Source organism: Emydura macquarii, unplaced genomic scaffold (assembly GCF_026122565.2).
Source record: "Emydura macquarii macquarii isolate MOO-44397 ecotype Brisbane River unplaced genomic scaffold, CSIRO-AGI_Emac_v2 contig_1483, whole genome shotgun sequence".
Taxonomy (NCBI): domain Eukaryota; kingdom Metazoa; phylum Chordata; order Testudines; family Chelidae; genus Emydura; species Emydura macquarii.
In genome coordinates this window covers 1,243,807-1,312,783 of record NW_027131620.1, presented here as the reverse complement: position 1 = coordinate 1,312,783, position 68,977 = coordinate 1,243,807, and the positions used below count along the sequence as shown (strand labels likewise).

Genomic DNA, 68,977 nt, shown 5'->3' with positions numbered 1-68,977 from the left:
GTGTTTCCCTACGACACGCCGAAATCAGAGCCCTGCCGAGGACGGGCTGTGGGAGAAAGAACGCTCGGCTCTTACACGAAGGCAGAGGTGGCGTTCGGACTGGTCTGCACAGGCAGGACATCCGCGTATGTCTCGTCTAAGGAAAGCAGGACGTTGGCAGCCTGCTGGCCAGATTCGGCCACGGCCAGCAGCCGGGGCAGGTCACGATACGCATCAGGGCCTGCCACGATATCCACCAACTTCTCCCTGTGCAGGATCTCCTCCCTCAGCCTCTCGGCCATGCAGCCTGCGGCCAGAGGAGAACAGTCAGCGTCGAGAGGCACCCAGCCATGGCAACAACCCTCGAACACACCCAACATACGCTCTTCCCCCCAGCGAAGCCAGCATCACAGGATGCAGCCAGGCGTCCCCTCGACAGTGGATGTAACCCCCGCCCCCGGATCCCCCACGCTTCGCCATGGCCACGCGGTAACGCTGTACATGCTGCCAGGTACCTAGGATTCCTATCCGGAGAGGTGCCTGGGTCCGTAGCCGCTTGGATTTCAGAGCCGTGAGGTGCTGCAGGCGGTTCCAGATGGCCTGCTCAGCCTTCTCCCTGGGGAGCCAGGATAAACAACAGGCAGTGAAGCTTCCCCTGCCCCTTCCATCCCAGGGCCACAAGCACTTGTGGAACAGTCGGGAACGAGAGGCAGGGACGTATCAGCCTCCCTTCACAGACAAGGCCCACAGCTGTCCAGGGACACATCCCAGTGTGGAACACGGACAGGGAAAGAGCTCCAGCCCCCATCTCCGCAGCCTCATACCTCAACCTCTTCCACGGCCATCACACCACTGGCTTCGGAGATTTTAAGGCCAGAAGGGCCCCGTAGGACTGTCTAGCTTGTCACACAGGACAGAGAACCTCACCCAGCCACCTACCTGGCGATATTTCTAGCCTGATTTTGTCTAGCCTCATCCTCCAACCACCGAAACTCATTAGGGCTTTTCCGGTCAGATTAAAGAGCCGTCTGCGGTCAGACATCTCTTCTCCATGCAGGTCGCGTGGCATACGCCACGATGTAGCCACGCCTCACCCTCTCTTGGACACAGTAAATAGATGGAGCCTTTTAAATCACTCACTGGAAGCCTATTTCTGGTAGTTCTTTCCAGAGCCTTTTCCAATTTTTCCACATCCTGACGCTACAAGAACGAGGGAGGAGACCTGTAGTCACGGTCTACCATAGCGCAGGGGCGCCCGCTGTTTTACAGCACACGGGAGTGCTGTTAGAGCACTGAGGACTGTGCTAGTTTGGCACCCCAGCACCACGCGCTGGTTTGTTTGCTTGCTTGCGCGGGTATTGCCTGGACACTGCAGAAACGACTCTTAACCAGTGAGACTGAGGCCCTTCAGAGGAAGCTTTGGACTTTACTGGTGACACAAACTGCTTCACCGCTGACAAGGAGCCTTCAGAAACAGCCTGCAGCTTTCCACACAGGCACTGAGCTCCTGCCACATTCTACTGTTACGGGAGGAGGAGATGGAGAAAAGAGGCAAGATACAGAGAAGCAAAAACAGATGTAGATTAAGTAGTTAAAAAAATAAAAGTGGCTTTATTCTGTATAATGCTGCTTTAAGTGTATCCCACTGGTGAGTCTCTCGGGTCCCCTGCTTTATTGATTCGCAGAGGATGGGAGTTGTTACTGGCCACAGCTCCAGAAACTTTCCTCGTTAGCTCAAACTGTAGAAACTCATGCTTTTAGCTCTGGAGGCCGTTAGGTCAATCCCCAGTGTGTCAGCCAGGATGGCTGTCATCACATCACATAAGCACCCGTTATGTTCATGGTTACCATTAACTGAAATGCTGACTAGCACTGTAATAAGGTGACGTCAGTCCAGCTCTTTAGATACCAACTGGGCCCGTTCCATGTCTCCAAACTCCAGGATCTGATCTCAGACACTTGGAGACATTCACTCTCCATGGTTTCCAAATAATCCTTTTTTAAGAAAATGAAGTTTCCTACCTGATAGAACAGGTGACAAGGAGAATCACATCCGCCTAAAGTGGGGAAGACAATAAAAAGTGAAGAAATGGTTTCAAAAGCTGAACAAATCAGAGAAGAAGAACTGGTTCTCTACGTACGCAGGAACACCAGCTCCGCCAGTATCACAGCCATCAGCTAGGGCAGCAAACAAAAGAAAGATCTAACACTACACAGTGGGATCCCGGCACAGCAGAGAAAAAACGTAACGGAAACCAGGCAGAATTCTTGACGGCCTGGATGTGAGTTAAATCCCAGCCACCTGCTTCACACTGCGCCCAATTCCCTTTGCAACCAAAACAGATACAGCCATATGCAAAGTGTAACTATTTTTTAAAAAATAAATCAAGCTTTATTATTGTGCCCAGCACAATGCAGCATTTCCAGCTGCCAAGCAGGGCTTCCCACAGGGTTTAGAACTGAATCGGCAGGGCGCTGTGCGGATGAGACATCTCGCAGGTTTAGACCCTTTATCTAAAGCTGCTCCTCGACCCAGGCTAGGAGACATGAGCAAAGGGGTTCACAGATGCAGCGCCAGCGGAAGTCCTTGGGCAGGCCCTGTACGTAAGGAGAGCTAACTCGGCGCCATACCTCACCCAGCCGGTTTGTCCTCAGGTAGCCATTCTTCTGCAGGATGGCCCAGGCAATCTCCGTGTCATTAACATTCATCTGGCAGCCATAGGTCTCCAGATACACTGCAATGAACCAGAGGGCAGCCCCTTGGTGTGACCAGGACAGAGAGGGGAGGATTCCGCCATTGTTCTCTAGCCATTGGGCTTCCCTGGATAAACGGTCTCCACAGCCTGCCCCTGCAGAGCAGGCAAAGCCACGTTGCACCCTCACTACTGATTCTAGGGGGAGCTCAGAGACTCGCATGCTGTGGAAACGCGCGCTGGGGTCTGCTGAAAGAGTAGAACATGGACACTCTGCCTAGTAGGGCAGCCCTGAACAGAGAGACCCAGCCTCAGCCCAATGACAGCTGCTGAGTGAGGCTGGGAATCCTGCGGAGGCGGCCTAGGATGTAACAAACCGTGGCCACGTGTGCAAAGGCCCTAAGCTGGGCCTGGACCTGCAGCCCCAGACACGTGAGCCCCTTGCACCGGAACGACAGCAGTACAGCCGCTGGCTGCAAGGAGGCGGCCGCTGCTGGGGCCAGATGCTAGAGGGAGACGGTATCACGTCGCTCAGCCCGTCCGTCACCCACGGCTCTGCCTTGGGCCTCTCGCAGCCAAACTGCGGCTGGGGGTTTCCTCCTCTCCGAGGAGCTGGCAGTGCCACCCGGGCTCAGAGTCACGCAGGCTGGCACGCACCGCAGCGATTCCCCGCTGCTGGCACTGGGCAGGTCCCTACAGTCTCTCACCCCAGTGCCCTGGGTCCAGACCCTGCAGCGTCCCAGAGAGACGCGGGGCGGTTGGGACGCTAGTAGCAATGCTGCTGGGATGGCGTCGCCTGATAGTCAACGATTCCCCTCTGCCCCCCTCGGGCAGTAACAGCACAGGCCTCTCGGCTGAGAGCATGCATCAAACACCCTGCTTCGCTAGCCGTGGCTTTGCCGGACGTCTGCTCCTGCCTGTCACGGCCAGTCACTAGGCAGAGACTGGCCCTGTGAACAATCCAGCCCTCTCCACCCTCACCTGCTCTTCAAGACACAGGGGAAAAGGGCAGTTGATGTTTTCTTAACTTCAGAAAAACAAAAGAGCCCTGACAGCCGGTGGGCTGGGCCCTTCCCCGCGGCGACCTCCGCAGCGATTCTCAGCACCGCCTCGCCCTGGACTGGGCACGGTCATTAACCCGTCGGCCCCAGCGCTCAGCTCGCCGGGCCCCCGAAGACAGCCTGGTTCTAGGGCACTGATGGCCAGGCTCTCGCACAAGCACGGCATGTCACAACGCCCAGGACGCGGTGCCGGGCGCAGAGGAGAACTGGACAACTTGTGCAAAGAATAGGGGGGATTCAGTCCTGTGCAGAGGGGCGAGGGGGGCCGAAAGGGGGAGCAGACAGGGCAGCGACACTGACCTTTCCTCCTGGCTTCCCCAGGGGCGCTGGAAGTGAGATACGGCACCGGCTCCTCCGGCTCCTCCGTCACCTGCCGGCCAGCTTCCAGAGGTGGGGCGGTGTTTCTTAGAAAGTGCTGCAGCGTCGGCCCTGTGGCCAGCCTGGCGCTGAAGCCCTCCAGGCCCTCCTTCTGCTCACCCTTCGCCGGGTGGGGGCCGGCGTCCAGCCCCCAGGCGGACACGCGAGATCTGAGCTCTGAACGCGCGGCCCACGACAAGGGTCTCCCGGCGGCTCCCAGCGCATGCTTCAGGGGCTGCATCAGCATCATCCGCATCATCATCATCGTGGCTGAGGGGTGGGAGACCAGGCGCCCTGCACAATCCCAGCGAGCGAAGGGCATCGACCAGCCAACCCAGCCTCACCCCTAGTCCTGGGGAACCGGCCCAGAACACCAGGAAAGGATTCGATGGGGTAACAACCCCCGCGCGGGTCCCAGGACACGGGCTGGGCCGGCTGCAGGACTGGGACCCTAGCTCGTTTTCTGAGAGTCGGAGCCGCAGGTCTCAGTGGCCCGACCCCGCGAGGGCTGGGGGGTGCTGGGGAGACTCAGACAGGGCCCCTCCCCCCAGTGCAGGGCAGGAGAAGCTAGTGAATGAATGGGGGGCTGGGCTGGGTCAGAGGAAGGGCAGCTGCTCGCACAGCAGGGCAGGAGCCCAGGGGCAGACGTGCAAGAGCTGCCCCCACCCCCTGTGCGGGCTGAGAGCAGGATCCACCCAGCCAGCTGCTGGGGGGGGGGGGGGGGGATTCCCCAGTTCAGCCCCTTCCCTGCGCCCCCCACCCCAGGGGCATGCAGCAGGACTGGGAGGGCTGCAGGCCTGGCTGCTGCGGGTCCCTGGGCGGGCAGCACACGCCTGGCCCCATGCAGGGCCCGGGACAGGCCCCAGAGCGCCCCAGGCCTGCAGCTGAGCGTTTACCTTGGAGAGGCGCTGCTCACTGCAAAGCTGTTCACTGCAAAGCAGCGGCTGCTGCATCTGCTCCCTGGCCCGGCCCGGCCCGGCGGGCTGCACGCACGCTGCACGCTGCACGCTGCCCCGGCTGCACACTGCTCACGCCCGGCTGCAAGCGGAGCAAAGCGCTCCCCCTGCAACCTGCTGCCGGGCAAGCTCGGTTCCTGGCTCCAAGGTTCCTGCTGATTCTCCCCGCCCAGCTGGGCGTTCCCCGGGTGCCGGCCAAACTCCCCCAGGAAATGCGCCTGCGCCCGGGTGTTTTTCCTCGGCGCCCCGCTCAGAGTCTTGGCTTGGGTGTTAAAGACGCCGGTCGGTTTCCAGTGTCTGTGGCTCTGGAGAAAAGGTGAGCGCATGGCCCGTGTGCAGCCTGCCAGCTCAGAGCGGAGAGGGCCAAAGGAAAGAACTCAGCAGTTATGTTTAAAAAAACCACACAAAACAAAACACACCAAAAAAACCTTCTTGATTTTTGGTGCCTGACGCATGATTTTTTAAATGCTGGGGCTTGGCAATGCTGACGTTTTCTTACAAGAAATTGCTGTCCCTGTCCCTCTAGAACTGAGCTCCCCCCAGTCCAGCACAGCCTTTCAGAGTGAACGTCTGTCCCCCCAAAACCATCCCAGCAGGAGAGAGGGCAGAGGAAACCCCGAGGAGAGCAGCAATGTTCCCTCAGCACAGGCACCATTCCGGCTGTTGAGTTTTAAAATGATACTTAAATTACATTCTAAGCCGCCTGCGCTGGATCACTTGCTTGGTCAATTACAAGGGCCTACACCCAGCACTGGGCAGGGATCAGGGGTCTGACTATGAACTATGCACCACCCTGCTTTGTCGCTCTATTGTCCCTCTTCTACAGCCTCTGCTCATGGTATCACGCTCTGGGTGCCAAACCCCAGGTGGTAGCATCACAAAGGCAAAGAGACGCTGCCAGTTTCACTTGTCACTGCCTCAGGGGAGACAGCTTTGTATTAAAAGCAGTACAAACCATGCAGTGACCAATACAAATATATTTGCTCACTTCTTCTCCTCTGCTCACACAAAATTACCCCCTCACGCAAAAGCCTGGGGGAACAGAACACGCTGAAAGTCAAAAACCTTGAGCAGTCTCAGAGAATTCTTTTACGTTTCAGCAGCCTTTTGAAGCGTCCCGCACAGGGCATTTTCCCAGCAGCATCAGCAGCCCCATGTTAGTCACATCTCGAACTGAAACCTAAAGATGATTGGCTCCGGAATGGCAGCGGAGAAAGGGAGGGAATGTGTGAGCAGCATGTTCTGTGGTGTGCGCAGTTCTACGCGAGGCAGCAATTGTCAAGGTGCAGCAGTCCCAAAGAAGCAACGGCAGAGAAGGTTCTCAGAGGCTACTTTCTGATGTCGGGAAGGGGATGGGGGAGTGTGTTATAAATGTGCAGACAAAGGCACAGCAATCCTGGAAGATATACGGTATCATTTACCACTTCATGACACTTTCAGAAACATCACTGTGTTACAGGCAGGGTCCAAAATGCTCTTTCAAAACCAGCGTACTCCTGTGCTAGACGGTTTACACAGGCTGACTTTACCTGCACCATTCCCTATCCAGCACGCTGATTTGACCAGAAATAAGCAGATCAGTGTACCAAACCACTGCTGCATTAAATGTGGACTGCCCTGGGTTAATAGTTTGCTCCAGTAAATCCACACAGGTAGGAGGCCGAAAGCTAAATGTAGGCACCTGACCAAATGGCCTGATTTTCAGTGGCAGCCAGCACCTGCAGCTTGCAATCAGCTGAGGAGGGAAATCAAATTCGTTTGGTCAATGAGCTGCATGCACAGACAGCCCTGTCATCTGTACTAATCTGTCAGCAGCGTGTGGCTGCCACGTGGCGAGGGCACATTCGTGTTTAATGGGGAAGCCAAATATTTAGTGTTTTTATCAGCTCTGTGTTGGTGCAGCTTTATTTTAAGTGCAAACCAATGTAGCAAAGGAACATAGGAACTGTCAGACTGGAGCAGAGCCCAGGCCTGTCTCCGCTCTCTGACAGTGCCCAGCACCAGATGCTGCAGAGGAAGGTGTGAGATAATCTGCTGCCACACTAGGTCTCCTCCTAATCCCTAATGGTCAGAGATTGGTTTAAACCCGGAAGCAGGAGATTTAATGTTTCCTCCAGATATTCTTGCTATTCACAGAAATATCCGGTCCCTCTTTACACCTTGCTTGGTTCCTGGCCTCAACAATATCTTGTGCCTGTGAGTTCCGCAGTTCAATTACGTGTTGTATGTAGAAGCATTCCTTCTGATTGGTTTTGAATTTGCCCTGTCTATTTAACTGAACATCCCCTTGTTCTTGTGTTAGCCTACGATTGGCAACTGTGAACCACATAGCCAAGCAGAACCATGTGTCATCTCCCCATGCCACATGTGAACCGAGTGCAAATCAAGCCTCAACCCCACATGTCGCACGGGTGCCATGTGCACTGGATATGTCCAAGACCCAAAGTGTAACTGCAGTTACGCTCTTGAAACTCTGCTGGTGCAAATTTGGGGCTTCGTTTTTACTTTGACCGGCATGGAACTAATTGACCTCCGCAGATAGCAGGGGCTCTTCCCAGGAGCTGTGCTGATGGTGGAGGAGCTGAGACACTCGGGTTCTGCGCTCAGGTGCATCACTGTCTTTGCCAGCCTGGACAGCTCGACAGTCACCTTCCTATAGGTCTGGTTGGAAATGGGGCCGTTAACGGGATCACTGGAGTCAAGGTGAAAAGAGCAGGGGCACCATTTGGTTCCTGAACCTAGCCGCTGCCAATTTCACTGGTGTTGTGTTTGCCTTTCTACACTGCATCTCTCCGCCTGGCTAGTGGCCTTTGGCAGCGCGTTCTGCCGAGTGCGCCGCTTTGCCTTCGTCTTCCTCTTGCACAGCAGCGCGTTGCTGCTCACAGTGCTGCTCACAGAAACCCAGGCGGCAGCGAACTAGCAGCTGGTCTGCTTGACCGGCTGGGTCTGCCTCCTGCCGTGGCTAGTTCCCACGCTCCTCAGCTCCCCTTTGTTGGCATGCACCCACTGCCCACGGCCTCTTTTCCTAGCGAGGCCGAGCCTGACCGCACAGACTCCCAACTGCTTCCAAATGTTTGTGGGCAAGGGTGTCACGGACCACGCAGCAGCTGGGCCAGGGAATCGGCGTGTGCGGACAGCAGGGGACATTGCTGTGTTCAGACACAACCCTCCACTGGCTGAACGCCTCACCACCTGCCTCGCGGTCTCATGGTCTCCATTCCACAGCAAGCAAAGCAGGCCGCAGAAACCTGCCTCCCATCACTAGCTGCAGCCCGGACAGGGACACTGGAAACCGCTGCCCTCACGCCGCCCGTCACAGGGGAAGCCTGGCATTGCAACTGCACGTTCTTCTCATCCTGCTGGCGGCGTTTGACTTCTCTGAGCACCGCTGCCTTGCCCAACATCATCACCGCCTGCCTGCCAGGCAGGCCAACCACCCCCGGGTGCCTCACTCCCTCAAACCCTGCAAGTGGCATCCTTCTTCCTCACAGGTGTGCTGCTGACAGCGGTGGGGCCCTCCTGGCTTCTTCGAGGGAAGACATGGTGATGCTGGAGAACAGGGCCTGAACTGCATCCTCGCCGAGAATCACAGAACAGGGCTGGGAAAACCAGTCACTCCTCTCAGAGGACACGCTCAGTCAAAAGTTACTCGGAGGACTCTTCTGAGGGACCCCCAATAACACTCGGCTCTTACAGACGCACCACAGCCTGCAGCAATGGCTGGGAAAGTTAATCTGAGTTCAAACTACAAAACAAAACCTCCCCACTGAGCGAGTCGTTAGTATTTTATACAGAGCTGTGTCACCTGGCGGGGCGGGAAGGGGCCTGAGAGTCAGGATTCCTGCCTTTGATTTTTGGCTCTGCTGTAAAACTGAGCATGTGACAACCTCTTCGTGCCTCAGTTTACTCACCTGTAAGATGGTTGCCTACCTCACAGACCTTATCAATCAGTAGTGCTGCTTGGAAAATTATCCACCCCCACATGAAAAATTCTGAAGAAAGTGATTTTTGCAGTTCTTCTAACAAAAAAATTCTTAACTTTTTTTTTTAATTTTCGTTGAAAACCTGAAAATCAAAAACTTCCATTTAAAACAATAAATAATTAATAAATACAATTGGTTTTTGGTCACCGAAAACTGAAAATTTGTTGGGTTTCATATTTCCCCCCCCAGTATATCAAAAATTTCCAGTATATCAAAAAAACCTCTGTTTTTCATTGGAAACAAAATTTTTTGATAGACATTTTTCAGCCAGCTCTGCTTATTAGTGCGTGTATTGGAGCTTTCAAATTCTTGGGTGAACACCATTATGGGCCTGATGCAAAGCTAGGGCGACCCGACGTCCTGATGTTATCGGGACCATTCCAATGTTAGGCACTTGTCTTATATAGGCAACTATCCACCCCCCTCCAAAAAAAAAATGTGTCCTGATTTTTCACAGTTGCTAGCTGGGAACCCTATGCAAAGCCCACCGAAGGCAATGGAGAATTTTCTAGTGGGATAATGTGCTATTTCCTTGCAGTGAAAACTCTGCTGAGGGCGCCACAGAAATAGGTTATAATACCAAAAATCCTTCCGCAACATCTGCCGTTATCAGACAGTGTTTTATTTGCCAACAGCACATTTAAACACGTTCTCTTCTCTCTAACAGCCTTTCAAGTGAAGCAAGTTGCAGCGGGAATACATGGGCTACAGATGGTCTGAGTGAAAAGTGGTTTGGGGAAGAGGCGTGGCCAGGAGCCCTGATCTGAGGAACCCATCACTCCAAACCACCTTTTCCCCCTGGTTTTCTCATCAGTATAAAATGTGCAGAGAGCTGGCTGGTCGCAGGGGGCCGCTCTCCTGCCCTGCCCTGCCCTGCTCCAGCTGGAGCTGCTGCATTGCATTAAAGAGACAGCTACTGCTACAGGCCGGGCTTCCAAAGCAATTGCCCTAGATACACCATAGCATCGTGAGTGCGGGTTGGAGTGGGCCAGGAAACAGCAGCCGCATGGAAATACGTGCCTGACCATGGGAAAGGATGAGGAACCTCCGGCTCAGATGGCATCGTCCCAGTAGGAAGCACTGGTATTTTCAGCTAATCATCTTTCAAATGCCCAGCACATTTAACAGAGCTGGAGCCAGCGCTCAGACAAAGACTGACGGGGACCCTGAGGTGTGGGACTCCCAGCTCCCTCACCTTCTGGCTGTCGTTCATTTCTGGTCTCGTCTGCCGCACCATGAAATTGCTCTGGCTAGTCAATGGACACAGCCCTTGGTGGCTGGTGAGCATCGCCCCGTGAGCCACTCTACCTGGCAGAACCAGTCTGCTTCGGAGGGCAATCGCCACAACTGCTCATTAAGGCCGATCAGAACTTCACCCCATGCACACTAATCAATCAGTCGACTTGCTCAGGGCCTGGTCCAACTCCCAGTGCAGCGTGTGGGAATCTTTCCTGGGAGTTGGATCAGTTCTGTGCGCTGTACCGCATATAGTGTCAAAGCCTGGGGAAGGGAAAGGAAGGAGAGCTCAAGTTTACTTGGTTTTTTGAACCCCATGCACGCTTCTCCTCTGTCTATCTAGTGCCCAGTGATCCAGACCGAGACAGGCAGGAGGGTAATGTGTTTGGAGACAAACCACATGTTTTTTACTCCTGGACAAACAGGTCGGTAGGAGAAGGGGAAAGGAGAGAATCAGGAGCTCTCTCTGGGCACAAGGATGGGTGCAGCACACGCAAAGAGGCCAGGCAGGCGCCTGCTATCCATTCGCAAGGCCAGGCAGGGGCTGTTCGGAGGAAGAGGAACATTTCCTTTTCGTATCGGCCCTTTGCAGCATCGTGTCCTCGGCGTCTCTATTGGTAACGAACATCTGCTCCAACCAGCAGGAAATTCTAGGAGAGAGATCGTGATGTAACCCGCAGGTCACAGAACAGCAAAGCCCACCTGCCTTTGGCAGTAAATGTGAGGCGCTTTTTAATCAGGGAATCGGAGCTCTAATTACAGCACAAGCGGGTAAGCACGTGTGCATCATGCACACTGCAGGGCGTGCGGAGTGTGAACTGGCTCCACATCAGAGGGAAATCCATGTTTCGCCCCAGCTATTGTTTCCTGGCTTTATATTTTTTCAGCATTGCGTGAGCAGCTGCTTCTCTGTTTCTGTCATCAGAACTTTACTCATTCTCCTGTGGCTGGGGGGGCTGCAATAATCACACACACTGACATTCTCATGCTGCTTTGCCGCTGATTTGAGGTCTGGAAGGGCTTTAATAATGTGCCTGGCCAACACCCAATGGATCCAGTCCTTAATATGTTACGTTGGTTTAGTTCCTCTCATGCTGAGGGATCCTGATTGCTTCACAAATTATGGGCTCGGTTCAGTCCCCATTGAAATTAACAGGATTCTTTCCTCTGATTTCAGTGTGCATTGGCTTGGGCCCTATATATGTATACAAGCCCCTGGAATGCAGCCATTGCTGACGGGAGGAGGAAGGGGGGAGGATGTGACCAGACAGAAAACCCACATGTAACACATGGCAGGACTGTGTGTGGTAGTGGTAGTGAGGGTAGGAATTTAGGGCCAAAAATCACAGCAAATCTCTGCTCTTTACAAAAAGCGCCATGTGAAAGTTAGGAACAGAGTTTCAGAAAACACCAAACCACACGTGTATTTGCATGTCGATGCTAAACGTGCAGTGCTGGGATTGGTGCGCAACGGTACTTGTCCAACCGTGACAATCTGGACCCTGATGCTCAGGGCCGAGACCAGCTCAGGTCCTGAGTTCTTGTCTGAGAGACACTCCCTCACCCCCGCCCACCCGGGCAGTAAACACCAAGGAAATCCATGGATGTATAGAGGTTAGAGGGCTGCATGGGAACCTGGGTTCCCAGGGAGTCTGTGTGTTGCTGGACCACTGACGCTTGCACTAGTGATCAGTTCTGTCTGGGACCGTCTCATTCTCCTCCCTTAGAGCAGACCTGCTCCTCTCTGCCAGCTAGCAGCCGTTAATCAGGGCGATTCCAGCCCGCAAACGGCACTGCTTATTCTCTCAGCTCTTCCAGCAACTTCTACGTCAGCTCAGAGAAGACCCCTTCTTTCTCACTCCCACACTTCCCCTTCACCCTGCTCTCCCTCTGCCAGAGCTTCACCAGTGATGACAAGGATTCATGAGGCCGCCTCGTCTGGCCACTGCAGACTCTTCTCTATACTAAAGTATCCCGTTATATCCAGTCTTCTGTGTTCCAGGCACTTCTCACACCTCGCGCAGGAGACGGTTCCTCACTCTAACCCATGGTTACTGGTGCCCCAGATTACTGGCCACCTGCCCCTCGGCCCTGACCTGGTGGGGCTGTATGAGGAGGCTGGCGTTTCACTGACCTGGCGGGGCTGTATGAGGAGGCTGGAGAGCTGGAGATGAGCCGGCAGTGGGAGAGGAAAGCCCTGCTTTAGTCTCGCTGGAAAATAAAACACTCATGAGAGCAATGGAAGGGGGCAGAACAATCGGCGTCGCTGGAGGGTTGTGCACAACCGACTCGGCACCCACCCCTGGTTAGCACCCTGCTCCCTGGGAGCTCTGCCAGCAGCTGCACAAGCGGGGAGACTCTGCCCTGCCCCGGCGCACGCACACAGGAGCCAGTCCCAGCGCTCGGGCCCTGCTAGCTGCAGAACGAGAAGCAGCGCATTCGGGAGACGGGATCTGGAAGGCATTAAGACGTGCGCCGTGCACATTCTTTCCACTGTGTTCTCGTCTCTGCCTGTCACCGTTCCAAGATGGACTCTGTCCAGCCACCCACATTATGTCTGCAGCAGTCCCCGGGATACTGCCGGAAGCTCTTTGATCCAGGGCTCCTCTGCCCACAGCAGCTTTTACCCACTGTCCACGGCTGATAACGGACGTGTCAGGGCTGGGGTTTGACCCAGCACCTTGGCTCCCTGAGACCCGTGCCCCGACCCACCCGCTCCTTACCGTTAATGCGTGGGAGCAGGATGCTTGAGCCAGAGAAGTTCATGAGCGCCTGCAGTAACTGCACCTGAGGATGCAACGCAAAGAGTGGAACCCGCTGGAGCTTGCAGCAGGGGCAGCGACGGGAGAGGGGGTGGCTGAATTTCAGGGGAGTTAAAAGGGGACCAGGAACTGGGATAAGACTCTGCTTGAACCAAGGAGACAAATGAACATAAAATCAGCCACACTGGGTCAGACTCATGTGCCATCGAACCCAGCATCCTGCCTTCTGACAGTGGCCAATGCCAGGTGCTTCAGAAGGAATGAGTAGAACAGGTCATCATCAAGTGAGCCATCCCATCGGCCATTCCCAGCCTCTGGCAAACAGCAGGCCCTGCCTATCCTGGTCAATAGCCATAGATGGACCGAGCCTCCGTGAATTTAGCTAGTTCTTTTTTGGAACCTTGTTATAGTCTTGGCCTTCACAACATCCTCTGGCAAGGAGTCCCACAGGTTGACTGTGCGTTGGGTGAAGAAATACTTCCTTTACTTCGTTTTAAACATGCTGCCTGTTAATTTCATTAGTGACCCCTACTTCTTGTGTTATGAGAAGGAGTAAATAACACTTTCTTATTTACTTTCTTCACACCAGTCATGATTTTATAGACCTCTATCATATTCCCCCTTAGTCATCTCTGTTCCAAGCTGAAAAGACCCAGTCTTATTAATCTCTCCTCATATGGAAGCTGTTCCATCCCCTAATCATTTTAGTTGCCCTTTTCTGTACCTTTTCCAATTGCAATATATCTTTTTTGAGATGGGGCGACCAGATCTGCATGCAGGATTCAAGATGTGGGTGTGCCGTGGATTTATGAAGAGGCAATACGATATTTTCTGTTTTATCATCTAGCCCTTTCCGAACAATTCCCAATATTCTGTTCACTTTTCTGACTGCCGCTGCACATTGAGTGGATGTTTTCAGAGAACTATCCACAGTGACGCCAAGATCTCTTTCTTGAGTGATAACAGCTAACTTAGACCCCATCAGTTTATAAGTATAGTTGGGATTATGTTTTCCAATGTGCATTACTTTGCATTTATCAACTTTGATTTTTGTCTGCCATTTTGTTGCCTAGTCACCCAGTTTTGTGGATCAAAGATCCCTTTGTAACTCTTCGCAGTCTGCTTTGAACTTACTTATCTTGAGTAGTTTTGTATCATCTGCAAACTTTGCCTCCTCACTCTTTATCTCTTTTTCCAGATCATTGATGCATATGTTGAAGAGCACTGGTCCCAGTACAGACTTCTGGGGGACATCATTATTTACCTCTCTCCACTCTGAAAACTGACCATTTATTCCTACCCTTTGTTTCCCATCTTTTAACCAGTTACTGATGCAGGAGAGGACCTTCCCTCTGATCCCATGACCCCTTACTTTGCTTAAGAGCCTTTGGTGAGGGACCTTATCAAAGGCTTTCTGAAACTCTAAGTACACTGTATCCACTGGGTCACCCTTGTCCACAGGCTTCTTGACCCCCTCATAGAATTCTAGTGGACTGATTTCCCTTGACTCTTCCCCAACAAATCGTATTCCGCTCTGTGTCTGATCAGTCTATTCTTTACTGTGTCAGCCAGTTTGCCAGGTACTGAGGTTAGGCTCACTGGCCTGTAATTGCCAGGACTGTCTCTGGAGCCTTTTTTAAAAATTGGCATCACATTAGCTCTCCTCCAGTCAGCCGGCACAGACGCTGATTAAATGATAGGTTACACACCACAGTTAGTAGTTCTGCAATTTCGCATCTGAGTTCCTTCAGAACTCTTGGGTGGAACCATCTGGTCCTGCTGACTTATTACTGTTTAATTTATCAGTTTGTTCCAAAACCTCCTCTAACGACACCTCAATCTGGGACAGTTTCTCAGATTTGTCACCTAAAAAGGATGGCTCAGGTTTTGGGAATCTCCCTCACATCCTCAGCCATGAAGACTGATGCAAATTGAGTTTCTCCGCAACAGCCTTATCTTCCTTGAGTGCTCCTTTAGCATCTCGATTGTCCAGTGGCCCAACTGCTTGTTTAGCAGCTTCCTGATTCTGATGTACTTAAAAAAAGTTTTTGCTGTTACTTTTTGAGTAACACATGGGCTGTCCTGGAAACTAACAAAGTCAAACAGACTGCAATACATGGTGTGGGGGGAGCATTTTCCCCAGGTCACACATGCATGCACAGTGGAGGTGCACAGGATCACTATGTATCATGCAGAGTGGGGTGCGGACTCCAATGGAGCCCAGAGAGCAGCCGCGGCCAGGGTGGCTGGGAGATGAGACAAGGCTGCAGTGGTGCAGCTCCTATTAAGCCCTGGCTGGAACTGGAAGCGCCCCTTGCCTGGCGGCACTGCGTGGAATGGAGGGAGTGGGGCCGCTGCGTACCCTCCCCCTGGCATCCTCCCTTGGGTGCGTTAGGTAGAGGCTGCACCCAGGGGTGCAAATTGAGTCCATTACGTCCTCCAAGCAGGGACGTCACGTTCCTTCGAGGAGAACTCACAGAGAAGGGGCCAACGTCTGAGTGCTTCAGTGACAGCTGCATCCTACGGAGAAACAAAGAGACGTGGCATCCCACAGTCGCCTCAGCACACAGAGCTCTGCTGTGGGGCTGCGCTCCATGAGGGGGGTCCCGCGTCTGAACCCCACCCACATCCGGCCCTGCCCTTGAAGGGAGTGGAAGGGCTGGCTAAGCAGAGCATTACCAGCCCTCGGCTGGGCCCTGGGCAGAGATGCTCGGGTCCCGCGGTGTGGCCGGGGGCGGGCCCTGCGCAGTGATACTCGGTGCTGAGCGCAGCGTCACGCCCAGGCACATGGGGAGGAATGAAGGGGAGCCTGGCAGCTGGCAGTTTGAACCCCACGGCTTTCATCCCAGCTTCTTCGCTCCCCCGCCCACTCCTGGCAGCGACCCGGCCCTCACTGGGAGGTGCAGGGCCAAATTCAGCCGGGATGTAAGCAGAGCAGCCTGAGGCCAATGTAGTTTACACCAGGGCTGGATTTACCCCTTCAATAAGGGCATGGCCACGGCTAGCCCACCGGCCAGCAGGCAGTCTGTGCTTGCAGCTCTGGGATGCTTCTCACCCCCCTCTGCCCTCATCCCTGGGAATGGGAACTCGGACGCCTCCTGGGCCCTGCAGGCAAGTTTAACCATATCCTCTGGCAGCGCCATCCCACCTCACCCCCTCCACACCCACGTCTCTTACTTGCCGAGGGCCAGGGTCCCACCTATCCGGGCCGAGGTCACCGTAATCTTGGCTGAGACGCTGCTGGTCTGGGAAGAGAAGGAGAAGCGACGTCAGTTCCTGTGAGACTTGTGCTGGCCCTGTGAACGCAAAGGCCCTTCCCTGGGATCTTCCATTAATGCCAGGAGTGAATCTGCCTCCCCCCCCAGGGAAGGGCTGGGCACAGCCTGCACTCTCCTTGCTGAACGCACAGCTGCCCTGGGAGGAGAGGAGGCATCGAAAGGCGAGTTATGCAAGGAGTCCATCTCCTCTGCAAGCAGGCGCTGCTGTGGGAACCGAGTAGGATTGCTGCACACGGCAAAGGGACGGGGCACGGCTCATAGCCACGCCAGTCCCGGCCCACCTCAGCAGGAGTTGTGAGAGGGGGCGATGCAGGGATATGGGGCATAGGGGAGCTCGCAGTGATTCCAGGTCCATACTCCAGATCCAGCCTCTATCGTCAGGAGGGCAACCTCACTAAAGTCTCCCCACCCAGGGCCAATATCCATAAGCCATGCCCAGACTGACCACACTGAGGAGGAAGACGGGGATGAGGGAGGAGTTGGGCAGGATAACGTATGCTTGGATATCCACAACAGGCGTGAGTGACAGGTTCCCAGGCGTGATGGTCAGGAACGGAGCAGAAGAGGTTTTAATCCTGAGCTTCATCAGCTTGTCTGGGTACATCTCCTGCAGCTGGAGAAGGAGCAGAGAGAGCCAGTCAGCGCTGGGGAAGGGGACGGCAGATTCACACAAGCCTAGTACAGCGAGAAAGCAAACTCCCCGAGGACTGAATCCGATCCAGCCTTTCCTCCGAGCTCACGTTCCTATCTGTGACCATTGCCCCGGCGAGCGCCCATGTAACCTCTGTCAAACCTGGTCTGTCCTGAACGAAAACCGAGGGTGGTGGGAAGTTCCCGTTTTCATCTAGTCTGGGAATGGGCGGCTGCTTGCTGGAAAACAACAGAGCAAGGCGCTGAGGCCGGCCCCAGCAATCCTAGTGCCCAGCGGCTCGTGTGCGGCACAGACCCGGGCGCTCCTAGGGCAGCCCGAGCACTTACCTTGGGAATGAAGGCGGAAAAGGCGGAGGTGTTCAGATGGAATTGAAACTGCTTCGGAATCTGCATCAGGAGAAACACAAATAGTGCCGGGGGGTCACTTCGCCTGGCAGGGACCTGCCTGCAGAACGGGCTGCGGCAGAGCGAGAGGCACGATCATCCACCAAACCCTCCCGCACCACCCTCCCTGGGAGCCAGTTTCACCATCAGGGAAAGGTCTCTCCAGGTGCCCTTGAGTGGGGCAGCAAGGCCCCAGGGGCCCCAGGTGCCCCCTGCTACGGGCTTCTGTGGGACTGAGACGCTTAGGAGCAAGCTGGCCTGTCTCCAGTCCTACGGCCAGAACTGACCGGCCATTCGAACTCTCGCTGTGCAGGTCTGGGCATGTCCCGGGTTCATTACCAACAGTACACGCGTGACAGACGGGGGCTGCTAGGTAACGATGGAAAACTGCGGCTGGCGTGAGCCTGGCCTGTGACCTGCTCAGCTCTGTAAAGTGGCTGACGAGTAGGGCGGGTTAGGAGAATTTCCGGTGGGAATGTGTTGACCTGAAGCCTGTTGGGGGCAGTGGCGGGTGCTGACCGCACTTGAACTCAGAGCTGCCGAGGTGACCTCAGCTGACGCCCGGGGACCGTTGAGAGTGAGAGAGGTGCCTGCGTCCACCCTGACGGCCCGAGGCCTGAAGGCGGATGTGCTTAGAGAGACCAAGACGGGTCAAAGGTGCCATTAGCCCAGGAACTGTGACTGACTCCCTCACCTTGTTCTGCAGCCATTGCCCAGGGTTCGGGGACCCTGCGGGAGCTGGGCGGAGAGCTCTCAAACCCCATGTTTCCACCCCCTGGGCTGATCCCTGTGATAACTTGCCTTTTCCCCTGTCAGGGGATCACAGCAAACTCCACATTTGGTGCACGATGAGACAGAAAACATCCCCCCTTCACTTACCAACTGCAGCCTCTGCCCCTACCCATCTCAGTATTCGTACAGCCCTCCCCACCGGCGTCCGAGCATCTCACAGGCAGCAGTGGCTTTGTTTCACCTCCCTGTGAAGCAGGGCAATTCAAGGACGGGCTAGAGAGACTGAGTGACACATCCAAGGAAGCTTGTGGTTGAGCTGGGACTTGAAGCCAGGCCTCCCGAGTCCCACCGCCCCTTACCATGTCATTAGTGATTTCGAAGACCAGGGCCCCTGCCGTGTGGTATACAAAGCCGGCTGTGTTGAATAAGTAACTGGAGGCCCCGAAGTAAACCATGCGGTCACGATCCATGGGGAAGGCCAGTGCGGGAGGAGCAAAGGGGACAGGAGAGCGATGGGCCAGGGAAAAAAATTCACCCTAGGGAGGAAGGAAAAGAAGAGTGAAGCCCGGGGGAGGAGAGAACAGCTAGAATTCACGTGCTTTTCACTGACCCAACTTGGGAGCAAAGCGTTCTGAGGAAGAGAATAAAAACAGGGTCTGCCCCCAGGCGCTCACCCCCTGCACTCACACCGGACCTTACAAAACAACCGGGGCTGGCGCACTATAAAGAACACGAATCCTTTGCGATGGCATGGAGCGTTTCACGTGAGGCGCTCATGTGCCCTGCACGTGACAATTAGCATCCGAGAGAGGGCGGGACGGCCTGCCACTCCTTTTACCTGCTTTCAGTTGGAGCTAGGTAACTGGAGGCACAGAGAGGTTAAGTGACTTGCCGATGGTCACAACTCCGCACTGAGAGTTAGTGGCGGACCTGGGAAGAGAACCAATGCATCCTGGCTTCCAGCCCCTCACTCCTAGGCTGCTCTGGCCTCTGGCAGTTTAGGGTCCAGCAGGCCCTGGCGAGGCAGAAATGCTAATGGGACATACAAACATCCTTCACTGATTCCCCCAAGAGTGTGTGTGTCCCTCCGTCCCCCTCTCACCTTCAGATTCACGTCCAGAGTTTGGGCTGTTGCCACGGGAGGTGTAATCAGGGAGTAATCAATCCCAGCCACCTTGTCTATCTTGGCTGTGACTACAGGACAGGAGAGAGACAAACTGGATGGACCGAGATGCCAGAGGAAATCCCATCCCTTCCCGCTCCCCAGCTGTGCCATGCTGCTGCTCTGAAGGGATTAGGGGGAATTAAGGCTCCATCTTTATTGTCTCTCAGCTTCCGCCATATGAAATGTGCTCAGTTTAGAGCAAAGAGATGGGGGTTTTTGGTAACCGCCCACCCTGGGAACTAACCCTCAGCCTGGAGAGTCACGCTGGGTCCTTTCTGCTAGGGACAGCTGCAGTGCCAACCCCTGAGGAATCTTTCCTGGGCCTGCCCCAGCCACGCTCCCCAGAGGCTGCAGGAAGGAGGCAGGGCTTTGGACCTCCCCATCCTGAGAGCTGACTGGTGCAGAGGGGGACAGCCTCCAACAGGGAGTTGCACCAGTCCCTTTGGGGTGATGTGACGGCACCCGGCTCTCAGTGTGGGCCAGCAACTAAATGGAGGGTGAAAATCAGTGTCCCCATAACATGCGCCTGGCCTAGGGGAAATGCTTGTAAAAATCAATGTCATCACCACTTCGTACCTGGCAGAGTCTGGAGATAGGGCTGCAGCTTGGTGCTGACAGAGCTGGTCACTGCGCCACAGATCTGAGGAAAACAGAGAGGTAACACCCTGGCGATGGCCAGTAGCTCTGTCTGGACAGACGGATTCACACAGAGTGGCAAGCTCTCAAAAATGGCCTCTCTGGTTCTGCAATGTTGCCCAATGCAATTTTTTTACTTATGCAAAAGCCTGCGTTTGCACATGCGAATGACAAACAGCCCACCGGGCAGAATGCTGTTTACACTGCTCCCCCAGCTCCAGCTGCTCTGCAGAAATGCAGGCCAGTACTCCTGGGAGATGCAAACACGCTCGGAAAGGTCCTGCAGGGAGTAACCCTGCAGATGGACTAGAATACCTGCCGGCATCTTCTCCGTTCCCGTTCCCCAGAAGGGCACAGAAACAGCCATGCTGGATTGGACCATTGGCCTGTCCAGTCCGGCACCCGGCCCGCAGCAGTGGCCAAGAGCAATATCTAGTGCTTCAGAGGAAAGGGGAATCGTGACCATAAAGCCGCAGCTAGCTGCACAGTGCTAGACCCAAGGGGGGAGTTCCCTCGAGAGGTACAAGGCAGGATCTCCTGGGTGACTATTCTGGTCTGCTTCTCCCTGTTATCCATCAGGAGGTCAGCTCAGGCTCACTCATGTTAGCTGTCAAACCAGGGCTCTGTGCCGGTTATGAAAGGGGAGGTGTGCTCCTTCCACCCCTCTGTGCAGAGACAGCACACATCCCCACGGGCCTGGAGCGCCAATGCCTGGCCTGAGACTGATGGGGAAATGGGAAAGGTTTGTTGTGGGCTGAGTCATGTAACAGCCCTTGTGCATGCACACAGCTTCCTACTGCCCGGAGACACGCTTGTGTGTTAAGGGGGAGCCAGCCCAGCAGAGAATGGGAGGCAAAGCAGGGGTAGTTCAGTTATGCAAGGTGCAGGAAAGCCCCCGAGATTGACGGGAAGGTTTGATGGCCCTGGTCCCAGCTACACAGGGAGCCTGGAGGTGGGATGCACCCCCTGTTCTAAGGAGGAGAAACAAAGCATCGCAGTTACTTCTGTGGGACAGGCATGAGCAGATGGAAAAGGCACCACTGGAAACATGAGCTATAGATCGGGCTAGGCTCTGCCTGTGGAAAACTCCTTGCATGTGGTGCAGGGGATTCTGCCGTGCTGAGAGAGGAGGCGAAGGGGAGCTACCAAGAGGGATTCTCACCGCGTTTCCAGGTTTCCCCAGCGGCGTCCCCTCCAGAGAGGCAGGGGATGGACGCACATCTCTGATAGGTGCTGGCTTTGCTTCTAATGCCAACCCATCTGCTCCAACAGCTTTCAGGTGGCCCTTAAAAAGCCACTAGATGGCACTAAAAGTAGCTCAATACAATCAGTCCAGGGTTTTAAATCTATTATAGAAATGGACTTTTCACTGTTCTCCAACTGCCTCCTTCCTGAATGAGGGTTACATCCAGAGATGGAGCAGGTCGTGCCAGTTAGCCTTGTAGCAATTATTGCTAACAGCTTGTTTCCATGTCCTGGTTCAGGTTTCCTGAGTGCAGGCTATTGTACAGTGCTGTAGGTACCAGGGTTTCGCTGATGCGCCCCATTAAAACAAGACGGTAAACATTTGTAAAATCCAGCAATGAGAATTTCTACCCCAAAGCTCCTAAAAATCTATACCAGTGACAGGCCATTCGGAGGCTCTCTAAGTGGGTTCTCTCTTTTGATACGAGTTTGGCTGAGGCATACGATCTAATTAGCAGACCACATGAAAAGAAATGTCTCTGTTAATTGAGACCAATTCTATCAGCCACTGGCAAACGCTGCAAGTTTAGAATTCAATAGGAACTGTGCAGTGCCAAGGCGCCTGCCATTAGTCTGTTTTTTCATGATGCTCTGCAACACTGATCTCCGTATATCACGTCTCCTACCAACAAACAGCGCCATCCATCCGTCCCCCGCCATCACACTCGTTATTGGTAAGGCCAGCCTCAGAGCGAGAGAGTGCGGATGTGGGCCGTTTGGAAATTGTGGCAGTGCAGCAGGAGGATCACTGAAGAGAGCTGGTATTCTGTGCTCCTAGCCTACTGTACCTTGCTTTCCATGGCTTTCCGGAGGCTGGACTCAATCTTCTTGTGGAAGAGATTGTACAGCCAGCTAGGGATCAAAACACAGTGTGATAAAGTCATCCTTCCTCCTATGGGGAGGAAATTGGAGGAGTGTTTCCTCAGAAAGGGGTGACACTAGAAAAGTGTGTGACCGTGGGGCATGTTGTCCCATGGTGTTTTGGATTCAAATCTTTGCTGCTGCTTTGCGTTGTTTAATATGATGGCTGCATTTGCAGATAGATATGCCTGTAAAATTTGTGCACACAAACGTAGAGATGGGCTGAAAACAGGGTCTCTTAAAGGGACAACCCTGTGGGCCAAATTCAGACCCCGTGTAAGATCATTTTTTAGCAGCAGCTCAGAATTTGGTTCTGTATTTTTATTTATTAAATTCATCTTTGACAAGCCATCTCCCGGGTATTCTCAGAGCTTTTCCTTGATTAGCCACTTGATGCAGCTACCGCACCGCTGGGCCAGTCACTCCAGGATTCAGATGACCCGTCTAGCGGTTTGTGAAAGAAGACAGAATGGGCAAGGCCAGCGGTGCTGCTGACACGCCTGGTGGGCCCAGCGGAGCTGGGATGAATGTAACCAATATCCCTGAGTGGAGGCCCTGTAGAAGATGGGCTAATCAACGCGATCGCCAAGACGTGACCATCCAAGGACGTTACGTACCCAAACCTGCCTGAAATGTGCACCCGAACTTTGGAGATGTGGTTGCTACACTCGGAGGTGGTAATGGTGGGTCTCCCAGAGGTGTCACTGCCCAGCTTCAGACCAATAGAGATGGAGACACCCTCGATCTTCAGGTCAAAGGAACCACTGTCCCTGCTAATGGAAAAGGAAGAAGGAGAAGAGATTGCATTTGCATTAGGGGCCCTCTCCTAATACCCAGGCATAGTCCATATGCTGGGGGAAAGGGCTTGCATGTTAATCCCTGGAGCACTGATTATTCACAAGGAACATCCCTGCGGCTGGAGCAATATTCAGGAATCGTAGTCACGTCACTGTTTCTTTTTTCCTTCTCCCTTTCTTATTACAGGACTTAGGGAGAGGGAAAGAACCTGCAAGGCCACTGGTTCCATGCCCCGGCTGGAGGTTCCCTGCAGGATTGCGCCCTACAATATATTCTCCATTGCGTTATGCTAACCAGCTTAACGGCTCCAGCCATGGGGCTGCCCCATGTCACCCATCTGAGCCATTTCTAAAGCGGCAGCGGGGGAGAACACAGCAAGAAATTCCCTCCACACTCATGCAGGGCTCACAGCTCTTCCCCACGCGGCATTGGAGGGCACCACCTAGCCTGCCAGGCCACGAGGCCGATTGTCGAGGACTGAAGTTCAGAGCGCAGAGCCTACAAGGGCTGCAGCACCCCTCTGTAGACGAACCAGAGACGGACACGGCCCCCTGCCCAGCGCCACGAGGATGCTGCCCTCAGGAAGTGAAAAGCTGGGTCTGTGTGTTGCCTTCCAGTCATCACCGTGAATACTCACACCCGGGAGACAGGCCCCAAGGGTGACCTCACCCATGGGTGGGCTTGGCAGCCTGCCTCCCTGTGGATGATGGACCTGATCCGTCTTTCACTTACACTGGTGTAAACCAAGAATAACCCGACTGAAGTCAATGGGGCTGCACTGGTGTAAAACTAGTATGAGAGGAAAATCAGCCCCCTACCCCTGGGAAACAAGTCAGTGGGACAGGAAATGACAAGGGGGAAAAAAAAGTGTGTGTGTGTGTGTGTGTGTGTGTGTGTGTGAGAGAGAGAAGGGGAGAGAGACGGGGACAGAATCCGTTTTGGGTCACACAAAGGATTACACAGGTGGCATGAATGCTTGCACAGAGCCAGATAGAGCTTACATGAATCCCTTCTTCACCCTCCACTTCCCTGTCAGCTGGGCAAAGGCGTTGGTGACGAAGACTTTCAGGCCCACGTTGGGGATTGGGGTGATCTTTGAACTCGGCAACTGGAAATTACGAAGGTTCAGGCTGAAAGAGAGAGACATTCTATCGGCAGGAAACCAGACCTTCCCCAGGGAAACCGCCGGGCGGCTTTCAGCCGCACCCTGAGCAGAGAGGCATCCGTGTCCCCAGAGTCACCAGCACAGCTGCGGCAGGTCGCAAGGGGCCAAGGACCGAGCAGATCAGGGTGAGCAAACTCCTTCTCTGCTCTACAGGTGACCTCCCCAGGACAGGCCTGACGCACATGGAGTCTATGCCCCTCTCCTGTGAGCTCAACACTCTCCTAGTCCCCCCCGTTCTCTCAGCCCAGCGAGGGGCCCTCGCTCCTGGGAGGGAGCCACAAAGAGCTTTCGCCATCCCATTAACCCGCTTGTGTCTGACGGGCGAGCGGGAGGGGGGGGGGTCATTCGTGGTCTCCTGAAAGCTGAGGTCATCCCAGCTGTGCCGGGAGCTCTGCTCCAGAAGAGATTCCTCGCCTCGGTGGACTCCGCTCTCTGGGGGAGGGGCTGGCTCTGGAATCAGAGAGGGGCAAACTGGGCATGGGGCAGCTTTGCTTTTTGGCAAAACCTGTTGGTTGGATTTTGCACAAACGCCCTCCCAGCCCAAGATGTCTGGGCTCCAGACGGGGAGGGTTAGACAAACGGCTTCATCAGAACCACGGCCATTCACTTTCCACTGGGAGCTCCTGCTCCACCTTATTCTACCCCCTCCCACCTGGCTCTACAGCGGGAGAGGAACGGCCCATCCGGGACATGCCCCTCCTGGGAAGGACTCTGTCCCGCACCTCTCACTCCCAGCTCTGGGAGGAAGGCTGTGCCGGAAGCCAAGGTCTCACCTGTGGAATTGATAGCGCACCCTTCCTATGATCTTGACTTTAAAGGACCCCGAGAAGTCTGGCAGCTTCAGCTTGGCTAACTCCTTCTGCAGGGCAGCGATCCCCTCCTGACGAGCTGCAGGGAGACGAAGGGGACGTCAGCCACAAGCTGGCCCTTTGAGAGCCAGCTGGACACAGACCTTTCAGACCTTCCGTCACGCAAGGAAAGTGTCCAAAGAAACGACGAGTCAGTCACTTACCCGTTGATGGAATAAGTGGCGGGAGCCGCTTTCCATCACACGTGCGACTATTAGTGGCAAGCCGCAGACGGCGAGAAAAAGAGCCCTCACATTTTAGCATGAGCTGCAGGATGCACTAAGGGGCATCTCATTACCCCTGGCCCACAGGGAAAGGCTGCAGCAAGGCAAACAACCGGCACAGGGCAGGCTGCACCGATGCAAAGGGGAAGGGAATCCAGGAACCAGGGCATTGATTCCCGCTCGTAATGGATGCTAGTGAGTTTCATTCTTCACCCGGGGCAGTCATTCACACCAGTGCAAAGCAGGGTAAAGTTGGTGTCAAAGCGGTCCCTGATCGGAGTGCGTGCACGCTGCACTCACTGTGACAGACGCAGACCACCACACACGGCACAGCCGTGCCAGGGAAGGAGCCCAGGGTTCTCATGAGATCAGCTCAGCCCTTACAGGTGTGCGGACACTGCAACCGGAGCTGGGACTGCAGCTTGCACTAGCTTTAATTTAGCTAGTGCGGCTAAAAATAGCCGTGAAGATGCGGCAGCGTGGACCTGGCACGGATTAGCAACATGAGCACGTGTCCAGGACTCCAGGCGGGCTTCTAGAGTCTGCACTAGGGTCCGTGCCGGCGTGGGAAGTACACGGAGCAAGAGCTGGGGACCAAATGGAGACAGGGAGGGGTCTCCAGCCCCAAAGATCCCTCACTCACTTCCCACCACACACCACAAACAGAGAGAACATGGGGCGTGACGCACCCGCCACAGGGAGAGAGAACGCTTCCCATTGAAACATGCACCCCCAGAGAACACCCGGGGAGATGCACACGCCCGTGCACTAGAGAGGGTGTCAGGAATCCTTCCCCGCCTTCACAAGCAGCCATTTCCATTCGAGAGGCGGCCCCACGCCTGGAACAGGCTATTCCACACAGCCACAGGATCCCTCCCTCCTGCATTTATGATCTCTCGTGTCACGTCCCTCCCGCTGGCTGACTGGTTCCTAGCGCATGTCCCCTACAACGCGCTGGGGGTAGCTACACACCTGGCCCGCTCGCCAGCTGACAACAAGCTCCCGGCTCAGTGTGAGAGAGACACACATTGACCTGGGAACCTACCGTAGTCCAGGCCTTTGACAGTGATCCTGCCCACAAAGCCAGGGTTCGTGGCCCTGGCCAGCACCGTGCAGACGGCCAGCACCGCGGCCGCCAGTGCCAGGCGACGCGTCCCCATCCTTGCAGGAGTGCCGAGGCGCTGGGCAGCCACTGAACCACGCTGGGCAGACTACTGTCCGATGCCCCGCTCCCACCCGGCTCTTATACCCGGCGTGTCTGCAGCAGGCCGGAAAAGGGACGGGCGGGCATGTGGCAAGGAAGCAGGAAGCTGCTTTCACATTCTTTTGGGGGCTGTCCCCACTTGCATCATTCTCAGCCATGCCCTGCTCTAGCTTCCTCCTCCTGGGGCTGGGGCCGGGGCAGGGACAGGCCCTGCTGCATGGCCCGAGGCTCGCTCACTCACGCCTCACTTCGACCGTTTCTGCTGCTCTCTTGCAGCGAGGGTGACACCCGGCTCCACAGACAGACACCTGCCGGCAGCAGCCCTGCAAGCCAGAGGAATGCAGCGGGAAGGGTCTCCTTGGATACCGGGGCGGGTCCTGGAGGCAGGAGAGGCGAACACTTTGCATTCAGCACCATGCCAACCTCCAGTGGCTCCTCACTGCCCTGACAGCTGGAACAAGTCCCTTGTGGGCTCCTGGAGCAGGCTCGGCCAGGGACTTGGACCCCATTGCTTTCCTCCTCTGTGTTTTGCCCATTCCACTTTTTCTCAGTTGACAGAGGGCAGGGAGCAGGATGGCGACATCCCAGATCCTCACTAGAGGTTTTGCGGAGCATTTTCTCTCTTGCTAGGAGGATTTTACTTCCCCGTCAAGGAAGCAGCTTTCCCAAGTTATTTCTCTCCTCCTGCAGCTTCCACCGTTTTAGCCAGTGGCCTCGCCAACCCGCAGCGGCCAGTCAGAGTTCTGTGCCGTGGCCCGGCCAGCAAGGGGTGAGCTCTGGTAGCAGTCACGTGTCTTAAGTCTGTCGCTCTTTTACCCCCTCTCCAGCCTGTCTAGCCAGCCAGCAGCCACATTCGCCGTGCGCTCCTGTGCAGGGAGACAGGTCGGTGCCTGGGATGCAAGACCTGCAGCGACACGCTGGAGCCAGGCCGGGAAGGTCTAGCTTCCCCTCCGAATTGCACTGTCGCATCTTGCACTGGAGCTAGCTGCAGCGTGGCCACGCTGGCCATCGTGGTTTGGGTGCCCAGTGTTGGGAGTTCGCACCCTGCAGGCATTGCCTGGCCTATGTGGTTTTCTGCCCCAAAGTTTCCTGCATAAATCTTCCAAGTGGAGGTCACCGGAGAACCTGCATGGTTCTGTGGGACGGGAGCAAGACCAAATTAAAGCATGTCCTTTCCTGCTCACTGCCCCCAAGGGCTTGTCTCCTCTGGCCAGCTCCGAGTCCTGCCTGCCCTTGACCCGGGAGGAGCTGGGGTCCGTGTAGAATCCAGATGTGCATTTTCCTCACCAGATGCTGCTTTATAAAGGCAGAGCGCACTCGCCCTTTCCCATTACTGTTCATGGGAATGTCCCCCCCTCCCAAGTCAGAGCCCACCCCACTGCGTGAAAACCGGAGCTGCTTCTCACGGGTCCGGCACAGTTTCAGTGGCATCCCCGTGCCCCCTGCACAGTCAGACCCACAGAGACGTGAGATAATGACATGCTGCAAACAGAAGGCCACTAACTCCCCAGCTTCCCGTCTCCATGGAAGAGCTGCTGGGTAGAAGAGAGGCTCGTTGGGGCCAGCAGGTAACACACTACCCTCCACCCATGGGGCGCTGATCGTCCCACCGTTTGGAACGACCTTCAGCCCTGAGTTTTAGTCACTGGTGACATGATGCAGGCCCTTTCGTGACACCAAATGCAACCTCGGCGTCGGAGCAGTCTCCGGGCGTGACCTGAGCACAGCGTCACAGTCACAGCGCCGCATGGCAGAGCCCGGACTCTCCACCGACAGCAAGGGCCAGTGATCATGTGGGAACGGAGAGGGCTCAGAGGGGGTGGGGCAGGAATGGGCCACCCTTGTCACCCCTCGCGAGGGGGCGGCTAGACTGAATGAGAGCTGCTCTGCCCCATCTCCAAGGTCCCAGACGCCGAGGTCTGGGCTCAGGCTCCTCTCTGCAGAAAGGCTGCATGTGAACTTGGTGCAGTGAGACAGAGACGCCCGGGGAGGCAGCCATCGGCGTCGCTGGTCTTCTATGTTGAGGGGGGACAGCTCCCGTCAGGCCAATGGGGCCACGCAGAGGGGGCAAGTTCCACGACTGCCCAAGGCTTGCTTTTGGGGGGGCACCCCTCCACCCCCGCCCAATGCAGCTTCCTCCCTTCTGCAAAGGGCAGCAGTTTGGTCCCGCGGTGAAATCAAGCGGGTAGGAAGCTGATACGTGCATTTCGCAAGAGGCCTGAGCAGCCGCACAGCAATAACAGTCACAACCGAAGGAAGGAGAAATCCTCGCGGGAACTTTCAGTTCCCCTTCTGTGCCTCGATCCCGGCAGAGCACCAGAAATCTGAGGGCAGCATTGCACGTGCATTGCTATGTTCTGCGAATCCCATGGCGCAACCAGACCCCAGAGGCAACTTCCCTGAGCTTTGGACTGTAAGAAAAGACGACGCACAGCAAAGCAATTGCTCAATAGCTGGTGGCTCTCGGCGACCCGGGGCCTGTATTTTGTGTGTGCAGGCGGAGACTAGCTGCCTGCCGATTTACCGTCGACCCTGAAAATACACAGCACATGAGCAGCATTCTCCAGCTCACTGGCATGCTTTGGTGCTGCCCAAAGAAGCAGGGTGCCCTCCCTGCAGGGGTCTGGGACTCCCAGAGTTTGTGCCTGAGAGGCGGGAAAGCCGGGGCCAGTGTGGATTTTTCCTACAGTTGGAGAAGAAGGCACGTGCAGTTGGTTGCCCAGGGAAGGTGCGTGCAAAGTGCAGGATTACTGCATTTGATGGTGCTGTTGTGGTAAGTGCAGGCGCAAAGAGCCAATCAGGTGCCTTCCTGGCCAGCAGCACACCCAGTAAAATGTGCAAATGTGGGTATCGCTGCTCCAGACTGGGTACAATGCGAGAGCTGCTCTGCCACGGACAGACATACCACTGCAGCTAGTGAGGAGTCTCCTCGGGCTGACGTGACAGACACCTGCGCTTTTGGAGCAGCAGGACTTGCATTTCATCCCTGCAGTTCCTGACAGCGAGGTCCTGGGAGTCGTCTGTGACTGGCAGACACACAGCAAGGAACACAATGAAAGACTCACCCGAAAAGCTGGGGGTTGACCGTTTCCTTTTAGAGCAGCAGGCGGCTGACACGCCAGCACAGAGCTCTGCGTCAAGAGGGGTCAAGCCCCAGTGGGATGGTTTGGGATCCCCAACCAGGGGAACGCCAGAGCCTCACAAGCTATCCAACTTCAGTCAGGAGCCCCACGTCTAACAACGAGCTCTCAGGAGCCCCCGCCAACAAGTCACCAAGGGGGCAGGGGTCTCTCTTGTAGCTCAAGTGACCAGGCCTGTTCGTTCAGAGCTGAAGGTCATGACTTCTATAACCCTCCGCCCCCTCCCCTCACCACCCCAGGAGCCACACCAGTGCTGTTGGATGGTGTCACTTCTTGGTCTGACCCACAGTTTGCTCCAGGTTGAGCAATTCACCAAACAGCTGCCGAAGGCCTGGGTTTGTGACACCGCAAAGCTTTGACTTGGGTTTGGTAATGAAGTGCTGGAAGCACGGCACATCAGAAGCAGATCCTCCTTCACGCACAAAGCTGGGCAGAGAAACCCACAGGACGTGTAAACAGGCAATTTCCCACCTGGACTCACGAGCTTTTTCAAGGTGAACAGCAAACGTTTCCACAACCCAGCTGGAGTCACAGGGCCCATGTCTGTCACACAACAGCTGGGGACGTCCCTAGCACCCAGAGCCGACAACTGTGGTGCTTATACAGCTCTCAGTGCTAGAGAGGACATTGACTCTTGAAGAAAAACATAGTTCTGCTAACAACCCCCGAGTTGGAGGGCTGGGTAAAGGTTCACCGGTAGACGGCGACCTGGCCAGGCACTACCAGACCGTCAGGTGCTGCTTACAGTGGCGGTGGCTGCAACCCTCCACAGACACAGCGACACAGCAAAGTCTTTCTGAGCAGTTCCCCATTCGCTGCCCTGCCCTGCCCTGCCCAACGCCACAGCAGGACAATGGCAGCTGGCTGGGCCACCCCCAAAAAACAGCCTAGGGGCTGTGAGTCCTGCAGAGAGGACGTGCTTCCATTTCCCTTCTTCTTCGTGAGTGCTTGGCTGCGTTGCAGGGAAGGCATCCACTGCATGGCCCCAGACGGACTCTCTGCACTACAAAAGTGCCGAGCACTTCACTGACATGTACGAATTAAGCTTCTGAGCCCTGGGATGAAGGTGAGTATTACTGTCCCTGTTCTAGTTACAGGGAAACTGAGGCACAGAGCAATGAAGCAACGTGTCCAGGCTCACACAGAAACCAGACCTGGGACCAGGAGGCCAGGCTGCAAGCACACCCCGCTCTAGCAGGGCCACACTTTAGTAACATGCTTGTTTCAGACCTTTCGCCGGCTGGCCTCACCGCGCAGAATCCAAGAACAAACGCAAACGCCGTTAAGAAGCGACTCTGTTCCCAGAGAGGCAGACAGCCGCACTATTAATGCAGTCAGCCTGGTGCGGCGGGAACCTACTTCCTTGCCAGTCCTCCAGCTAGATCCGTTAGTCCTTTTGTGTCTTTCTGCTCTCATCTCCCCCCCTCCTCCTGCATCAGAAGAGGAGCTGTGGGGAAGGGTCACGGCCGGGGTCAGGCAGCAATCGGGGGTAGAGAGAACATTCAAACACCCCCCTGGCTGCTGTTTCATCTCTAGAGACGCTGCTTATCAGCACCCATTTAAACTTCTGCTCTGCCGTTCAAATTGTACAGAGCCTGGCTGGCCACAGGGACATCAGACCAGCCCGTCCCCTCCCCTGGGCAGTGACAGCCAGGCCTCTTCCCACTGCCACCCCAATATTCATAAAGCTCGCCCCAGTCGTGCACACCACGAACCCGGCAGCTGGCCTTGGAAGTCCATTTAGTCAGGCCCAGCCGGCGCAGCGGGAATTCCTGCTCTCCGTCGCAGGCAGCATGGCCTGATCTGCCGGAGGGCCGCACACAAGCCATTTCCTGCTGCTTTAGCTGGAAGCTGCGTGTGTGCTCCGCTGCCCCTCTCCAGCTGCTGTGTGTGGGGCCTGATGCGCAGAGGGAGCAGCAGGGATTCCAGGGCCCTGGGAAAGGGGAACCGGCTGTTCTACAACAGTCCACAGCTATTTGGAGCTGCACCTGTAGTTCGTGGCTGGTTCTCCACAGCTGTCCCTCCCCAGTGACTGTGCACACGTCCGGCTGTGGCGCGGTCACGTTACTGCTCATGTCCGTGACAGCGCTTCTCTGTGGACTTCGCAAGGTGCAGGTCTCTGCGTAGTCTATTGTGCTGTCTAGGGGGAGAGCATGGGCCGGCCCCATCCGTGCGGGAGTCTCGATCTCTGGGTTTCATTGGCTCATTCTCCAGGTCGCTGTCGGAAGCAGGGCACCACTGGTAGAGGCAACAGCACAGCCTGGGCCAGCTTCTTGTCTGGGCTTTAACTTCCTTCCCCCTCCACCCCAACGAGTGCAGGGAGAGCTCTCCCGGGACAGCCGCCCTCTTTGCCCTGGGGGATGCAGCCAGCTGCAGGCACTGACCTTCCTGGGATGACCTGCCGGCCCCCAGCTGGTGGGGACTCTGTTAAATGTGTGAAAGAAAGTAGCTTTCTCCCTAACTTGGGCCATGGCCTGATCTGAGGGCTATTAACTGAGGACAAGCCAAACATGTCAGGCGTGAGAGCATGAGGCAGACAACCCCCCCAGGCCTGGGAATTTCCCCTGCTTTGTGCTCCCCTGTCAGGGGTAATGAGATCTGCTGCTTATCAGACACCTAATCTACCACCTGGCAGGTAGGTGCTGACTCATCAATAACAGGGAAACAGTTAGGGGAAGGTCTGGGCTCAGAGAGCAATAGCAAACCTGGGCCAGCTGGGAATATACAGCAACCCTCTGTCCCTGCCTGCCAGGGCAGAGACCTCACCGGGACCCCTGGGAAAATATCGGTCCCTCCAAACATAGGGGATACCTGCCAGCCTATGGGGAGATGTTTGTACCTTACCTAGAGCACTCGCAGCACCCAGGGAGCCTCATTTCCCCAGCCAATAGCCAGAAGAACTGGGAGAGAGTATCTGGGGGTAGAATGTCCCCCATCATCCATCCCACCAACTGCACCCCTGGCCGGGGTTCTGAGCTCAGAGCACTCTGGGCGTCCTTCGCTGCTGGGGATGGCAGCTCAGCTTCCTCTCACGCCTTCTTCCATTTGGGCCCCGTGTTCACAATCTCCCCGGGGCGGCCTGGACTGGGCAGGGAGCTGTAGCTGCCGGCTTTTGCTATCGCGCCCAGCGTCACCATCAGCTGTCGCTGCCTGTCCTGCCACAAGCTTCATTCCAATGGTGGCTAAAAATACAGTCTTAGCAGGCCGGGCCAGGGGGTCCTTTTCTGCTATTGTTTTCCCAGCTGCAGGATCAGTCTGTCTCCACGGCATGACCAGGGTTCAGCCTCTTCCTGGAAGCTGGAGGGGACGTCCCTAGCTTGGGGTGACGCGAGACAAGAACAGCTGGCTGGGTCACCAGAACTAGAAGAGGCCAGGAACCACTTGGGGCTACAATAAATTAAAAGCAGCTGAGGGACCGGCTGGGGCAAATCAGGCACTGGAGGAAGGGCAGGGTTTGCATCTCATCAGCACAAAGCACAGAGGAAGTCCCAGAATGCTGGACTCATCTTCTGGGGAGAAGAAAGGGAGGCTCCTCTGTCGCACGTCTGGCACTTCCAGGGAGCAGGCATCTCTCAGGGCGGGGTGAGGTGGCATCTGTCACACATTAACTAGCTAATCCTCACTGCGCCCAAGCGCAGCAGGCCTGTGTGCGTCACAGCCAGGCCAGGTGACTTGGCTGAGGCTACATAGCAACTCAGTGGCAGAGGTCCTGGCTTCTGGCAGGAGTCACACTTCTGGTGCCAAGAGAGATTTTTTAGTGGCTGGGGGGCACCTAATCCAAATGCAGCCAGGTTCAGCTCCGGTGGGCGCGAGTCAAGGAGGTCAGACTAGATGATCAGCACAGCCCCTTCTGGGCTTACGTCCTGTGGATCTAATGCAGCATGGATCAGACCCGCACACGCAGCAGGAACAGAGGCTGCACCTCCCCCAGACCTCCCCGAAAATTCGACAAGGATCCTGCAATGTGGCTACAGCCCTGAGTCACAGAGCTCAGAGCGGATGCGGGGTCCAAAGCTGGGCTCGGGGAGTCTCGCAGTTGGGGTCCAACACAGAGAAAGGCACAAGCTGTCGCCTCTGGCTTGGGACATGGATCTTGGATCTAGTGCTGGGGTCACGTCCACCCCCACCCCAGTCGCCCCCAGCACTGCGACATCTGAGCAATTCGCCGGCTGCCCCCGGTCACTCAGCACCGCAGCCACTGACTTAATCGAGACACACCGAGGTGGTGAGCGCATGTCCCGAGAAATACTCTGCTACCACGTGGAGCCCATGTTGCACCCCCACCCGCCCCGTACACACGCTCCCCTTCTGCTCAATGACGTGATGTCCAGGCCCCGCTCGAGACAAGAACGACACAGAGCTGGGAGGACAATTTTGCTGAAGTAAACATAAAAACGCAGGAAGGACGACCCTGCGGAGACCCTGGCGGGAGGGCTCCAGCCGCCCCGTTGGGCCTGAATGGGAGCTCTGTGCCTGCAAGGGGCGCAGAGTGAAAAGCCACAGAGGGGCTGCGCAACAGCTGCCTGGGCCAAGCCAGGCGGAGAAGAAGTGGGGGAGGGCGAGATAAAAGAGGGAGGGAGGAACAGAGCTCCACACAGAGACCCTCGCACCAGGCCTCCCTGCAGGCAAACTCCGGACGCCCTGGGACGCTCCGTTGGCTGGATCTCATCCGGCCCCAACATCCTGCTTTCTGCACGAGTATCGCTCCTTTCCACTCCAGCACCAGGGCACCCACCTGCTGGGTGCTGGCATCCCCGAGAACCTGGGGGGGGGGGGACGGCCCAAGCAGGTAGTGGCCTGTCTGAAAGGGAACTGGGCTTTGTTTTCACTCCCTCCTGCGTCTTTGCTCCCTCTCTCCATCCCATTCTCACCTGCAGGCTCACGCCCAGCTGCGCAATGTCTGGGGCTCACTCAGCCCTGAGCCTGGCTGTAGCGCTGGAGTGGCTGGGCTGAGTCCTACCCGCTGCTCCGGTTTCACCAGGGAAATCCTTGCATGCTGCCCCCTCCTGCCCTGAGCTGCCTTTGATTCGAAGGCCTGGTCCCAGCCTTCCAGGCTGTAACTGCTCTCGACCCCCCGTGGAGGTTTTGCGCCGCCCGTCCACACGTACAGCACAGCCCCTTGCTGTTGGGGAGCTGGCTCTACGCTCTCCGCCCTCGACCCGCTGAGCGGCTGGTGAACCCAGCACTCCTGGGACATGCCGTCCCCCAGAGCCGACACCTCTGGGATCAGCACCCGGTCAGCGGTGTCCGGGGTGTCGCTTCTCCCTGGCGGGCAGAGGTGGACACTGCATATGTCAGCCTCCCCCATCCCCACCACATCCTTCTCCCGAGGCTCAGCAGCGAAGTCCGACAGCAATCGTCTCCCCAGGGAAGTGGCTGACGCTTTGGCAGCTGAGTCCATAAAACAGCACTGGACAAAAGCACTCGGCCAGAGAAACGTAGGGAGCAGGCCTGCGTTAGCCACCCCGGGGCTGTCTTCACTGCAGTTAGCCCAGGTGAGCCTAGCCCAGGTGTGAGCAACCATCTAGCAAAGCCGTGCCCCAGGTGTGTCCTGACTGGTGTTGCGCTCCCCGGGTATGTCTCTAGGACTCCTGGGGACGTGACCCACGGCTCTTAGCGCTGCAGTAAGCAGAGCTGCTCCATGATTCTTCCCCAGTGAACTGTGGGGAATGTGTCTGTCCTGGACACAGGGGGGGAATTGCGGGAAGGCCGTAGCAGCACCTGAGTGGTTTAACCTGGGTCCTCTCGGCAAAGCAGCCTGAGTGAAAGCAGAACCTGGGCTCTAAGTTCAGCCCTAGCCCCAGCGGCTGAAAGCACCACTAAGCTCAGGGGACAAGAGTTTGGTGTGTGGATGGGGGAGACGGGGCAACACCTGGGTAAGAGGCAGGCTAACTCTGCAGGGAAGCCACCCTCATTTCCTTCTGTAACGAGGCCAGGTCCACTCTGCAGCTCAGGGGAAGCTGCGGCTGACTTTACCCAGAGCGGGAGAGGGTGAAAGGAGAGACAGAAACAAACCGGTTCAGGGAGAAATGGCTGCTGCTGGGGTGTGGAGCTCTCTTCAACGCTGCAATTGCTCTGCTGTTCCTGGGACAGGTGCCCTGCTCTCCCCACCCTGACACACGGAGAGAGGCCGGCTCTGAATTGCTGCACATCACCCTTTTCTCTGAGCACCAGCCGATCCAATGGGGACCGATGGCTCCTGCAGGCAGCTCTCGGAGAGGGGAAATGGCAACCCACTGCAGCAGGGGACCTTGGATCCCGGACACTGAATGATTGTGCTGCAGCTGCAGAGAGCGGGCTGTAGCTGCTAACCAACTCGCAAGTGAAAGGGGGACGCAGCAAGCCATGGGCCCCCGAAATGCTTCCCTTGGCAGCAGAGCAGCCTTATCCCCTTTCCCCCGCACCCGTTTGTTTTTGTAGTGCTCTGTCCAACCCCTGCCTAATCCCTGGCCAGGAGTTTGTTATTGCAACTGCCTCCCCCTCAGCCAGCTGTTCCAGGACCCAAAGAGCGATGAAGCCAGAGCTCCTTTCCCAGAGCTGCCTGGATGCTCGCTGTCAACCTCGCGCTGGATGCTTGATCTCCAGCATCACCACACCAGTGCTGCCAACCCCAAAGGTTCGAAGATCATGAGGATTTTTTTTAAATCATAAATGGGGGATGGGGGGCTTTTCATTTGCTTGTGGGTTCTGAGCCTTTAGGGTGGGTTCTGAGCACATGGGTCACATTCTCCAGCTTTACTCTGCGACCACGAGGGCTGGAAACTTACTTTTTTTTTTGTTAAATGAAGGCTGAAAGTCTTGCACAATCAGCTGACTCCAGGAACTGGTGCTTTAAAAAAAAACAAAAACTTCCAAAGATGGTGAGATTTGCCATAAAATTGCAAGAACTGGCACCATTGCAGTGTCTGAGTATACTTCACTGTGGAACATGCCACTTCTGCAGCTTTGGGTTTTTAGTTCTAGACGTTTAGGTCACGGTTACAGCTTTGAAATCATTGTTTTTCTTTGTTAAACAGCCTGAGACACTTCCTGGGAACAAGGTTGCTGAATGAGACTAGAGGCCAGTTTTTAAAAGATATTTGGGCACCTCAGGTCCAGGGAGTTTGAAACGTAGGCCCTTTGAAAATCCTACTAGGAGACTATCTGCATCTTTACACACCCAAATACCTGTGAAAATCTGGCCTGAGAAGATGCAACAGAATGCAAACCTGTATTATACTGTTCATCCACTAGATCCCACTTTACGTAAGATACCTTAATTTGGGCTAACTCAGCCATATCTGGCAGAGCATTACAAGATCTGATAACGAACCCATCTAAACTTGGTGACCATTCCACCTCTGGTACAGCAGTACATGACATGGTGTCAGGATTAAATTAAGGACGGACACAAAAAGGACAACAAAGACGGCAGACAGAAGGAACAGCACCATGGTTGCAGGATCTCATCGACATGCAACTCTGTCATGCCCCCAAGAACTTCAGCTTTGACAAACCTTCCCAGTGGACAGACGGGAAGCAGTATTTTGCAAGATTCTGAATTGCAAACAAACTCCATAAAGAAATTGGAGATATACAGATATCGTCTTTAATGTACATACTATGGGGAAGCAAGCAGAACATATCTTGAAATCCTTTGACTTTACTGAAGACAATCACAAAGATGACTGGAAAGGGTTCTGCCTATGTCTGATGCTTACTTTATATCTCAGAGAAATGAAAGAGCATGTTTCCATCAGAGAATTCAAGAACCACAGGAAAATGTTGAATGTTTTATAAGAGCCCTGCATACATTGGCTGAAAACGTGATTTTGGGAATACAAAACAAGAAAATATCTGAGACAGGCTGGTTATTGGATTAACAGATAAAAACTTTCCCGGCAGCTACAACTGATGAGAGATTTAACTCAGCCACATATTACAGAAAGCAAAGCAGTCTGAGTTGGTGAGACAGCAAAACCAAGAGCAACTTGCCAAACTTGAAAACCAAGAAACGTAGCCTAGAACTATTAACAGATGCAGCATGTGAACTTCCAGAGTAAGAGAGACAAATTCCATCCTACATGCACAAAACATGGAAAAAGTCTTATCCCAAAAGATGATGCACGTCTAACTGGAGGCTCACGGTGCAATGCATGCACAAAATACGGGCATTTTGCAGCTGTTTGCTGCACCAAAGCAGTCAGGGAGTTGACATATTACGGACAGACAATGAAGAGCTGTTGTTTCTGGGATCTATTGCTCGTGATGCCCTTGAAAGACGTAGCATGTGGCTGTGTTACCAAGACACTGACGTGCACTGTTGCTCACTTTGATACTCTGGAATGGCCAGTGGATCACAATTCACTGCAGCAGAATTTAAATCGCTCTGCACGAAATATGATGTTGCTCATATTACCAGCAGCCCACATTACCCACAAGCGAATGGCGAGGCTGAGAGAGCCATACAGACAGCCAAGAAAATCCTACAGCAGGAAGATCCATTCCTTGCTCTTCTGAGTTACAGAGCAACACCAGGAGCAGCGACTAGACATAGTTCAGCACAACTCCTGATGGGAAGACAATTCAGAACAACTGCTCCAGCTTTGGAAAAGAACCTGTCTGCAGAGTGGCCAGACCTGAAGAGAGTAGCCAAATGAGCTAAAAGGGCTGAAAAGAGCTTATTTTATGTACACAATAAAGATCACTCAGTTAGAGAACGACCAGGTCTCGAACCGGGTGACTGTGTACACATCACATTGGATGGACAACTCCAGCTGTCGTAAAGCAAAGGAATTCAGCACCCAAATGGTATGGGATAAGAGACTGAGAGTGGAGAATTCAACAGAAGCTGTCAACATCTACACTTTGTTCCTCCGAGAGAACAATCAACAGAGCAAACTCAACAGAAGGCAGATGCAGGACAGTAAGACGACGATCCAAGGATTCAAAACTGATCACAGCCAGTCATTGCAATTAATGGGCAGCCAGATGACCTCGCTGTTCTGTGTTTCGGCCATGTCATTCGAAAACTGGGACGGTTCAGAGACACTTAAATTAATCCATACTGAACTACAAAAACAGCATGGCAGCGTAAGTATTGTAAAGGGCAGGAATGAAGAACGTAAAGGGGGAGATGTAGTGGAATGCCAAACTGTGCGATACTGTTCAGCCAGTAGGTGACAATGTGTAAAATAACGTACGTGGGCTCATTTCAGCCAGACGTGGACGAGCAGGAAAGGATCTTATGGTGAACACATCTGGTGAGTACAAGTAAACTCTGTGGCCAATCCATCTCTGGTACAGATGTACACAACAGAAGACTGATAAGACAGGCAGGCAGCCTGGGCCAGTGGAGAGAGAATAGGACTGGGATGGGAGTCAGGAGACATGGTCTCTATTCCAGCCACCGACTCACCATGTAATCTTGGGCAAGTCCCTGTGCCTCGGTTTCCCCACCTGTACATGGGGATAATGACAATCACCTTCTTTGTGATCGATGGCTGAAAAGTGCCGTGTAAGTGCTAAGAACTGACAGATTTCTCTATGACCCAGTCATTGCAGAGCTGCTGTGATATTCTCTGCTAGGACTCTGCAGCGGTTTTCTCCCAGTACAGTTTTATAACCTATTTTTCTCCCAAAACTTTACTTCTGAAGATGCTCAGCTAGAGACAGAGGCCTGGAGAACATACAGAGAAGAGACAGGGTAGTGTCCTGTCTCTCTGAAGAGTGTCTCCTTTAATTGGCTTGCTTCACTTTTCCTTTCCTTCCCCTTCATCTGAGTCACAGCTTGGACAGCCCTGAGCCTGGAAGTGGATTTTGCCACATTACAAAAGGAAACGAGTGGCCAATTAAGCAAAGCCCTTTCAAACAGGCAGGCAGGGAGATTCCCAGGCACCGGACAGCAGGCACTTTTGGGGGAAATAGAAGAGTTAGAAAAACAAGACTGTGTGGGCGTCTTGTGTTCATCTTGGCAGGCATCACGGGCCAGATTCACCCCGCTGGGACGGCACTGAAACCTGCCTGCGTGCATGCGCGCACACACGCACCAGGGGTGGATCTGGCCACTCGGTTTTAAGATGCTTGCCCTGCCTGTTTTGCTCTTACCCCAGTTCTTGTGCTGTGTGGGCATGAAAAAGGCCTGTCTCCATGCACAATGGGAGCCGCTGTTCCTGGGGCCTGACTTGCTCTGTGAATGTTTTGCAGATGAAGCAGTACAGGCGTGAGCTAGACTGAGTTTAAGACGTCTTTCCCAGACAGCCCCCTCCCTCCTTCCCCCTTTCCACTCCCTCTCCCGCCCCTTCACAAGAGACGGGTGGGTGGGAGGGATCCATCCTCTCCGTCTCACTCGGATCGGGACTGGGATGAAGGTATGGAGGCAGAGGCTGGGCTGACGCAGGCAGGGCCACCTCTGCCCCTCGTCTGGCTTCCCTACAGCTTTTCCAGAGCACCTGGATTTCATTGAGGAGCCGCCAGAAGAGAAAGAGCAGCTTGCACGGACCGGAGAGACTGTGGCAAGGGAACTAGATGCACTAGAAAAACCTTCTAGCATCCAGGGAGAAGGGACATTTACCACCTTGCTCCCCGCAGCCTCTCTGCCACGTCCTAGTAACAAATGGTAATGCCTTCTGCTTTTGTATCTTTTTAATGACTTTTCCCACTAGCTTTCCCTGTCTGCTGGTCTCCTCTGTCACCTACTGCGGCCACAGACAGCACACCTAGCCCCGCGGCAAAGTCCCAGCAGGAGTCTGCTGCTGTCACATTCTCAGGGCATGGTGGGTGCTGGCTTTCTGTATGCTTTGTGCAGCACAGGACACAGCTGTCGGCCCTTCTTAAACGCGAAAGATCAGGTGTGACCCCATTCCTTGCCGAGTGGGAACACGGAGAGAGATTTACGACAGAACCCTCTTCTCAAGCCATTTGTGCCTTGGAGGGTTCCCTTCTCACGCAGAGACCATGTCTCCAGCACATGGAGCAAATGTTTGGCACCAAGTATAAAGAGGGGTACAAAGATCACTAGCAGCTGTTTGGATGGAAACATGTGGGACTGCAAACCATTGTGGTTAAAACCTCCCTTGTTATGGTTGCAGGGAACTAGAGCCAGAAAATGTGTGTCAATAAATTCACTACTTCTCCCTTTCCTACGCAGGGCTGACATTCCTTACTCAGTCTGTCCCGCTGCTCCTGGTCTCCAGAGCTGCATTATTGTTGGTGGTGTGACTCTTGGTGCTGCCTTGAGCTGCTGTGATGTGCTGTATCGACCCCTTCTCTTGCCTTCCCCAACACTTTGACTAGTCTTGAAAGTTTGGCTCTGGCAGTCCTTACTCAGACTAAGCTCCCACTGGTGTCAGAGCTGCAGCAGAGGGAGTGGACTTGTTCTTTATTGCTGGTTAGTGCTCTCCAACCAGATCCCTTCTCTTTTCTGCAGTAGGGAGAGGGAGTTGTATGGTTAGTGACTGGAGAGTGAAATGAACAACGGTTCTGCACCAAAACTGTATTGATTTTTACAATCTAACCCTTCACCGAGATTTAGACAGACAGCTTTACAAAAATGCATGGGTAGCTGGCTGAAAACATCATCTGCTCTATTTTAGCACCACTTTAGGGTATTAAAATGAAAATAGCTTATAAAAATCTAAATCTCTTCATGCTGTCCTGCTGACTTTTGGTTCCTCTTTGCATTTCACGTAAAGTGGTCAAAGACGATAGCCGGCTCAGTTCCCTTGGGTTTCTGCTCACTTCCCCCTTAGTGTCCCTTTTAGCCTCACGCTTTCATGCGGCTGCTGCTCTCGCTTTAAGGCCAGATCAGACTCATCTACTGAGGGGAGGTTTTTGGTAACGTTTCATGAAGTCATTTTGTCCTCTTGGGCCAAACTCATCCCTGCTGTAATTGGCCTTGGTGGAATTACACCAAGGATAAACTTGGCTAATTGGTTTTTGTAAAATCCCACCTTCCTTGTCTCTCTCTGGCTCTTCCTTTTTTTTTTTTTTTTAAAATAATAGCAGCAAATCTACATGGGGTGGGGGCCTAAATTCACTTGACCATTCTCTTTGAGCGCTGGGTTAAGAGGGCCCTGCTATGTTACAAATTACGGTACAGTTGTGTTTCCTGCACAGAAAAGAGTGTATTTTTGTAGCTGATCTGTCCTCTCTCCAGATAGTTTCCTATTGTGTTTTGCCTTTGGTGATCTGGGAGTTTGTTTGTTTTCCAGGTAATGGGTTATTCCTGTCTCAGAGATTGCAGGTGAAATCCCAGCCCCAGTGAAGGCAGCAACAAAACTAGGGCCATCTTCACTATGTTTCCGGAGAGGCCTGGTGTTGGTGTGTGTGAAATGTATCCCTTCAGTGGGTTAGTTTCTTTACCAGGTATCGGAGTGGGGTCAGTCAGTCAGAGTTGCTGCCAACACACAGTACGATTGTCGAGATGCTACAGCACAGCAGCCCCTTTACCCGCCCGCTCTGCATTCTCTACAGGTAGATCAGCTTCTTTAGCTGAGCAGATGAATCAGACTGGGGGTGCTAGGGTTGAATCCCTGTCACCGCTCCTTCCTACTGCCAGTTAGCGGGTGCGCCTGCGCTGGTGTGCAAGGGTTCCACGTCAGACACCCTTACGGGGAACTTTGAGCAAACTCGCCCTCGGCCGTAGGGAGAAAAGGGTGGGTTGAGCACAGAGCGCTCCCTGCCCTAAGAAACTGACAGAGAGATTGGGCCTTCGTTCAAACTCCCTGGGGATGAGAAGGAGAAAGACGGATCCATCCACACACCCACCATCTCAACCATGATCAGCCAAAGGCCTGCTGGCAGATGTAAGCCACAGATTGGTTTACACCACGCCACCGGTCGTGAGCAGAGTTCCTGTGTCCATCAGCAATAGGCCCCCACTGTCCATTAATTCAGGTAATAACGAACTCAGGCCCTTTGCGAGGGGTCCGCCACCGCTGGGCTGGCGAGAGCAAACGGCTGGTTAGGAGGAAAGGCCCCTTCTTCTGCCATTGCAGCTTTCCCCCAAGCCATTCCCCCTCCCCTTGTGTGGAGCAGTTCCCAGCGTGTCACAGTGCCTGCTCTCTCATGTGAAACCAACCATGGATGATGCAAACACCCGTGGCTGGGAAGGAAACTCCGCAGGCTACAGGGATCAAGCTGTTCCCCCGGGATTACGGGATGGAAGAGGCTTTGGAGAAATGCCCAGCATCCTGCCACTGGGGGACAGAGGATGGAGCGTTACAGGGCTCAGCCTGCTCACACGGATGACAATGGGAGTGTCCATGGGAGCCAGTGGGCCTAGAGAGAACGTGCTATGTCAGCGAGAGACCCCGAGGGAGGTGTGGCGGTTAGACATGAGCGGCTGAAAGCCTTCTCTCCCCCCACCTCAAACCCCAGCTTTACAGCCTCCCCTCTCCCCAGAGGCTGCTGCTTTTCAGCTGTGCCAAGCCGAGATGGAGTGTGAGTAAGAGAACAGCCCAGATCCCTGTGGGACGAGGTCGTGATGCTGTAGTTAGTCTGCGTGCAGAGCAGCGCAGGCCCGGCTGGAACAGAGGCCCCTGGTTGCACGTTTAAAAGGGGCAAAGCCCTCAGCCTGGTTACCAGCAGAACAGCAGCTCCCGTGAGCACAGGCAGGAGGAATCTCGTCCAAGTTCACAAAGCTTGTCCCAGAATTCGTCTGAGGATGTGTGCGGGTACCGGGGATTGTTGGGTGACAGGACACACACGGGGCTACAGCTGGCTACAGTCACCCCTCCCCACAATCTCCGCAAAGAAATGCTGGTGCTCAGCATCCTGACTGGCTTTGGGGGCTGCTCCCCCGCCCGCCTCTCGTTCTGAAATCACCCGACCAACCCCCGTCAGACAAATCTACACTGGGTTGGGGGGGGGGGGGGGGGAGTTGGCTTTCCTATGGTACTCAGCGATGTACGTGTTTCATACCCCGAGCACCAGTTTACCAACCTATTTTTAAGTGTAGGCCAGGCCGTCCAGTCGGACACAGACTTGACTTTAAAATGGTAAGCAGCGATCTCTGCAGTCAGGCTGAAGTCTGCCTCGCTGAGCCCGGAGATTCTAATGGCAGGGGGTGTCTACACAGGGACACTCGTCAGAATTAACTGATAGGTGGGATGTTAACGTGCATTAGCTAAAATCCATTAAACCCAAGTAAGCTAAACTGAACAAAGGCGGCTTTACTTCTGTGTGGACACTCACACACTACTTCAGGGGCTTAGTGTGCTTTAACTACAGCACTTGGAATCCACACCTTTAGTTAATGCCACTTACCTTTCCCGAGTGTCCCATGTAGGCACCCCCTCAGCCCCAGTGCGAGACAGCTACAGACCACTACAAGGGCTGGGTTCACTCAAGTACCAGAAAGCCATTGCTGAGACAACTGTTTGTTTGATGAGCAGCAGGTTAGTAACCCTCTGCTAGCCAAAGCCTCTCTCTGCTCGGGGCTCTGCTCAGAGCTTTGGAATTCCTCCCTATCAAGTATAGTTAAATTTGGAGACTGACCTTCCTACCAGGTCAAGAAGCTCAGATCTGTAGCAGGTCAGGACTGACAGCAGGAGATAAAAGAGCTCCCTCTGTTATCTAGGGATTGAACAGAGACAGATTAAGGTATTTTATATAAACTCAACATGTTCTAGTTAAAAGATATAGAGGCTAATTCTTCAACCAGCTTCCAAGAGCCCAGATTTTGCAGGAACTTTGGCTTGCATGCTCAGAAACCTACATTTGTGTGCAAGCCCATGGGCCTCTGTATGTGCAGATCAAGTCAAGTCTTTATTTGTCCAGCTATCCAGTTCCTGCACAAGTACTAGCTCTGGGCGTGCTGTCTCAGAAGCTCACTTGAAAAGGTGGCAACTGTAGCTGCAGTTTTATTTACTCACCATAAATGGCTTGAAACGCCTGTCTTTCCCTACTAGTTATGGGGTTTTCCATTTGGCAACCATTTTTATTTCCCCATTACTTTCCTAATGCAGTTGAAATGTAACGTGAACTCATCACAATGGCTACCCTTTGTGCACCAATCATGTCAGTAGGGTGAGCACAACCTTGGAAACAGAGTTTAATTAACTGCTTCTGCAAAGCCAGAACAGCAAATTGAAATATCATTGTGTGGGCCTTACAAGAATGGTGGCTCTGTTTTAGTTCGGAGGGTCTTGTTTTGCAGCAGACTGGAGTTTAGTATGTAACAGATTTCCTAACAGATTCTCCAATGATTGGTTTTGAATGAGTGAAATTTGGTGATGAGACTGAACCAAAGCTATCTATCCATGCAACTGTATTTTTACATACCCGTCAGTGTCTGGGAAAGTGCGAAGATATGAACATCTCTCAGCTTTGGGGAAGTTGGGACTGGATCTAATCTCACCAACTACTCCTTTCCCTAGAATGGGTGGAGCCAAATCACCAGGTGTGAACATTCCTGAACTTTGAGGAGGTTAGAATTTGGAATCTCAGGTCCAATCACAACATAAACCTAGCTGTACGGGCAACCCTTGTAAATCAGCAGGCCCCTTAACTTGCTCAAAAGGCAGTCCTCTGTGATGCTAGCTGCTAGAGCGTTGGGCCTTTTCTGCCTTCAGCAGTGTCCAACTACTGTACATGGCGTCACAGAAAAGCATGGTTACTCCCAAGGAACTATTTCCATCACAGGTGGCTCTACGAGCCCCAAGGATGTTTTTAAGTCGTGTTCTTCTGTTAGAGACATTGCCGCACCCACCAAGCTGGAGGGCCAGAGTCTGGGGTCTCTGCAGAAAACGAAGGACGGATGGATGGGGTACATTAAAGTGAGGGCAGGTGGGAGAGGGGCTTGGACACCAGCCCAGTGCTCGTGTGGATCTGTCTAATGGAGGATCTGGTTCCCCTGCAGGATCCCCAGTCTCTCGACGCTGCGGTGCAGAACGCGCTTCGAGCCCTCTACCCGCCCTTTGAAGTCACAGCCTCAACCGTGCTCGGCCAGCTGTTCCGCCTCCTAGAGAACGACTACCACAGCGACGGGCTCTGCTGCCTCCTCGATTTCCTGATTCCTGCCAAGCGCCTCTTCGAGCACGTGCGGCAGGTGGCCTGTGTGAGTACATACACGACAGCACCCAAGCCTTCCCAGTGCCCCGGCTCCAGGCCAGGCCTGACATGGATGCAATCATGCTTTCCCAGTAGTCTCACATAGCTGTGCTATTCTACCTCAGGGCAGTGCAGTCTAGCCATTAAGGACCGGACACCTGGGTTCTCTACTCATCTTTACCACTGATGAGCTGTGGGGCCTTCAGCAAATCACCTAATCTGTAAGAGGAGATAAGGATACCTCTCTCCCAGCAGCCTGGGGGAAGGGTGGTGTTTATTGATCATGGTACAGACAGACTGTAGTGCCTTACATCAGGTCCCTGTCCGTCAAATGTGGAGAATGACACAGCCATGCCGCACACAGGGGGTGTGACAAATAGCCCATTACAAGTTGTGAGGTGCTCACCTACTATGGAACGAAGGCCATGTACTAACAATAATCCCTAGCCCTTATATAGCTCTTCAGTCAGTCGATCTCAAAGCATTTTACAAAGGATGTCAGCATCATTATCCCCACTTTACAGATGGGGAAACTGAGGCAAAGGGAGGGAAGTGGCTTGCCCAAGATCACCCAACAGGCCCGTGGCAGAGCCTAGATTAAAACCAGTTCTCCTGGGTCCCAGTCCAGTGCTCCATCCACTACGCCACAATGAGGTAGATGGATACCATTTCATTAATCTAGTACATTTTTCCTCCTCTTAGGCACCTTACTTTAACTGCATCTTTCTCCATGAAGGCTGGCCCTTGTGTCTCCATGAGAAAGTGGTCATTCACCTCGCACCCCTCAACCCCCTCTTACTACGCCCAGGAGACTTCTACCTCCAAGCAGAGTCCTCTGGAGAGCAATCTGCCTGCATCACCGTGAAGTGCCTTTCCCAGGACTTGCGCACCGTGGAAGAGAGACCTGTTCCTGAATCCTCCTACCCTGTCCTATTTACCAATGAGTGGCTCGAGGAAATCAACCGAAACCTGGGCAGAGCACCTCTGCACACCTGCCTGGTGGCCACAGAAAAGGGAATTGCCCCCGTGCCTTGGAAGAAGATAGCCACGCCAGAATTCATCAACAAGCCCAAAGCAGCACCCAGTTCCACCCACGTCGGAGCGTCCCTTCCAGCACGTGCACTGGCCCTCGGCAGCTCTGGAGCGACGGGAAAGCCAGCATCACAGAGCAGCGTAATGCCTTTTTGCATGGCCGATGCGGAGATGCCACACGGTAACATCACGGGCAATGTCGAAGACTGCAGGGATGTGCCCTGGAAGTCCAGCCCGGGCAAGTACCCAAGACTCATCAAGGTGGACCAAGCAGGGTCATGGAAGAAGGCCAGTGTGTGTGTTGTGCCAAGCCTGCAGGATATGATCAGCCAGGACCTGGAAGGTGACTATGTGGACCTGCTGGAGTTTTCTGAAGAAATGAAGCTGGATCTTCTGGTCAAGTCAGCGCCATCTGCTGAGCAGCCTGGCTCTTCTAGAGAAATAAAGGTGTCGTCAGAGATTAAATCACAGCTTCCAGGGGTGAACAGAGGGCTAGCAGCAGAAAAATGGACCTGCGGGAAAGGGCAGAGTTCAGAGGAGGGTCCCTGCACACCGTGTCTCAGGAGAAAACTGAACAAAGACGCCAAATTCCCCGGGCCGAGGTGTCGGTACCGGGAGTCCTACGTGGCCGCCCTTCAGAACCCTGTGAGCTTCGGCTCTGGGCTGATGGCAGCCATCCTGGAGGAGTCTGATGTGCCCAAACAGGCGTTCCCGTCGGCAAGCACAGCTCCCGAGAGTCCAGCTCACCTCAGACAGCCGCCAGGCCAAGCAGCCGCTCCCGGACTCCTCTCTGGCTGTCCTCAGAAGGCAGTTACTCAGGAGACGAAAGCCGAGGAAGTGACAAAGCAGGGATACTTAAAGCTTCTCAAGTCTCCTGCTGGTGCAATGAGAAGCCTCCCTCGGTCAGAGTCTCCTCCTGTTAACCACAAATTCTCCTTTTTCAAGGGTCAACCACCAGCATCCCCAGGGGACAGTTTGTCTGGTACCAGCCAACATGAAGGGCCTCGGAAAAGGATGTCTGCCATTTACTCTCCCAGGATGAGCAGAGCTAAGCCAGCCGGGAAAGGTAATAGACAGAGTGTTGTACAAAGTTGGGTATAAAGCAAGAATAGTAACAAGCTGGGCAAGCTTTGCCTGCTTTCAGCTAAAAACTGCCATGTTTTTGATCTGTGTCCTGGGCCAGTACTGATCAGACGGGTGCTTCTCTCGCTCTCTCTCTCACACAGAGATCAGCACACCCCAAAGCACCAACTGTAAGAACGGCCTCTGTGCAGCCATCATGAGCTCCCCTGCCCAAGAACCTCTGTCTGCAGAGTCCAGCCCGCAACAGCCGCTGCAGTGGCAGGATCTCAGCGTGGAGCTCTTGCGCTCAGGCATAGCCCATTTGCCAGGTACTGAACCCAGAAACACGGTCCTCGTTAGACCGGCTCAACATTGGCCATTCAACGTGTTGGTTCTCTCAAATGGAAGCTTTTCTTTCTTTTTTTGGTCAAAATAGACATTTCTGCAGGGAGTGTCTGAGGCCCTACAATTTTTAGGGGTTTTGCTGGAAAGCTGAAAGCACCGAAATGGAAAAATTTCAGCTAGGCAGGTAAAAATTTTCAACAAAACTAAAAATGTTTGCCTGGGCAGCTGAGATTTTTCCATTTCCAGTGGCTGAGAACTAATTTTTAGCTGACTATTTTGGGGGGTTGCAATGAAAGCCTGAACATTTGTGACAGAAAAAGGGGGGTTTTTTTGGTAGGAAACCCCCAAACATTTCCCAGCCCATTTTTATCTCCTCAAAGCACTGCACAGCCAGTAGTGTATTAGCAGGCACAGCCCCCATGTAGACAGTGATGTAATCTCACCCCCATTTCACAGATGGGGACACAGACACAGACGGAAGCCCCCCAGAGCCAGAATTTCTAACACTTCATTCCTCCAGACTCCAGCACCTCACAAGAGCCTCCCCCCTCGCTACTCAGATCATGCTGGACTCTCAGGGTTCGCAGTCACCAAGGTGGAGTGAGTTTAGGCCATTAATATTTAACGCAAGGAGCTGTACTGGGAGGTGCCGTACTGTGTCAGCAGCACTCCCTGGCCTAGGGGCTTTCAGGGAAAGCATGAGGCCATGGACAGAGGAGTTCGAAAGAGCACACAGTAGGTGACACTTGGATTGTCCACCACCACCACAAACGTAACATTGCCAAGTCTCATGATACTTGGTGTTTTCCTTGGCGCCCCAACTCCTGGAATCATGTGACTAGGTTGAAGTTCAGCTCTCTTATTTTTAAATTGTGCATCTCTAGCCCCCTGACTGCAGAGAGAAAACAGCTGGGGAATGGGACTCAAAGGCTCACAACACAGAAGGCAAATCAAAAGGACCCAACGTTTGTTCTTTTTAACATTCTCATGGTTTTGGGGGCCCAGTTCCTGACCACAGGGGCTTGGCCATCCTGTGAACTGGTAACTCAATGTTTGCTTTTTCCTGGCTGCAGGGAGCACAGATAAATCTGGCAGGGCCCTGATCCAGGTGACCACAAACAGCAGAGCATGGGAAGCCACCTGGTGCTCCGCCAGAGAGGTGGCCCAGCTCCTCCTTCACCTCTGCTCCATCCCCAGGTAAGGGAGAACACAGCAGCCTTCCCGCAACATCCATGTTACAGCAAAAGCTTACCAGAGCACCTCCACGTGCAGCCACTCAGCCTCAGTTTCCCAGCCAGTCTGCCACCGCTCTGCCCCACCGCCAGCACCTTCCAGGCTGCAGAGAATTCACCCACCAGCAGCTCCCATCCAGGGCACTCAAATTCCAAAACAAGCAGGAAACAACATGAACATAAACGCTTCATTTTCCTCAGGAAGAGCCGCTGGGCCCTGATCAGCCTTCTGTCCCCCAGCACAAACCCCACCTCTGCTTGCTCTGTTTCACCCTCATTCCCCACCCAGGCAGGGCTCTGCCTTTTACCCTGGACGCCAGGCTCCTGCTCCAGGTGTCTCAGCTTGGGCTGATTGGGCCGCCAGCAGCCCATTAACCCCTTCCTGCCATGGCTGGAGGCTTGCGTGCCCCCTTCCACTCCCTTTCGGGCAGTAGCACAAATGAGGGTAAGCGTGAGTTGATGGAGTCGCCCCACGTCTCGTTTGGGGAACATGGAGTTTACGGGGGGGTGGGTTCTGCCTTGGAGCTGGGCACCCTCCCCCTCGCTCCTTTGCACCCGCATCCTGGCGCCTGGCAGATGGGAGTCCGACGGCGCCAGGCTGCTGCCAGCTCTGGGGGGGCTCGGTGTCTGGTTCGGAAAGGCGTTATTTCTGGAGCTGGTGACCGCGCTGGGCTGGAGGTTTCTGTCCCTCCCCGTGTGTAGCTGCCTGGATTCCAGCTGCACACACACTGGCACCTGTGCCACCACCCCCTACGGACGCACGTTGGACATTGCTGGGCTAGTTCAAAACTTCTTTCCACCCAGCCTTTGGAAGCCCCTGGACGGCGTGTGCAATGTGGGGGTGTGCAGGCAGTTCGGGGCGGTGAGGGGGGGGGGTCCAGGCAGAGAGAAAACGGAGTGGAGCTCTTGCCACAAGGAAGAAGGCGGAGCAGGGCCACGTGCCTAGCAGATCTTGCGGAGGAAAGGGAAGAGTTTATGTTCATGTGGCAGGGATTCATCCTGAGAGACAATCCCTGAGGGCGTCACGGACATACGTAACTAACTCAGGCGATAACGTAAGAACCACTTGGTCAGCGTTATTAGCAACTGTGCATCAGAGGGACGTAAGCAGTGCTACAAACCATGACCTGCCATAGGCCTGGCCACCCATTCAGCACGGGGGAGAGTGCGGCAGCCCGCTGGTACCTTCAACTCACTGCTACATCAGGCTTTGCTTCTGGGGTCTGCAGATTGCTCTGGCCCTTCACTGTTTGCTCAAAAAAAACACAAATCCTCAAAGCCGCCTGTGCTGCTAATGGTCAAATAATCCCTGGCTGGGGACGTGCGGGGTGAGGAACTGTTCAGTGAACTCCAGTCAGGAGCGGGCACCGAGTAACGCATTCCAGGGTTTCACACCGTTCAGTCCAGCCGTGTCACCCTGCGCTTTGCTGTGAGTGAAGAAGGGTGAGGAGACAGGCGGCAGCACCTCCGATTGGTTGGTTTAAAGTAGGGCTACGGCTTTGGAAGAATTCATTTTCCCTCTTGGCCTCAGAACGTGCTGTTCTGCGGGCGCTGACTTCACCCATTGCTGGGAGGGTGAGGACACGGGCCAACTTGACGTGTGGGGGAGAAGGGAGCGGGCCAGCAGCTCTCGGGGGAAAGGAAGCCCTTACAGTTCCCTTGAACAGACCTCATCAGGTATACGTCTACCCTGGGGCTGGAAGCGAGTCTCCCAGCCTGGCAGACACAGACCCGGGACAGCACCTTAAGGAAAGCGGGGCATTTCCTCTCCAGCAGGAATGGGGAAACCCACAACCAGCTGCTTAGGGCCTGCCACTCTTGAATAATGCAGGTTTCTTCTCCGCTGGGCGCTCACGCGGTTTTATTTCACTCCCTAGGAGGGAAGCAAGGGATAGAGGGCTGACGGTTGTGGTGGACGCCAGGAGACAGCCTCCCTCCCCCATCCTGCACACAGCATTCAGCGCAGTCCAGGTACACGCTGGTCTCTGTACGGTAGTGGGGGTAGATGGATAAAAGGGCTAAGCACGGTAGGTTTGGGTGGATGAGATTTTCTGTCCAGCTAATCGGTAAAATTAAGCATTGTTGCCCCTCAAACTTAAGCATCTTTCAGATTCTCCCTGGAGAGCATCGCTCTGGGTGGTACCTGCAAACAGGGCCCTGCTCTCCTAGATCTGCTCCTTGACAGTCCTTTGTCTGCAGTGCCTGAGGCCAAGAGTTTGATCTCATCCACACTCGATCATTTACTCAGGCAGGTCTCAGTTACCCTCTGTTGGAGCGCAGTATCGAACGCTGCTCTCCCCGGGACACCTCCGCTGGGACTGTCTGTGCACCTGACACCCAGCTGTTTGGGAAGCCAGTGCTCTGGGGCCCCACTCTAGCACTTTCGTGAGTGTCTGGTTTCAAAGTTGCCACTGCAATTCTCTGCGTGCCACCTCTGGAGACACCGCCAGCATCTGGGGGTGGACCAGACACAAAGCACTGTTTATAGCCCCTCCCCCCCCGGGCACAAAAGATGCTCATTGTTACCCCAGAATCATGGCAGGCAGAGTTCATGTGCATCTTTCCATTCCCAGCCTCTCTGTCTCTGCACACTCTAACCCCACCATTACAGAGAAATCCTTTTTCCAGCCCCAGTCCAAGGCACTAGTCACGCAGCGGCTATTGATCTTCTCTCTGCGTCCAGCAGCGACAGTCAGCTGCAGAATCTGCTCAGTGCCCTTGTGAATGGAGCACACGGACCCTGGCTCGTACTTACCCCCGAGCTGGAATTCAAACACAACAGCACCATGTACACCTCCCAGCTGCTCCTAGGCTTCCCGGCAGGACCTCCTCTGTCCTGGTGCCCTTTGCCCCAAGAGACACGCCCACCCCCTTCCAAGTCCTGGCTGGCATGAAATGGGCCCACCTGCCAGAACGACTCCACTATCATTACCCTGAATGTTAATGCAGATGCTGGCGACTCAGAGAAGTGTCCTGTGTTCCTGCACAGGGGCTGAGTTTGTCACCCTGTCACAGCTCCCAACAACTCTGCCTTCTGCCAGGGTTCGCTTTAGGTCTCTTCATCTGAGCTTTGTTGCTTATTTGTAATTGGTCAGAGAAGTCCCATGGCATTCCTTCCGCCCCAGCCTGCCTGGGTGTATGTGCATTTCTAGTATGAATACAGAATTTTTCATCAAAATTCCCTTCCCAGGATGCTTTTTGCTGGCTTGCTCCTGGGCGGTGGATACAGCCAGGGTGTGGATGTGTTGTCCTCGTCTACACAGGTTCTGGCCCAAGTGACTTGACTGAGGGAAATGATTTGCATTTCCCACCCAGCTCCACTCAGGAGCTTTTTCTCTGGCTTCTAACTAACACTCGCATCAAACTGCTCAGGAGATGAGACCCTCCCACTCAGCACAGGACATTCCAGTGGCTGGTGTGTGTTTCCAAATGCTGTGGCTGAATGACACGGGCAAAGTAAGCAGAGGATGTCCTGTGTCTTGCAAGGGGTGACATTTACTCTGCCCTCCCCTGCAGAGATCTTCACCTGCCTCCATCCATGGCGTGTTGCTGCTGGCAGAGAAAGAGGTGGCTGCACACCTGGAGAAGTTACCTGGAATGCAGGTGAAGGTTGGAGCAGCATCTCCTGCAGCTGCTCCCTAGCCTGGTCTTTATACTATCTGCACCTTCTCCTGCCAGGAGAAGAGAGTCTGTATTGAAGGTCGGTCCCTTCCTTTCCTGCCTCATCTCTGCAGTCGGGGGAAGGAGAGTAGCTGGACCGATGTGCTCCCCCACCTCATCCCTACCCTGGGCAGGCAGGAGCAGTGACTAGGTGGATCTGTCTGTCTGTCTGTCTGTGCTGGTAGTGCTGCTAGAGTTCAGGTTCCACTATCCCCATGACATTGTCACTACAGCCTGACCATGAGCGCTGTCCTCACCCTTGCTATGGAACATCCAGACACTGTCCCAGATTGGGGGCAGGGCGCGGTCCCTTTCCCTCGGGCAGTGGGGCCTTTATCCTACTGTCTGCCCCACCCTCACATCACCTCTCCCAGGTAGGTCATTCTTGCAGCTGTGCGTTGTCTGACGGCAGTAATGGGCTGCAGCCAGCCACGGGAAGCCGAGCACTTTCCCAGTGACTCCCACTCACTGGCCCTGGGCCGTAGGGTAACAATTTAGAACCTGGACGAGTTTATTGTTCTTCCAATACTGCTCTGTTTAATTAGTAGAACGTGAAATATGAATGCGCTCACTGACCGAGCGTGGCTGCCTGGCCGTTCCCTGCACTCGAAAACCCCAGCGCCCCAGGAAGCTCCGCTTACGGACAGTGACTTATGACGAGCCAGAGCTGGGTTCAGGGTCTCACAAGGAACCAGAACTGCTAAAATACCAGGGACAACCCAGCTTTTCTCACAGGGCCTCATGCAAAGCTGGGTGAAGCCAGTTCAGTGGGCTTTGGGTCGAGTCCCCTTGGGCAACACCCTGAGATCTGCACTCAGCAGGCGTTTGCCTGAACAAGGGCAGAGTGTCAGAAACTGCAGCTGGCCTTCAGTGGGGATGTCGCCAGGACCTACCAAAACAAGCCCCGCTACCCTTGAGCCGACTCATTTGCTGCCAGTGAGTAGGGGGCAGTTCTGCTGGCTAGCGGGAGACACAGCTGCATGCACTGAGTCAGCGTATTGCATGTGGGAGTCAGGATTTGGTGCAGCATTTCCAGCCAGGAGTGGACAGCTGGGAATTCAGCCAGCAGCCTCTCTGTCTGACTCTGCCAGTCCTGTTTGCAGATTCAGGTGGCAGGGATAATTTGGAGAAGGAGAGAGGGATTTTCATGCCCAAAGGCTACAAGATTCCCTTGGGGAAGCTTAGCCAAACCAAACTCTTCACCCCCACTCTGACTTGCCTTTTTAAGAGAGAACCCTAGTATTTATAACCTGTGTCTGTCCCGCAGGTGGAGGTGCTGACTTCCCTCAGAGCGCTGGGCCGATACGTCGACAGCACCCAGCTGACACCAGACTTGGATGGTACTTTCCCTTACTGCCACGGCGAGTGGGTTCAGTTCTTCCAGGTGTCTATCATCAAGGCCTCTAGCTTTCTCCTGGTGTTTGCTGAAGCCCTTTTTCCTCAGCAATGGACTTACTTCTCAGAGGGCATAAAACTGACAGTGCAGATCATTGGCAAATCCCTTGTACCTTGGTAATGCAGGAAGACAACGTATGAGGATGCACAAGTTACTGATACTGCACGGCACCTGCCTGCAGAGTGAATTTGGATGCAGGTTATGCCACAATAAGTACATCTGTGTTTCAGTGTATCACAAGAGCAGTGTGTGTCAGAGAGAGAGAAATGAGGGGGGAGGATTCTCATGGGAGGCCCTGAAGCAAGCAATGATTTTCACATGTATTACACACCAGTTCCAGAAATCAACAAGAAGGCCTAGAAATGTAGCTCAATGTCAATATCTACCTCAGTTCTGCTTAGAAATACATTATCTGCAGCATCTCCCTGTAATTAACCTTCCCACCCTACTTAGTGGCTGCATTGCTGGTCATCCACATTTCCACCTGCTTCTTTCCCCACCAGCTATTAAACTAGTGTCCATCTGTTTATACATCCTACAATCTAACCCTTTCCCCCCCCCTCTGCCCTAAGCCATGCCTCTGTTTGTCTGCCTACATGTCCACCAGCCCTCCCTGCCCTGCACTGGCTGACCCTTTGTGGTTCCTTCCCTGTAGAAGCTGCATCCCTTTGTGGCGGATCTCAAGAAGGCCTCAAAGCTACTGCAGAGCTCCATCCAGGACCTGGAGAAAGGTGACTTCCCGGAGGATGCGCAGGTAACACCGTGCTTCCGAGTTCCAAACAGGACAGCCTGCAACCAGCTTTGGAAGCAATTATCCCCCAGAACAGCAGTAGGTGCACCATGCTGCCGTGGCCCGGGTGCTCATAAGCTCCCCAGGCCCAATGGCAATCCATCCCTGAGGAACTCCTGTCCGCCAGGAGAGGCAGAGGAACTGCGTTTGATCAAAAGCAAAAGTGAATCTCTCCCGCAGCCGTTGCTTGCTAAGTCACCAGGATTTAAAAGCAAAGCAGCAATTATCAGATTGCAAAACAATTTCTGAGCCCACCTTGCGCTGGTTGGCTGCCACAGTCCATAAATCAGGTCAGGTCCGGCCGTGTCGGTACTTGGACAGGAGACCGCCAAGGAATTGCATGCCGAAATGACAGCGAGTCTGTCCTGGGGCTGCAGCCCCAGCAAGGTGAGAGGATGCACTGGCCTGCTGAAGACGTAACACCAAAACCCTGATTCCGTGTGGTCGCTGCAGATTCCCTGGGAGGAGTGTGAACTCTAGTGGGCTGGCCAAAGTCCAGTCTGTGTCATTACAAACTGCCTGCTGGAAGGGCATGGCCGATGGGAGGGATCACTATTCATTCCCACTGAAGCGCCTGGCATCGGCCAGTGTCGGCAGACAGTTTACTGGGCTAGGTGGACCATCGGGCTGAGCCAGTGTGGCCGTTCCTATGTTGTCTGTGTCCAGCGGGCTCTGCAGAGACCTGCCATATTGCACCCCAAAGGTGGCTACAGTCAGTGGGGCATAAGGTGACCCCTCAGTCTAGTTCGTTACAGCTCTCCTGCTCAGAAAGCACTTTGAGATCCCCTGGCCAAGGGCCTACCTACACATGTAGGTTAGATAGCTCTTCAGTGGGTCTATTTGCAGGGCAAGGTGTGTAACCCCGACCCACACAGGGGCATCATCAGTGGGGATCAAACCTGAGACCTCTGGAGCTTAATGTATGAGCTTCTACCACCAGCTAAAAGTCTCTTAGCCCAGGCCGTAGCGGGCGCATCGTTCTCCTGGGCACCACTTGAGGGGGACGGAGCGCCATGCCGAGCAAGCAGGGGTCACGTGTGTTTTACACGGTGCGTGGCATTTAGCTCCATTTCTTCCAAAGGTAAAATGAAGTTCTCTTGGTGGCAACGCTGTTCCCCAGATCGGAGGCCTTTTCTGGCCTTAGGGTCCGCCCCCCTCTCTTACCTTCGCCCCTGACAGTCGACCTGGTGCGGTTGGTTTAGAGGGCAATGGGGCAAAGGGCAGAGCAACCCCAGTGAGAAGCCGTGTGTGTGTCTGACTCGGATCCTTCTGCAGGAGGCGGCCGAGTGCACCGAGAGATACAGGGAGCTGATGAAGGTGGTGCTGAGCAACGAGCAGCTGGTCAGCTTGCAGAGAGAGGGCGGGGCCACGCTGGCCAGGCTGAGGAAGGAAGCGTCCCGGCTTAGCTTCTCCCTGGACATCAGGTACGGAGGACTGGAGCCATCCCTGCCCCACAAGAGTGACACTGAGCATTGAGCTCTCAGCCTACTGGCTTCAGGATGCTCGTGGCTTTGGCATTGGCCAGACTCACACCAGACCCTCTTCCTCGTCCCTTGCAATGCAGCCCACGACCCACCAGCACAGGCTTCTGACCAGCCCTTCCAGGTGTCCCCACCCCCTGCTTCTCCCTGCTCAGCTCGGCCAGCTCCCCACCAGGCCTGGAGGCCTGAACCCCCAGGAATGGTTCCACCGCCCCTCTCCGCCCAGGCATGGAAGGCAGCCGGGTACCATTCACTTGAACAGAGTGAGGAGCGTCTCGCTGGGCTCTGCTGGAGAACTCGTGCATGTGGCACAAGGCAGGAGAGGGGCTCTTGTCTGCTTGCAGCAGGTGTACTCAGACGGTATTTCGCTGTCTTTTCTTGCGTGGTTGCTAGATGGCGCTGCTATTACATTGATTCCAGCCAGCCGCACACACCACACCCATGTGGTTTCCTTCTCACTCCCTGACCTCCACTATTCCCCCACCCCTTTCACGCTCAGGCTGTGATAGTGTCAGGCAGCTCTGCCACCAGGAGAGGTGGGCTGCAGGCTATGTCCAAGGCGATAGGGCAGTGTTAGCAAGTGCCATCCCTCGCCCCTCTGGGGTCCAATATCCAACACCAACCTGCTCAGTTTAACCGGGAGATTTCTGGCCATGTGCAATCACCCAGCGTGACACCTGCTGGTATTCCGGGCTCCAAGCACCAGGAAAGCAACATGTGCCATGCCCCAGGGACTTCCAGTCTGTGGGCACAAGCTGGTCCCACACAGAGCCATACAACGAGGAGGTTCCCTGGAGAAGGTACAAATCCAGGGAGTCCCCTGGGGATTAGAAACGTTTGCTGCATGGCTCAGCGTGTGGCAAAGCATCACCTGCAATCCCGCAGCAACCTCAGGGCGGGCTTCCGAGCTGGGCAAAAGTGCGGAGGAAGGGACTGCGGCGGTTGCAATTCTTCAGTGCCACCGTGCAAATAAGCAGAGTGATCTTTGCACAAGATCTTTCTCAGCTCACAACAGTGTGCATCAGGTTCATAACTAGAACCCAGTGCCGGGGGAGGGGGTGAGACAGAGGGAGGCTGGGGGGCCCCTGTGCCCAAGAAAGGGGTTGTGATGTTCAGAAGACACCCTCCATTGGTTTCTTTACTAGGAATCTGAAGGGGAAAATCTGAATTGCACCCGACCTGTAGCATTTTCAGCTCTAATTCCAGGGTGTCTCACACCAGCAGCTGAGATGCTGTAGGTGAACAGAGACACGCCAGATATATTTGTCATCCTTTTTGTTCTGAAGGGACAGCCTGGACTCAGCCATGGGCCTCTACAACCAAGTGGAAGAAGAAGTTCACACTCTGGTGACAAAGTCCAACAGCTGCCTGGAGCGCCTGGAGCGTCTCCGAAAGATCAGGGAGTTGGAGGCAGAATTCAGCCAGGTGAGGGCTGTCCCCAAGACATGCTGCCCGAGAGGATGGCTTACATCTGGATACCACGGCAACGTGTGCTGAGTCTCACTGACCAAATCCAGGATCCGGTCACTAAGTGGCAGATCGAAAGATTTCTTTGTTTCAGCTCTGAGCTGAGTGAAGCAAATACACTTCTCTGCCCACATCTTGGGCTACCGCGACCAAGGAAACATGGCGAAAAACAAGATTTTCTTGGAGCCCTGATTTTAATTACTGGGCTGCTGGGAAAAACGTGTTCACAAACTCTGTGAGATCTGGATGATCCCGGGGAAGGAGGGGAAGTGGCCACTGTTAAATAGCGGAGATCTCACAGGAGCCCTGTTCATCTCTTCTTACAGCTCAGTTGCTGGATTGATGAAGGAGATTCTCGGCTTCATGAGCTGAGCACTGAGGAATGGAGCCCGGACAGCCCAGAGAGATCCTACCAGCAGTTTAAGGAATTCTTCGTTCAGGCTACGGTATGCTTGGGGATGCTTTCCTATAACCTGTATCTTAGCAAGATCGGTCTGTGATCTGGTCCTTGCTAGGTATCCTTGCCAGATACGCAAAGGGAAACCTTACAAATCTCAGAATTAGAGCGTCTCACATTCCATTGCAATTTGGTTTAAAAGGCCCAATGGCATTACAGAGCTGCAGGAAATGCCAGTTTCTGAGCGAGAATGAGCCCATCTAAGGCAGGTACGGTCAAAATGTAATTGTCACATCAACATTTTCCCAGCGTTGCAGAGCCCTAGCCGTAAATCTGAGCCAATCCTTACACTTCTGGATCCTGTCACACTCCGATCCCTTAGGCTCCTGACTCCTCAGCCCTTCTCCCCAGTCTCCAGCCAGGCACAGCCTTCAGCTCCGGCAGTCGGTAAGTCTGTTCCAATGGCGTGTGAATGGTGTGGGGAAGTCCAGGATAGGATTATATGGAGCCTGAGGCTTCTGCTTCATAGACCCAAACAAGCAGCACCATGCAATGCACACAACTAAACTACGTAAAAACACGGGGAGAGCAGAATCAGACCCTCCATTCCTATTTCCTCCCAAGCCAGACTGAGAAGCCCAGGACTAAGCAGTCGTGGTGGAACTGCTCCCCCTCTCGTCTGCTTCCTTGCACACCCAGGAGCGGTTTGCTGCCCAAACAGAGAACACTCCTCAGACTTTGATGCTTGACTCTTCCAGCTGCAGAACTCCTGGCCCTCCACAGACCAGGCCCTTAGAATAAATACAGCAGCGCCTGCTGAGGAATAGATCGTTTTCCTTGTATCCTCCTTTAGGCTCACTACAACCATGGCCTTCTGCTGTTCAAGGAAGCTGCTGGGCTGCAGGGCTCCATGTTCCCAGAGGCAGAAGCCGTCGAGGCAGCCAAAGATACCTTGCAGGCCAGACTGAGGCGTTTCTACGGGAACGTGGAGAGGCAGCAGGCGGACCTGGAAACGCTGCGAACCCTCAGCAGGTTCCATGACAAGGTGACTATAACGCCTCCCTCTTGTCACAGTGCCATGAACCAGAGCTAGACAGACCCAGAGGACTGACTGGAGAGAGAGGAACTGCTCTCAGCCTGGAGATGAGACTCTCTGTAAGGCAGAGTGTGAAATGTCTGACCAGTGAAGTAGCCTGAGACCCCCAGTGCTGACTGCACACCCTGGGAACAGAATCCCCGGATTTCCCTAGAGGGTGTGCTCGCTTCCCCCTGCTAGAGATGTTCGGAGACACTCCAGGCTGGTTATGATAATGGAGTGTCTGTAGGATTCCAGAAGGCGGTCAGTGTGGAGGGGCTACGGTAGAACAGGGGATCAATAAGCAAGTGGGAAATGAGATTTGGAGAAAGACAGAAAGTTAACGAGATGGAGAGCATGGGAAAGGATGTTCCGGTTGGCTGAAGGTGTAAGAGAAGGTTCTTGCACCAACAGTGATCAGGATCGTGGGGGAGGAGAGACGGCAGGTACTAGATGAGCGACAAGGAAAGATTAAAAACGATTGCTCTGTTTTCTAGATCACGCTGCTTAACCTTGACTGCAAAGATTGCATGGCTCGTGTGACGCTTGGGGAGAGACAGCCAGCAAGTCAGGAGGCCCGACAACGCCTTGAGCAATCTTTACAGACGCTCTCTGTGGAGTTTTCAGCAGAGAGGTTCCAGGAGATGAAGGTACAAGCCCACACCACACGCAGCTGCAGAGGGTTAGAAGTATGGAACAAGGCCTGGCAGACATGCCAAGAAACGAGGCAGATTCTGGAGGAGATGCTGGAAAAATCCAAGGAGGCGCAATGTGTTGAGCCAGACTGGAGTGGAGAGGGAGAGACTATCAACTCAGCTGCTTCTGAATCAGCTCCCAGGGGCCAAGGCAAAGACCCTCACATTTGTGACGCAGCTTCCAACCATGGCCCAGCAGCATCAGAAAGCAAGAGACAAGTTACGGACTTAGGGTGCAGCGGAAGGAGTGAGACAGAGTTAAACCCACATCTGCCCACAGACTCTGACCCGGCTGTAGGACCCAGAGTCGCCAGGGGCTCTCAGGAGGACTCCTGGGGCTCCCATTGCAAGGATGTGCAGGAAGGCAGATGTATTCATCCAGGCTCTGTAACACCTGAAGAGTCTCCCCTGAACGCTGCATGTGGAGCTGATCTTGAACAGAGAGAAGCCCTGGCTCAGCATCCCAGCAAGGTGGCTTCAGAAAATCTCCCTGTGGCCCCCACTCGGAAGCCTCCTCTGACTTTTCCTTCCCAAGCCTTTTGCCCAGATACTGGACAGTTTCCTCAGGCCAGCACGAGTGAATCCCTGGGTGATGGGCCTTGCTCAGCGCCCGGAGCACCAGGTCAGCAGCGCTGGGGTAAGATGTCAGAAGCAGCCCTGTATTTTCAGGTGTCCAGACACGGCAGCTTTTCATCTGAAGACACAGAGTCACAGAACTCTGCTGAAGACTCTTCAACAACTAATCTCATTTTGCCCACGGAACTCGTGAGCCCCAGACTGTCCAGGCCTCTGGGAAAGCCCCCGGGAATCATATATCTGGAAAACCACCATACAAACAGCCACACAAAAACCAATGCTGAGTAAAACTAGCTCTTTCAAAACGGGGCTGGCTTTGTCTCTCCAGTCCTGGGAACCGCGCCCACTGAGTGGATATGCTGTCTAGTGCTCGGAACACAGGGCTGGGCTTCAGGACTACTGGGCTCTACTCTTTACCCTGCCACTGACTCATTGCTTGGCCTTAGGCAGGTTACTTAAATTCACTGTGCCTAAGTTCTACCCATCTGCAAAATGGGGATAACAATACTTACCTACCTCATGGGTGTTGTGAGGCTGGGTTAATTAAGCGTTTGGTACTAGTCGAGTTAACAATAATATTCTCATGATACTATTCACATTCAGTACCTGCAGAAGAAAAACTTAGGGTAAATGGAGACACTTCGGTCACTTCTCTTCAAGCAAAACAAACATTTCCTGAGACACACCAGTCATCTCCTGAGCCCATCCTGGCGCAAATTGCTGCATTGACCAGGCACCGCACTACAGGAGGTTCCTCCCTGTTGAATCTTCTCATTTATTTTGGAATGTGACTCTGGCACTCCGAGTGCAATCTGTTCCCACAACACAGAGCTCTCACCAAATCACCTCCTTCCTCCTCCCAGCTCCCCTGCTTGCTCAGTGGAATTTTCCTCCTGCCCAAATGTTTTTACTATCTCCTTTCCCTCCTGGTCTTGGCGCTGCTACAAGCTGTGATGTGTTCTCCCTGTTACACAAGGCTAACTTTATTAACAATAATAAACCCAAAGTGCAGAGCCGTCAGTGTGGAGCAGTGCAGAGGAAACTCTGTTCCGCCCAGCGTCTGTTCCAAGTGTAAACGGAAATCCTACTCGGGTGCTACCAGCCCTGCAGGAGGAGCCAGAGGAATACATTCAGGGGGAGCACCAAAATCCATTCCTGCTGCATCTTCTCTTAGGAGTGCTACTCAGTCTTCCACTTGAGGTGGGCCAAAAAATACTCCTCTGAAGCGGTATCTGTAATCCAGCCCCACTGGACAAGCCTTCATTTTCCTGATCCGAGGATGGAAATTTCAGAGGGTCTCCCGGATAGACTTTCAAGCATGCTGGGCCCTCAGCTGTGCATACCAAACGCATGCAGGTGTGCCCAGAACTTGCATGCACTATGACAGAGACTGCGCATGCAAACCACAGCTATTAGCAGTTTGCTCACGCCATCACAGTAAGCTCAGGTCTGACTGGGTTAGAAATCAGGACCTGCGTGTCTGGTTGAGAAGGATTTTTCTTTTTCTTTTTTTTAACAAAATATTCAAATCCCAGCCCTTCTCTCAGACTGTGCTGACTCCTCCTCCTCTTTCCCATCCCCTGTAAGTTCAGCAGGGTGCTGTGTGTGTGTGTGGTTACATCCTAACCCACAGCCATCTGGCAATGGACTGAGAGGACCCGCTCCAAGGCCTGTGGGATCAGTTCATTGTCCTTCCTAGACTGGAGGGCGAGCAGGGACCATGCTGATCACTAGTCTGACCTGCCTCAAAGTGCGGAGTTCAAGTCCAGAAGGGACTGTGAGCTCATCAGTCTGACTCCTCCCAGTCAATCGCAGCCCCTTCAATTTCACTCCGTTACCCCTGGATTGAAACAACTGATTTGTCTTTGGCTAAAGCATCTTCCAGAAAGAAGCAGCCAGCTTCTCGACTAAAGAGCCCGTTAGTCCCCAGGATTTACACACTGTACACAGTCTCCTCTCAACCTTCATTTGGACAAGCAAGGCAGACTGAGCTCGGTCAGTCTCAGGGCCAGCCCTTTAGTCCAGCCCCTGAATCATTTCTGTGGCTCTTTTCTGCACCCTGTCCAACATTTCAACTCCCTTTATAGAAGCGGAACCAGAACAGGACGCAGCCTCCAGTCTCAGTCTCACCCGTGCTGTGTACAGAGGTAAATCACCTCCCTGCGCTACTCACTGCTCCCCTCTTTACACATCCAAGGATCACATTAGCCCTGTGTGCCCCGGTTTCGTGCTGGAAGCTCATGGTGAGTTGGTTGAGGAAACTGTTAAATAGCATCAGGGCTTGTGCTGATCTCTGTGATGCCCCACTAGAAACACCGCCATGTGATGTGATGATGATTCCCCATTGACAATTCCTGTTTTTTAGATGGCAGTTTGCCAGTTCTTAATCCATTTACTGTGTGCTTTATTGATATTGTCTAGCACTAATTTTTAATCAGAATATCATGCAGCACTAAGTTGAATTCCTTAGAAAAGTCCAAGTACATTACATCCATGCAGTTATCTTTAGCAGCCAAACTTGTAACCTCATCAAAGAATGAAATCAGGTTCGTTTGACAAGACCAATTTTCTGTAAAACCTTGTTGTCTGACATTAATTATATTCCTTTAATTCTTTATTAATTGAATCCTATATCAGCTTTTCTATTATTTTGCCCAGGACTGATGTCAGGCTGACTAGCCAGTCATTCCATTTGCCCTTTTTGAATATTAGCACACAATTAGCATTCTTCCAGTCTTCTGGAATTTCCCTGGTATTCCAAGTTTTATTAAAAATGAACATCAGTGAGCCAGAGATATTCTCAGCCAACTCTTTAAGACTCTTGTGTGCAAGTTATCCTGGCCTGCGGATATAAAAATGTTTATTCCTAGTAAATGTTATTTAATGTACTCCTGGGTTACTAATAGACTGGAAAGTACTTCATCATCATGTGATACAAGCATATCATTCTGTTTCTTTTTTAATACCGAACAGAAATATTATTGAACACTTCCACCTTTTCTGTATCATTAACAATTTTACCATCTCCTTCTAGTAATTGGCTAATACCATCGCTAGGTTTTTTTTGGTTCCTAATACACTTAAAAATCTCCTTCATATTGGCCTGAGGGGAAACTCAAGGCCTGGAAGGGCTAATATCTTTAGCTTCCTTTATCAATTTTCTACACTTCACAATTTCTAATTTACATAATTTGCTATCCATTTCCTTTCCCCTCATTTGTTATATGGGGTTTTTAAATCTCTAATTACTGCCTTAACTACTCCACTGGACCAGGATGGGCTTTTAGCCAATCTCTTTCCTCCTTTATGGTGGAGTCCTGGCATTTGGGCCTCCTAATAAACTCTTCTTAAAAGACTCACAATATTTGTTCACATTTTTCTGTGTAATTTTTTCCTCCCAATCAATTTTGTTCATAGTTTCCCTCAACGGTGGGAAATCAACCGCTTTGAAGCGCCAAACCTTTATATTACTGGTTGGGCCTGTCCTCTGTTTGCCCATAATCAGGTCATGATCACTACTCCCTATGCAACCACCAAATTGCAATCAGTGATTAATTCATCTTTATCAGTCATAATGAGGTCCAGAATAACATTGCACACCACCAGAGGCCATAGAATTTCATTCAGGGATTCCTGCATCAAGCCCATCATGTCTGGTTGAGCTGGAGCATATATGTTGGGAAACCTAGAGAAAGCACTATAGTTCCCTAGCCCCCATTTCCTACAGGAGTTAGAAGAGCACTGGAACAGAATCTGTCCTGAATGCTGCTTCCTTAGACACATGGATATCCTGGGAAGAGAAATGTAGTTGTGAGTTTTCATGAAGTGAGGAAACTTCCTTCCGATGGGTCTCTCTGCAGGAGTGGGACGCGTTAGCAGCAGTAGCCTGGCTCCTAGCACAGACAAAATGGGGCAATCTCCCAGACCATCGTAGTCTTCTACCATGTTCTCGGCGCATATTTTAGCCATAAGGAAGGGGCAGGAGGCCACCTGAGGGCATTTCAGAAGTCAACAGGCTTAAGATGGAGCCACTAAACCAGCCCCGTGTGCTAAATCCCCAATAACAGCGGAAGGCTTGTGCTGCACAGAGGTTCCTGTCCTGAACTAAGGCCAAGGAAGGAATAAGAATGATTTATGCTTTCTAGGAATGCGCACAGTGATTTCTGCAGCTTTTTCATATATGCTCACGAACACAGAGGAAGCAAGACAGATCATAGAATCATAGATCATAGAATATTAGAGTTGGAAGGGACCTCAGGAGGTATCTAGTCTAACCCCCTGCTCAAAGCAGGACCAACCTCAGCTAAATCATCCCAGCCAGGGCTTTGTCAAGCCACACCTTAAAAACCTCTAAGGATGGAGATTCCACCACCTCCCTAGGTAACCCATTCCAGTGCTTCACCACCCGCCTAGGGAAAAACTTTTTCCTAATGTCCAACCTAGACCTCCCCCACTGCAACTTGAGACCGTTGCTCCTTGTTCTGTCATCTGCCACCACCGAGAACAGCCTAGCTCCATCCTTCCCTGGAACCCCCTTTCAGGTAGTTGAAGGCTGCTGTCAAATCCCCCCTCATTCTTCTCTTCTGCAGACTAAACAAGCCTAGTTCCCTCAGTCTGGACTCTCTCCAATTTGTCCACATCCTTTTTGTAGTGGGGGGCCCAAAACTGGACACAATATTCTAAATGCGGCCTCACCAGTGCCAAATAGAGACATTGATTACCTGATTACATTCCTCTCTTCCACGTGCCTTAAAATGGATTCCTTGAGGACCTGGCTCCATGATTTTTCCAGGCATTGAGGTGAGGCGACCAGTCTGTAGTTCCCTGGATCCTCTTTCTTCCCTTTCTTGAAGATGGGCACTAGATTTGCCTTTGAATGATGTGAATCTCCCACCCACCCCTGCAGTCATCGGGCTTGGAATTTTTCAGCAGACACGTTAAGTATGTTCTCTCAGGTAGTTGCATCAGATGTTACTAAAGCTGAGTATGATTTAAGGCCAACTAGAGTCTGCGTTCTCTTGATCCAGATCCAACCCAGCTGACAGAAGGAATGTCTGCCTGGTTTTGGTTCTCTTATTCTGAGAACCATGAATCTTACTTATACCCTAACAATTTTAAAGGAAGGCTTCCTAATGCCTTTGTTGAATTCCCTCCTTACCTAAGGATGATCTGTGTTATTATCAGCCACTTCCTTTTATTTCCTGCAAAGTGTTAAAAATATAGTTCCACTGTCTTAAATCAAGTTCTCATTTGACATCATTTATTTGAAATAGTTCAGTCTGGATTTTGCAGACATCCGAGACGTCAAACATCATAAGCAGCAATTTAGAGCCATTTCCTAATTATGGCTGATCTCACGCTCAAATAAATGCCACATTTCACATGCCCAGAAACTTTCCCCTAGCCATGTGCAGGGGCCATGCCAATGACTAGAATCGGCTGGCTCTGGCACATATGTTACTGCAGGGCGCAAAGTGTGGGCACTCACTCAGCACCGGCATCTTTGGCTCACTAAGTGTGTTTGAACTGAAAGGGACACATTTTGAAAGGAGGAATGCACTGGTCAATCTTGCACTTGTTTATGTGGACAGTTCGGTGCCTATTTGCATGCATGTGCATGTGCAAATGCTATAAAGGAAGCATTTTTCTGGGTGCATCTGTTGGGCCTTCCTCTGAAAACGTTGCCCTTCTCAATCGTGACAAAATGTCTGTGAAGTTCAGTGTTGGATGGTAAAGGATTTTTTGAAGATGCGTCTCAATATGGACAAAGTTTTGTCAACCAGTCTAGAATCCTGCTTTATCAACAGGTCTTAGGCAACATGGCTTTATATTGACCGGTTCCAGTTGTCTCCTGTGGTTGGCTCGCTCACTGGTGACTTTTTCCCCCTTACATGTAAATTGCACAAAGACTAACACACACACACACACACACACACACACACACACACACACTCTCTCTCTCTCTCTCTCTCTCTCTTTCTCATTCTATCCAGGACATTAATAAGTAACCAAGTATTAAAAGCTAACTGATGGATAAACTAAACAAAAGAGCAAGATGGAAGGAAAGAGGAAGAATACGATTATTGCTCAAAATATTCCGACAATACAGCCGTGTTAGAAGGATGCCAACTTTGAATATAAAACCACTGGATGTTACATTTTCACAGCATGTCACTGGATAAGCATCTTCCATCTAGAGCCAGGGCTGCATTTTATCATCTTTGTAATACTGCGAGACTCAGAGCATGGATTGATAGGGAAGAGACAGAGATTCTAATCAATATTTTTGTCATTTTTTGGGACTGATTATTCTAATTAATTCTTTGGGTCTCTCAGCCTGGCTGCTAACAGACAACAGCTGAAGGAGCTGGCCAGATCAGGATCTAGTTTATCTGATCATATAATTCAGGAGACGAAATCTCTCTGGCAGCTACAAGTAAAATTTCATACTGATTATAAGAGTACTTTACTTGTTTATAAGGAAAATAACAACGATGTGCCAGAAGACCTTTTGTGCTTTGCTCTTTTCTTATGTTCACCATTGTTATATGGAAGTCAGAATGGGCTTGTTTATTGAAGTACCCTAGATACATGATCTGGCAGAATTTGGGGTGCAGAGTCTTGGATTTTTCCCCCTCTACCCTTACTTACGTGGGCAAGCGGAGTCTCTCTTAAACAGAAACTGAAAAAGGTGCCCTTATTTTTCACTGATTTTAACCATGTCTAAGTGTACAATACCCTGGGACTCCTTTGAAAAAGGGGCTGTATAAATGTATTGTTTATCATGATCCTGAATGGGTCAAAGTACTTTCCTGTATCTAACCACCCCGAAACGTTGGGAGGGGAGTTTGGAATATGGAATAAATTTTGCAGGCAAACTAACCTCTCCCCCCAACTCTCACCCGTCTCTGAATTTAGATGAAAATAAGGGATGTGAGCTTTATGGCTTGGTCTCATCTCTAAATATTAGCACCAGGAAAGCCTGAAAAAACAACAGCTTGGCTCAAAGGTGATCCAGGAACTATCTGCAAATGCATAAAGAGCTAGCGCATCAGAATTAAGAAGGGGGGGGAAATGATTGAGGCCTGGTCAGGGTAGATGGCTAACGATCGTGGACACTGATGATGAGAATGTGAGAAAAGGCAGACGGGATATCAGGAAAGGCAAAGGCAGCAAAAAGAGCTTTCAGGGAAGCATTGAGCTCCCCCACTGCAGCATCACTCAAGCTCAGGCTACACAAAGCATTTGGGAATGGCTGGGCTGGCAGGGAACCGAACAGACGCTCCAGAAGGTGTTTGCCATCTGAAAGCTGCGCCTGTGCAATGCTGCCCCCACAGATTGGCATGACCCAAACTTTGCCAAGTAATGGGCTGTGCTGAGACCTGGTTGCAGCAAAGGGTGTCTCAGGAAACAAAAAAAGGATGCACAGCAGATCTCTGGAGGAGCCTCTGGCACAGGGCGTTGTGAATACAGATTAGTTGATACAGATCAGGCCACCATCAGCCTGGCTCAGAGAAGGTATTGGAGGTAGCTGAGGCTCTGCTGTTCTCTGGAAGGGGGCTTCCAAGCTCACTGTGATGCCAGCCTCTTCTAAATGTGTTTTTAAACAGGGGATAGAGCCGCGAGGCTGAGTGAGGTTTAATGGAGAATTTGCTGGCCATCATTCTGATTAAAGCCGACGTCTGAGCAGAGTGCTACCAATTCTACAGCCTGCCCGACGCATCCATCCGGACATCAAGGTCTGCACTGACAAGCAGTGCGCACAGTAACACGCATGTTATAGCTATGGAAACAACACATCTGTCTACACATGCCTCTACATAGCAAAAGCGTGGCAGATGGTGTGCTAAGGATACGCAGAGCAGGTCCGACGCCACTTCAGTCTGTGGTGAGAATACATCTACCGGATCAATATGAGAGCTACGGAAGGGCTCCCTACATAGACGTGTCCCTTCCCCCTCCAGATTCCAAACTGACTTGCTCAGACGTGTTCCTGGGCTCACACCAGCCATGTGTGTCTGTGAGAGCCGAGTCTCGCTTCCTCTGCTTAACCTACGGCAGGGGTTCCCAGCCTTTCTGAGTGAACGCCTCACCGGTTAACACTAGGTAAAACACGCCCGCCCCGCCCCCTCATCGGCCATAAGCACATATAACCCCCGTAAACACGTCTACGGATAATAATACCACCACCAAATGACACACATAATCAATGACTCTGACCGGAGTAAGAAGCGAAGCCTTCCCTGGCACAGCCGCCACCGCACGCCCCGAGTGGCCCCACCTCTTCCCGTTCCTCCTGGACTGAGGTAACGGAGACGGGCTTTGGCTCCAGGCCCCCCCCTGGCTGGGGCTGCTCCTCTCTGGGGCGGGCACCCGGCC

The 68,977-nt window shown here is 53.3% G+C and overlaps 3 protein-coding genes across 4 annotated transcripts in view; 1 reads left to right on the top strand and 2 right to left on the bottom strand.

The window, feature by feature from the left end:
* CDK5RAP1 (CDK5 regulatory subunit associated protein 1) overlaps positions 1-5,105 on the bottom strand; it is a 13,037-nt gene extending 7,932 nt beyond the window's left edge. Inside the window, exons 1-6 of one of the 2 annotated variants that reach the window (XM_067553954.1) lie at positions 4,987-5,105; positions 4,034-4,360; positions 2,611-2,714; positions 2,002-2,036; positions 495-595; positions 76-286 (exon numbers count right to left, since the gene is read on the bottom strand). In XM_067553954.1, the coding sequence (XP_067410055.1) occupies positions 76-286; positions 495-595; positions 2,002-2,036; positions 2,611-2,714; positions 4,034-4,355 (773 nt within the window). In that variant the 5' untranslated portion in view covers positions 4,356-4,360; positions 4,987-5,105. Of the gene's footprint in view, positions 1-75; positions 287-494; positions 596-2,001; positions 2,037-2,610; positions 2,715-4,033; positions 4,526-4,986 lie in introns of those variants that run through there. The other variant, XM_067553953.1, reaches the window with a different exon arrangement.
* A 5,602-nt stretch (positions 5,106-10,707) lies between these two features.
* LOC137156940 (bactericidal permeability-increasing protein-like) lies at positions 10,708-26,262 on the bottom strand. Its single transcript, XM_067553952.1, has 15 exons — positions 26,060-26,262; positions 24,716-24,830; positions 23,779-23,907; positions 22,597-22,752; positions 21,907-21,970; positions 19,814-19,877; positions 19,175-19,266; positions 18,432-18,608; positions 17,284-17,343; positions 16,751-16,918; positions 16,205-16,272; positions 15,505-15,547; positions 12,989-13,052; positions 12,400-12,476; positions 10,708-10,915 (listed from the first exon to the last, which is right to left on the bottom strand). The coding sequence occupies exons 1-15, from the start codon at positions 26,172-26,174 to the stop codon at positions 10,877-10,879; spliced, it is 1,431 nt and encodes a 476-aa protein (XP_067410053.1). The 5' UTR covers positions 26,175-26,262; the 3' UTR covers positions 10,708-10,876.
* An 11,883-nt stretch (positions 26,263-38,145) lies between these two features.
* On the top strand, positions 38,146-61,272 carry KIAA1755 (KIAA1755 ortholog). Its single transcript, XM_067554534.1, has 15 exons — positions 38,146-38,263; positions 39,775-39,851; positions 45,200-45,397; positions 46,093-47,517; positions 47,651-47,813; positions 48,903-49,026; positions 50,939-51,032; positions 52,578-52,664; positions 53,989-54,105; positions 54,773-54,871; positions 56,183-56,331; positions 57,675-57,813; positions 58,182-58,301; positions 59,106-59,297; positions 59,825-61,272. The coding sequence occupies exons 1-15, from the start codon at positions 38,146-38,148 to the stop codon at positions 60,884-60,886; spliced, it is 4,164 nt and encodes a 1,387-aa protein (XP_067410635.1). The 3' UTR covers positions 60,887-61,272.
* The last annotated feature ends 7,705 nt before the right edge of the window (positions 61,273-68,977 follow it).

What these genes read in the sequence shown, in the direction of transcription:
- LOC137156940 (XM_067553952.1), bottom strand. Translation starts at nt 26,174, where the DNA reads ATGGGGACGCGTCGCCTGGCACTGGCGGCCGCGGTGCTGGCCGTCTGC. An exon ending in CACATTTCAGGCAGGTTTGG is followed by an intron (nt 21,971 to 22,596) that starts GTACGTAACGTC and finishes TTTGATCCCTAG; the next exon opens with CTGGCTGTACAATCTCTTCC. An exon ending in TTTCCGCCTTCATTCCCAAG is followed by an intron (nt 16,919 to 17,283) that starts GTAAGTGCTCGG and finishes CTCCTTCTCCAG; the next exon opens with CTGCAGGAGATGTACCCAGA.
- KIAA1755 (XM_067554534.1), top strand. Translation starts at nt 38,146, where the DNA reads ATGGTATGGGATAAGAGACTGAGAGTGGAGAATTCAACAGAAGCTGTC. An exon ending in AGAGTGTTGTACAAAGTTGG is followed by an intron (nt 47,518 to 47,650) that starts GTATAAAGCAAG and finishes TCTCACACAGAG; the next exon opens with ATCAGCACACCCCAAAGCAC. An exon ending in AATTCTTCGTTCAGGCTACG is followed by an intron (nt 58,302 to 59,105) that starts GTATGCTTGGGG and finishes ATCCTCCTTTAG; the next exon opens with GCTCACTACAACCATGGCCT.